The 72,089-nt window shown below is 42.5% G+C and overlaps 1 protein-coding gene across 1 annotated transcript; it reads right to left on the minus strand.

Moving 5' to 3' along the window:
- Window positions 1-12,361: 12,361 nt before the first annotated feature.
- Window positions 12,362-14,830, minus strand: SOX21 (SRY-box transcription factor 21). The gene has a single exon (XM_072760857.1). It carries the CDS (start codon window positions 14,826-14,828, stop codon window positions 13,998-14,000), a length of 831 nt encoding a protein of 276 aa, XP_072616958.1. The 5' UTR covers window positions 14,829-14,830; the 3' UTR covers window positions 12,362-13,997.
- Between the last annotated feature and the right edge of the window lie 57,259 nt (window positions 14,831-72,089).

Below are 72,089 nucleotides of genomic sequence, written 5' to 3' on the forward strand. Positions count from 1 at the left end.
ACCTGCAAAGCAATGGGAAGTCTTTTCAATTATGGGAGGTAAAAAGACCACTGGTTAAGTCAGGGGTGGTTTAGCCACATTTTCTTCCAGATAACATTGTCTCCATACAAAGGAGCCCAGTTGGTAATGTTTTCTTTTAAGATTGAGGATGTTTAACATAAAGCCCATTGAGGCGGTCCATAGTGCTGTTCATCAAATATTTCTGGCTCTCCACCTTCTGGGGACATGGTAGGGATTGTACTTCTGGGCCCCTTTGGAGGTTGGTGTGGCCGTGAGATTTACTTTGGCCAAATTAATGTGAGAAGTGATGTGCATAATTTTTAGTGAGAAACTTCAAGAGCCAGTGTATGGTTGTTATGCTGCATGGCCCCTGCCGAGGCAGTCAGGGAAACAGGTCCTTCTGGAATCTCTATCAGCCTGCATGAGCACCATCCCCCTACTAACCCATGTCGGGGTGAAAATAAACTTCTGTCGTGTTAAACTACTGAGATTAAGGGTCTATAGGTTACTTTAGCTGACTCGCTGATACTGATAAACTTATATTGCCAGGTACAAAGATCTGTAATTGACATTATTATAGTGGTTTTCTTACTGAAACCGTTAAAATAATATCCCAAGACAATTGCAGTTCCTTTGAAGATTAGAGAATGTCTTAGCCCATCCCAGCTGCTAAAAACAGAATACCATAGACTGGGTGGCTTATAAACAACAGAAATTTATTCCTCAGAGTTCTAGAGGCAAAGAAGTCTAAGATTAAGGCACCAGCAGATTCAGTGTTGGGGGGTGGGGTGCTGCTTCCTGGTTCACAGACAGCTTTCTTCTGGCTGTGTCCTCAAAAGGCAGAAGAGGTAAGGGAGCTCTCTGGAGATTCTTGGCTCTAATCCCATTCATGAAGGTTCCACCCTCATGACCTAATCACTTCCCAAAATCCCCACCTCCAAATGCCATCACACTGGTATCAGAATTGAACAATGATTGTGGCACGGAAGGACACAGACATTCACCTATAGAAGAGAATAGTGAATGAATACTGATCTTCCCTGATAAAACTTGACATGAGGTTAGAGAGAAGTGAAACCAAGAAGGGAGACTAGCCAAGAGGGTCCTATGAGGTAGTAGAAAACGCAGGTAAGTGTGGTACCTTAGTAACCAAATAGCTTCCAGGAGGAGTGACCAACTCTTGTCACATGCTATAGATAAGAACTGACCATTTGATTTATGAAGTCACTGGTGACCTGGGTCAGAGCAGGTTTTGGTGGAGTGGTGTGGGGGGAGGGAATCTGGAGGGAGTTTAAGGAAAAGAGGAAGCAGGGAATTAGAGATAGGCAATATAGATATTATAGACATCTTTTATTTCTTTAACAAATTCACTGTAAAGGGGAGCAGAGAAGTGGAATGGTAGCTGGAGGGGGAAATGGAGTCATAAGAGTTTTGTTTTGTTTTGTTTAAGAGAAAACAGCATTAATTTTTTGCTGGCAAGAATGATTCAGTAGGGAGGGAAAACTTTGCTATTGGAGTAGAAAGGGGAGAGATTTTCTGGAGCTACATGATATATTAGTTATCTCTTCCTGCATAGCAAATTATGCTAAACTTAATGGCTTCAAGCAACGAAAATTGATTGTTTCATGATTTCTGTGGGTTAGAGATCCAGGGGTACCTTTTTGATAGCTTCTGGCTTGGGGTCTTTCCCAAGGTTAAAATCAGGAGTTGGCCCCAGGTGCCCTCATTTCACTCCCTCCATGGGTGGCAGGTTTCAGGTCATTGCTGGGCCTCTCTATCAAACATCTCACAAAATGGCAGATGACTTCCCTCAGAGCAAGAGCTGAGAGAGAAAGAGAGAATGGGAAAGTCATCATTTTTGTAATTGAATCAGGAAGTGCCCTCCCATTACTTTTTGTTAGAAGCAAATCACTAGGTACAGCCCACACTCAAAGGGAGAGGCTTACACAAAGGCATGAATTCCAGGAAGTGGGGGATCATTGGGGGCACCTAAGAGATCACCTATCAGAAAGGAGATGGGGTCTAATGACCAAACAGAGAGGCTGGCCCTCACTGCAAACCGGGACTGTCCATCTCTAGTCACAGGAAAGAAGGCACAGCTTTCTTGTGGGTGCACAGCTGGTAGGGAAGTAGTTGTGGGGGTGGAGTGAAGGTATCTGCTCATTAGCACTGAGCACCTGGGAGAACGGGCAGGAGATAACATGAAGAACCAGGCTCCTTTTCCTTTCTGTAGCCTCAGCATAGCTGGGATTCTAAATCTAGCACAACACAGCTCTACCCTCTCCAATTCTTTTTTCTTTTCTTTCTTTCTTTTTTTTTTAGATTTTATTTATTTATTTGAGAGAAAGAGACAGAGCTAGCGAGAGAGAGCATGAGCAGGGAGGAGAGGGAGAATGGCTTCCCACCGAGCAGGGAGCCCTATGCTGGGCTCCATCCCTGGACCCTGAGATCATGACCTGAGCCAAAAGGCAGAGGCTTAACTGACTGAGCACCCCTCTACCCCCTCCAATTCTTAACAATGATGCGTTTAAAGCACCCTATCAGGGTTTACTAACAGTTTTACTTTACTCTGATTCATAAAAATGTCAGAAGACCCACAGGGAAGCATGAGTAGGGGAAGGAAATGAGGAAGGGAGAGGAGAGCTGTGGCACCCTCTGAGGAATTCACTTGCCAGCTGGGTTTTCATGCATGGGTTTCTCTCACTTTTCAAAAGCCATATTAAGCCAGAAGCCTTTGCCTTTGCACATTTGTAGTTCAAGGGAAAAGGCTTCTTGGTGGCTTGCTTTGTTGAAGCAGAAAAATGAGACAATTTTTTTCTTTCTTTAAAATTGAAGAATAATTGATATATGATATTGATTTAGGTGTACAACATAGTGATATAATATTTATATAGATTACAAAATGATCATCACAGTAAGTGTAGTTACCATTTCACCATAAAAAGTTGTGGCAATATTATTGACTATATTCCCCGTGCTGTACATTGTATCCCAGTGTCTTATTTATTTTATAAGTGGAAGTTTGTACCTGTTATCTCCTGTTTTGCCCATCCCACCCCCCACCCCCCCCACCCCCCCACCCTCCCGCCTCTGGCAACCACCAATTTGTTTTCTGTACCTGTGAGTCTGTTTCTATTTTGTTTTATTGGCTTGCTTTATTTTTTAGATTCCGCATGTAAATGAATCATACAGTATTTTTCCTTTTTGGTCTGACTTATCTCACCTAGCATAACACCCTCAAGGGCCATTCCTGTTGTTGCAAATGGCAAGACTTCATTCTTGTTTATGGCTGAGTAATAGTCCATGGTATATATAAATACACATACCATATCTTCTTTATCCATTCATCTATTCACAGGCATTTAGGTTGCTTCTTGATCTTAGCTATTGTAAATAACTCTGCGATGAATAGGAGGCACTTTTATATCTTGACCAGCAGCATCCCCAGCCCAATCTGCCCACAGTCAGGAGAAAGTGAATTTCAACTTGGAAAGCAGAGAACATCAGAAAGAGCATTTTATCAAGGGGTTTCTGTTTTGATTTTTAAGGATGTCAGAGGGGAAATCTTATTGTTGCTTAGGGGGTGGCACTCACACAGAATATAATGTGAATGATGCTTCCTTGGTCTTGGGTTATCTGATGGGGCTCACCTGGCACAAATTAGGAGCTTGGGAATAGCCCTTGCTAGTAGTGGCTTGTCGGCATCTCTAGATGACTTAGGGTTCTCCACCTTGCTATTATCTGGATGAAATTTATCCCAGACATCCTGCTTTGCCTCCCATAGTTTAGTCCAGAACCCCAAGTGCCTTCTCCTCTCCCACTCCTGATCCTCTTGTGAGGGCGTTCCCCTAGCCAGGAACTCTTCTTAGCCAACGGAACCACTCTGAATTCTCCAAACCTTCCCCAAGGCTTGCCCTATGCTTCTAGAAGTACCAGCCCCAGTTTTTCCTGCAGGAAGAAGAGCTTTCAGTGGCGTGCTAGAGCATCCTTTACATCCACTTCCCTGGTGAAGGTAATCTAGCTAGGGGCGATCCCCCACGCCCAACGCTTTTGCCCACAAGTCATCATTTTCAGGGAACACTTTTTGAGAAAGCCTCCAGCGGTCCCATCTGGGTAGAGACGTGGTCTCGACCTGGTCCCCTTAAGCTTTAGCAGGAAGACAAACCCTGCTCTTTATCTCAAGGGCCGCATTCTCTTGACCTGTGACAGGCGCTAGCCCGGTGGGGTTAGGAACTCTTCCCACTCGCGGAAACCAGCGGCCCGGTGGTGCGAAGCGCCCCCGCCCCCCAGGGCTTCTCTGCGCGGGGAAGGGTCACTGTCCCGGGCGCTCGGCGTGGGGGGGCGCGTGGTGCAGAAGCCGACTCTCCTCTTACACCCAAGGTGAGGGCGAGAGTGGCAGCCTTGGGTGCGAAGTGGGGGCTGGCAACAACGCAGCTGCGGGAGGGAGCCTGAGGCTTGGAGCAGGCCTCGAGGTCCGAGGAGGCTTGGATCTCGGCTGCTCCCCGCGGGCCTGGACCAGGGGCAAGCCAGGCCTCGCCGCCGCCCGCTCCTGAGCCCCGGGGCTGCGCTGCGGGCCGCGGGCACCCGATGTCACCCGGCGTGTGCCCGAGAGGAGACAGAGGCCGGGGGCCCGGGGCGGCTGCGGGTGGCGAAGCAGCCGAGGCCTGCGTGTACAGCCAGCTTTGTTATTTCACTCGCCTTCCAAAGACGAAGACGCCCTGGCTCCGGGGAGACAAAGAGGCCCAAGGGCGACTTTTCCCAGCGGGAGGTGGCGGGGCTTGGGAAGTGTAGTGGGTGGGCAATTGTTCCCAGCGGCCGCCCCTCCGCCGGCAGACATCTGAGAACAAACGCCTTCTGCGGGGGCAGGCCCCTCACGACCTCCATCCATTACCCCCGGGGACAAGTTCAGGGTTCTCGAGTTTTGCGCAGAGACTCGTGTGGAGTAATGCTAACCCCAAATCTGGAGAGGGAGAAGAGCACTCTTCCCCCCACGCCCCTACCCCACCCCCAGGTTCGCAAGATCTGCACCTCAGTGACACAAGTCAAGGCAGCTTTCTAGAAGGAAAACGGTGTCCAAAGACCCCGAGGAGTGGGTGTGCGCGGATCTGCGCCACCTGCCTTGCGCTCGGGCAGCCAGGTGGGGGGGGGGCGGTGCGGGAGGTAGGACAGGGGAGGGTCCCTGGGGGTGGGGGTGGGGATGGGGTGGGGAAGCTCAGAGAGGCTCAGCGCTTCTCCAGCAGACCCACGGTCCCCGCGGTATCAGGAATGCGAGACTCACCCGTTCCGGCTCCCCGCGCCCCAGAGAGGTGAAAGGGAGCGGGTGGGCGCTGCCACCGCGGGCTCATGTTTATTCGCGCTGCCTTAAGCAGCCGGTTCGAATACATATTCATCAACCGCTCTCACTACTTACTCAAGTCTGGGTTTGCAGGAGAAAACCGAGTCCCTGAAAAAGGCGGAACAGCGACTTGGGCTTGCACTCTAGAAGCGCAAAGAAACCTTGGGTCTGGAGCTAGGCAGACGGAGCCTTTGTCCCGCAGCCCCGTCCTCGAGAGGCCCGAAGTGGGGCGCTGGCTGAGAAGCGGGACTGGGGCGATTAGCTAAGGGCCTTACTTACACCCGCAGCTCTCGCCGGGGAGCTGGAAAGAGCGCCCGAGCTGTCCTAAAGGTCCATCAGGGCAGATTTCCCAGGAAGAAACGACAGCTTTAGCTCCACAGTCCCACGCTTGCTACCGACCCCTCTTCTAAAGTTCTATCATAATTGTGATTTATTTTTCCTAAGTAAGTTTCAGACCGCACATAATGGGTTTTCCACTGCGGGTCTGCAGGGATTACACTCGTGCGGGAGAGGCTGGCCCCACTTCCAGAGGCTCCTCGTTCTCCTGTGGCTCCAGCAGCAGAGCAAGGAGGCACAGGGGCCGAGATGGGGGGACCTTCAGGGCCCTCCGTGGCTTCCGGATCCCTCAGGTCCACGCGGAACCTGCCAGAGCCCGCATGATCATGGCTTCCCACTCCCCGCCCTCCCAGGCCGGGCCACTCATCCCAGATGCGGCGCAACCCGCAGGGATCCGGCAGGGGAGTCCGGGTTGGGGGGGCGTCTGAAGGGCTGAGATTCTCCTCCTCCTCCTGCTGTTCGGCACGTCCTCTCCCTCACCTGCCCTTGCCAGCACCTCTCCCAGGTGTTGAACCCGAAGGCAAGAGGGAGTGTCAGTGGTGCTGCTGTTCTATTACCTTTCCTGTCTCGATTTTCTTTTTCTTTTGCCCTCGTTCTTATCCTTCCGTTTCGCTCAGCACCCACTTTTCTGCTGCCTCCCTGAAAAGGTTCTCCGTCTCCTCTCCCCAAGCTCTACGTGCGTTTTTTCATTGGTCGTCACTGAGCCGGTCCATGCGGGGAGAGTGAGGCCATCTAGGCCACCTCTCAGGCGATCCAGATGAAAGCAAACACCCTTATCAAAACTTCAGCGAAGTAGGAGAGAGCGAGGGGGAGCGAGCGCGAAAACTTTGTGGGGCAAGTTCCCGTGTGTTTGGGCGCGGTCAGGATTCCACGCAATTTCCTCCGCCGCTGGATAGACGCCCGCGCAGACTTCCAATCTGTCGGAATGTCGGCGGCTATTCCCAAACCCAGGCTTTACCATATGGTGCTAAATAAACCCGGGTTTGCTCCAAACCAGGGGTGTGCCTGTGTGTGCGTGCGCGCGTGCACGCGCACCAACTTTTGGTCTTGAAATGGGCAAATGGGGAAAGCGCTATAAAGTTCCCCGAACTCAGTGGCAGTACTTTCGGGGGACTCTAGGGAGGATGGGCTGAGCTCCCTGCGAGGTCAAGGTGGTGACATTCTAGGAAACTCGCCTCCCATTCCCCCCCATCCCCCCCCTAACCCGCCACACACACACCCTGGGTTCCTGAGACCCCTTTTAAAGGTGTTCCCTCCTCTGCAAACAGACTTCTCTCCACTCCTGACCTCAGGAAAAAGGTAGCCCCAGTGGAGTCAACCGATCTGAAAAGCCTCACTCGGTCTGTGTTATCCTAGGCTGCGCCTCTCCTTTTGAGATTTCAAGTTTTCTGCGAGCGGCTAATTACCTTGGGGTGATCCCGAAATAAAATACTAAGGCTGGGCTGAGTAGGGAGGAGGGTACTCATGTGAAATTGACAACCCAGGAATATCATTCGGTGAAGAGCGTCTGCAGACGTCCTCGTAATTTCCCTCAAGAAATCTGGTTTTACTGGTCGATCTCAGTAGGAGAATTCTTTGCCTAGAGGCTCGAAATGAGTAATAGGCCGTGTGTCTCCAAGTGCTCGGCTAATATGATAATAAATACATTCAAAGAGAGCAACGGGGTGTTTACAATTAGTACCTTAACTTCTGCTGTTTGTCAAAAAGTCCCTAAATAACCCCTCCCCCAATCAAGCGAGGAGCCCAAAGGAGGTAGAAATCAGGTGGAAACATCTTCAAAAGGAATTAAAAAGCCAAAGCCGGTTTTATTTCCTCCAGTCAAGTGTGAATGATGGGGCGGCGGCGGCGAGGGTGCTGGGGTCCACCTGACAAAGCGTGCGGTGAGGGCCCGGGTGGGGAGCGGCCGGGGCGGTGGGGGTCACCAAAGCGTAGACGCCCTGGCTGGTTGCCCTGTGGGTACCACTTCCCCGCTTCGGGTCCAGGCGGTCGCCCAGGGCCCGGCGCCGCCTAGACCCTGGAAAACCCAATCCAGCAGGTCGTCACCTCCCGCACAAACGCCCATCGCCCCCCAGTTATCACCTTAAAGTGACTTTCAGCGGGTTTATCCCGGATAGAGCTCTCTCCAAGTTTTTCAAATTTGTCAGATTCTAAGAATTTGCATGTTTTAAGTGAAGCTGAAACAGCGAAGGCTCGGGTTACACTTTAAAATATGCGAGGCTTCCGCGCGGCTCCCGGCGCTTGGTAAGGCTCAATTGCTTCTTTAAAAAGAAGAAGTGTGTGTGTGGGGGGAGGAACCCACTGCTTTTAGAGTTTGGGAATCTACACCCCCCCCACCCCGTCCCCCGCCCCCTTGGTCACCACAATTCAGAAGCAGTTGTCACTGCTTCTCAAAACTCGGTTTCCCGCCAGCCGTCGGGGAGGTCGGGGAGGTCGGGAGAGCGGCTGCTCCGAGCGCCCTCGGAGCTTCCGCGCGCTCGCAGGGACCTGTCAGCTCCGCTGTCTGTAATTTGCATTATTCATTTAAGTTAGGGGCAACTCGGAAAGCGACTGGAAACCTCGATGGCTGGGTGGCCCAGCGGCCCCGAAGGCCTGGTGGTCAACCCTCGAAAATAATGGACTCGGTTGGCTGTAAAGGCCCCTACGACACCCGCCTCCAGGGCAGCGCGCGCAATCCGAGGACAGCCCGCATCTCGGAGGGTTCGCGCCCTGCCTTGGCGGGCAGCTCGGCCAGGAGGTTCCCGGGGCCTGTGGAACTGGGTCAAAAACAGACGGGAAGGGAAAGGCGGCGGGGGCAAGGGGAGAGAACGACTCTTTAAACGGGTGGGTACAATGTTTCTATACAGCCAGGTGGGGCTGCTCAAAGGCTCTGCCTTTGGGGTGGATTTAGGGGTGAGGACAGGAATGGAATTGGGGGGGGGGGCTGCAGTTGCTCGTCGCTTGTTTGGTGTTTATATCTTTTCCAGCGGCCCAGATGGACAAAGGACGCACCCTTAGAAAAGTGGGGGGAGGCGGCGATCTTCCCTCCTGGACCACTCCCCTCCTCTAGATAAAGGGGGCGGGGGTGGCAGGGGGCGGTGAAAGGCAAAGCAGCCTCGGTATCACCCCTCCCCCCACCTCCATAGGAGGCGCGGGTTCCCCCATTAAATTTATATTCATTCATTCCACAACTCTACATTCAGTACCTACCAGGTACCAGCCACTATATTAGCCTCTCAAAAACGCGGCGTCAATGGAAATCAGGCCCCCCAATCCAGAGGCTAAGGATCGGCTCCCTGGAATGTTCTAAGATCAGCATGCATCTTGGAATCGCCAGACTTGCTGCTCCACAGATTCCAACGCTGGGCAAACGGACACAAGGAAACATAACTTCTGCATAACTTTTACTTCTCCTTTCCTTTTTTCTTTTTTCAAGTACCAAAGCACCATTAATTAGAAGAATAATTACCGCTACCCTATATTATCCCAACCTGTTCAATTCCTATCTGCTGCAGACAATGCTAATAATGGCAATTATTGCTTCTATAAACATCCCCAGGCAGCACTCTCCTCCCGCAGTGCGTGTGTGTGTTTAAAGAATATATATAAAAAGTTCCCCCGCTCATTTGCATAGCTTCATCTTTACCTTTTCCCATTCAACCCTTGCAAAAAGCATATCTATTCAAAGCCCTTGCAAAAAGCATATCTATTCAAAGGGCATTTAGTCCATTTCTTTCTTGGCCGGTAAACCTATTCATCAATTGTTCTGCCTTGTAGATCGCATTCTAATGCTAATCTAGCGTGTTAAATATCTTTTTGTTCCCCTTTCACCGTTTTGTCATTCAGTTTATCCAGTTTTGGTCACCCATTTTATTTATTTATGCGCCTGCTCCTATTCAGGGGCTCATGTATTTTTTATTATGTTGTTTCACTGTCACGCAGTGTCAACTTAGTCTATTCAATGGAGGCTACTTGAAGGCCGGGGGGACAAAGCGTGTACACATTGCACCGCTATTCATTCCGGCCAGCTGGATCGGCTGAAAAAAAAACCTTGTGAAAAGAAACGCCTCACAATGGACACAGAAGAAGTGCACAATGCTAACAGTTTTCCAAATACCACTGATTGGTTTCTTCACAATAAGGAGAAAGCCGCCGCTTTTTCTTAGCTCCACTTCAACAAACAACACTCTCACAAAACCTCCCAACCCTGCGTTTTGTTCCCGGACAAAACCTCCTCGACTGTCTAAACGCTCCCACTGAAGGACAAAAAAAAAAAAAAAAGGATGAAAAAAAAAAAAAGCTCTTTCACGATTTCCCCCCCTTCTCCCCACCCCCCCCCCACCCTGCAAGAGAGAAAAAAAGAAATGGGGAGGGGGGATTGTCAGTGAATTAATAATATCAGTCTTTTAAAAGAAGAGGGCTGACCTTTGAGATGCACTGGGCTGAGGGAGAAAGAACCGGGGAGAGATTAATAAAGTTTGGACGGCGCGCTCTGCCTCGGCGGGGCTGCGGGCGCAGGCCAGACTCCGACGCTGGGGGCGGCCGAGGTGCGGGGAGCTTCCCCGGCCCGCAGGGGGCGGCTGCGGCGGCGGCGGCGGCGGCGGGGAGCGCCCGCGCCCAGCCGCGCTCTGATTGGCTGGCGCGCCGGTCCCTGCTGCTCCGGGAGGACCGGCGGTGCCTCCGCATCCTCCGCGCCCGTCGCGGGACCAGAGGGAGACGGGCGCGGTTCTGTTCTTGCTCCTTGCGGCGGCCCGGGGGGCGGGGGGGGGAAGGGGTGGGGGCTAATTGTCAGGAGAAGCGACAATCACGGCCCCGCCGTCTCGCGCGCGGCCCCGTGCGTCCCCCAGCTCCGGGGCTTAGAGCTCAAACACGGTCCATTCCACCTGTTTGCGCAAAGCCTGAAGGCAACACGCCGGGCCCTTCAGGGGTGAGGCTTGTTTAAAGCCTTTGGGCAACCTAAAAAAAAAAAAAAAAAAAAAAAAATGCCGACGTGGCTTTTTCAAACCTTAAAAAGAAAGGAAAATGTAAGAAGGAGGGAAAAGAGGGGAGGGAAGGAGCAGAGAAGAAAGAGGGATGGATGTAAACGGGGAGCTCTCCAGCCCGCACCTGCGCCGTGCCTCGTCCCGGCCCTACTTGTGGGCCGCTCTCAGACTCCTGCGCACACACCCAGGCCCTTCTCCACGCTCTTGCCCTAGAGGCGCTCCCTCCCACTTACTTCTGCCCAGTCTAACGTGCGGGGAGGCTTTCTCCAGACGCAACTTGTTGGCAAGAAGGCTGGAGTGGAAGGGGTGATAAACTGGTCACCCCCGTGGGGCCTGTGGACTTACTCAGACAACCAAACAGGCGCGCACACAATCTGTTGGCGATGTGACCCTGTGTGCGCAGCCCCGGCAGCTTCCCCCCTCCCCTTACTCATCTTTCCAGACCTCTTCTTATTCATCAGCACTCCGGAGCGTCGCTCCCAGAAAATGCTGATCTTTGGGAAAAAGGGAGGGGGTGGGTGGGTGGGAGGGGGCGGGGAATCTTCTGGCCGGTGGGGCCGAGCTGGAAGGCTCAGGGAGGTAACTTAGATTTAGGGCTGGGGTGATTTCCAGCAAGCCGCAGGAAGTTCCGTGTTGAGAAGTGATGGGCTGCTACAAAAGGGAAAGACGAAGCCTTGAAAGGATTTAATTAACCGTGTCAGGGATAATTACCCCTGGACAGTCCAAATTAGTTTTGCATAATCGCTCAGAACCATATGAATTAACTTATAATATTGCAAAGAGCTCAGGGAATAACAGGAGAGGGATCGTTTTAATTAGTGAATCAGGGTCAAACCAGCAGAGCCTATTTCTCACATTTCCAAAACTTTTCATGGTTTTTAAAATATTATTCCGTTGGGGAGAAAACAATGACTTTAAAGAGCTGGGTCGCTTATAAAGATGTGCAGCTCCCAGAGATGGCCTCTGTCAGTGGGGGGGAAACTAGCTGATGACTAGTTGAGTCCTGTATCTTAAAAATTTCTATCTCAGAGGATGGAAAATCAAGATCTTCCTACAGTTAATTTTTTTTTTCTCCGAGAGTCTTCTTAGTGCCCTATAATTTCCTTTCTCAAATGAAAACCCTTTATGTGAAAAACTTGTCTAGCCCTGGAAATTCAACCTTCTCCATCAGAATCTGTAATACTTCTATTTTAATGCCATTCAGTAGGACAGAATAAAGCCCCAGAGAGGCCAGAAGTCGTACATTGTCGTTAGCAGTGATTATCCTTCCAAATAAAATCTTAAAGTGTAAACAAGGAATATGCCAAAGATACGTGAACAAATTACACTGACTTAAGTGGCGGGGCTCTCCTACTAACAAGATAAAGTGGTCAGGCAACTTTTCTCTCTTAAAATGTTACTGGAAACTAGTGAAATGCTTTGAACGGTCTGGATGTTTTCAATGGGCTCTGTTCTACTGGTTCATGAATGCCCTTTTTTTTTTTTTTAACCAAGATAATACAACTAACTTGGTTTTTTTTTTTTTTTATCTTCTTTCCTATTCACGATTAAAAATGTGATAAATCAGGTTTTTGGCTCTGAATAACAATGGCTTGATTTAGATTTCCTAGTAAATCTATTCAAAAGTGAAACAAAGGCTGCCTTTGGAGGATACCTTACACTTCACCTGGACCAGGCACGTAAGGGCAATTCAGATAAAAATCTTGTTAGGAACTCAACAAGAAATAGAGGATTTTCTCTTTTCCCTGGTTCAGGCTTTATTTAAACTCTTTGTTCAAAAAAAATGAACAGAGTGATAGTCGGATTCTAATTTACAGATATAGTTTAGACGTCTAATATTAAATTAGAAGATCACACAAGAAAACCATTTACACATAAAGGTTAAAACCAATACTTAAACTTTTAAAAACTTTATATTACATAAAGTCAAAATGAAACTAAATACATGTTAGCCAACTTCATTCACAAACATTAGTCAAAATATATACATTTAAAAAGAAACAAAAAGCTATAATTGAGGTTCTTTTCTCTAAAATGTGTTTTATCATAATTTGCAAATGAATTGCAGGTCATCTAAAAAATAAGCTAATTAGGGAGGGAACTCCAAAACACATTTAAGCGGTTCAAGTTGGTGAAGAAATGCTAGCTGAAAATCAGAGACATTTGTCAAACAATTCGGGTGGTTTTTTTTCTTTTTTCTCTTTTTAGTTTTGCTAAATAATAAATATATCATTACCACTCAGACGAAAAAGTCTGATTTAATCTTAGATAAAATTGCGATTCTGAAATAGTCCCGCAATTTTTAAAAGTCAACTTTGACATTTGCTCAAAATGCTTTAGAGTCTAAAACCGACTCAAGTTTAGGGCAACGCAAATAACACATTTTCAGACTCCATGTTTTCACGGACATATACACATTTACAGTCTTAAGGTGAACTCAGCCATAAGGGGAGAAATAGGAACAGTGCCTTTTATCTTTCTGTAAACTGTGTCAGAAATCCCAGCAAGTGGACCCAGGGAGACTTCTCAGTTTTCGCTTTTAAGGGATAAAAACACAATTGACAAGTTTTCATCTCGCACATATTTCTTGTTTGCATTCCTTGCTCTTAAGAGCTCTTGCTCTCATTTGCATATGACGTGATAAACAAAAGAAAGCGTGATCATCTCACATACAAAAGGCCAGATTCGAGCCGGTCACTGGTCAAGAATGGATCCGGTCTGTGAGTTCTGCTTGAGAGAACAGAGATTTGCAAAGTCAAATAGTACAAATGGGGAGCAAGGCTGCTCAGAGCCATGTGGCTCTGAGAAAACTCCTGACACAGATCAGCTTTTCCCTTGTGCCAGCCATTTCAGACCTAACGCTTGAACAGAGTGCATGCGGCACAGACCAGGAGGGAAGAAAGAAAGGAGAAAAAAAAAAAAAAAAAAATCTTTTTTTTTTTTTTTTAAAAAAAAACAAGATAATGAGAAGCAAAAACAAAACCGACCATGTAACTTCCAACAAACAAAACTGGAAAGCCCAACGTGTCGAAAAGGGGCTCCTCCACCTCCGTGGGCCCAAACGCAACAGGTTCCGAAGTGCAAAGCAAACATCAACTGCTGTCGGATACAAGCGCCCTCCTGAACGGGGGCTGCCGAAGTGCGGGTCTGAAATGCTCCTGTGAACTCACACGCACACTCGCCCGAGCACTCGCGCGCTCTGCCACTCGCGCCCCGACTGGCGTCTCCGCCTCTGCCTGCACCTAAACATCTTATGTACACACAACCCGGGGCCCCCGTCGCGGAGGGCGCGCGGGGAGGCCGCGGAGCTCGTACCTAGGCATATGTACACGTGCGCACAGCGGTCCTCGCGCGGCGGCCCCGCGGGGTCATAGCGCGGCGGCGTAGGCCGCGGGGTAGGGGTCCAGCTGAGGCTTGCCCATGCCCGGCAGCAGGATGTAGGCGAGCGGCGGCTGCAGCCCGGGGCTGGGCCACGCGCTGCAGTTGCACGGGATCATGTAGCCCGGGTTGCCCGGGCTGGGGTGCGAGTGCGTGTGCCCCCCGGCGGCCGCGGCCGCCGCTGCAGCCGCCGCCGCCGCGCCGTGGAAGGCGCCGGCGCCCGCGGTCGGGTAGCCCAGCGACGAGGCGTACGGCAGGCCGGACGACGACGACGAGATCTCTGCCATCTTGGAGCCCAGGTCGAGCAGCGAGTAGGGGCTGCCGGCCGCGGCGGCGGCGGCGGCGGCGGCGGCGGCGGCCGCCGACTGCGGGAAGAAGACGCGCGCGGCGGCGGCGGCGGCGGCGGCGGCCGCCTTCTCGGGGTTGGCGAGCAGCGACTCGGGCACCAGGCCGCCGCCCGCGCCCGCGTGCAGCCCGGCGCCCGCCTTGAGCGCCGGGTGCTCGGCGTCGGCCACGCCGCCCAGGCCGTAGGGCACGGGGAAGGCGAACTTGTCCTTCTTGAGCAGCGTCTTGGGCTTGCGGCGCGGCCGGTACTTGTAGTCGGGGTGCTCCTTCATGTGCATGGCGCGCAGGCGCTTCGCCTCGTCGATGAACGGCCGCTTCTCCGCCTCGGTGAGCAGCTTCCACTCGGCGCCCAGGCGCTTGCTGATCTCCGAGTTGTGCATCTTGGGGTTCTCCTGGGCCATCTTGCGCCGCTGAGCCCGCGACCACACCATGAAGGCGTTCATGGGCCGCTTGACGTGGTCCACCGGCTTGGACATGCTGTCGCCGAGCCGCGGCTGCAGCCCCCCCCCGCCGCCGCCGCCGCCGCCGCCGGGGCCGTCGCCCTCCGCCCGGAGGAAATCAATGTTGGCGGCCCGCGGGGACCCGCTCGGCCGGCCCGCGCGTGCCGCGCCCCACCTGGCGCCCGGGCGTGGCTCCCGCCGCGGGAGAGGGGGCCGGGGGCCGGGGGCCGAGCCCTGCGCCGCGCGCGCCCCGAGCCGCTCCGGCCGCTCCCGCCCAGCGCTCGGGAAAATCCTCTCCGGGCACAGCAACTTCTGGCGGCGCCCCCGCCCCGCGGCGGCGGGTCGCCCTCCGCTTTCCTTTTGTCCTTCCTCTCCGGCCGCGTGGGCTCCGGGCTCCCCGCGGGCAGCGGCCGCCCCGCAGCAGCCTCCTCCGCCTCGGCCCTCTCGCCCCTAGACGCGCCGCGGCTCGGAGGGGGGCGCCGCGGAGGCCCCGCCGGGTGCAGCCGAGCAGCCCGCCGCCGCGCGCTGCCAAGTGCCGGAGGGGGCCCTCGGTGGCTGCGGTGTTTGGGTTCTCCTCGGTGACTTTCTCATTTGACAGCGGCAGATGCGGGGGGGGGGGGGGGGGGGAGGGGAGGCGGAGGAGGGTCCGGGCGCAGCGGGAGACGAACGCGGCGTCCCCGGCCGGTCTCGCTGCTCCGGGCAGGGCTCGCGCGTGGGAACCGCCCCGCCCCCGGTCGGCTGGGGGCTTCCGGGGGCAGAGGTCTGCCGCGCCCGCACCTGCCTCGCGGGTCTTCCTCTCCGGCTGCGGGTCCGCGAAGGAGGCTGAGGCTTGAGCAAGCCCGGGGGCGCTGGGCCTCAGGGGCGATCCTTCCGGCCGGCCGAGGCGCCGCGTCCCGCAGTCCCCCGGGCCATGCCGGCTCCGCGGGCTCCGAGCTCCTCCGGGGGCGCCGGCCGACCCCGGGCGCGGAGGGCGGCGCGGCGGGCCGGGCACCGGCCGCGTCCCCTCGGGCTGCTCCCGGCCGCCGCCCGCGCTCGCAACTAACTTCGCGCAAGTTTCCTGCGCCGGCGCCGCCGCGCCCCTGCCGGCGCGCTCGCCTCGCTGCGTGCGCCCGTGTGCGCCGCGCCGGGGGCCCCGCTCCGGCTTCTCGGGCCCGGGCCGGGCTGGCGCCGGGCGGAGGTGCTGTCGGAGGGGATCTAGGGGAAACGCGCCATCACCTCTATTCGCAGGTCCGCGCTGGGGCTGCTCCCGCTGCCCCCACTCCCGTAGCACCGGGGGCCCCTTCCTGGCCCAGGCCGCCGCTCCGCGGCTCCCGAGGCGGCAAGAGCCCCGGGCACGGGCTCAGGTGAGCGCGGCCACCTGCGTGTGCACGCGCCCGGAGCCGGCGCGGGGTGTGCATGTCCGGCCGCGACCCAGTGTGTGTATATCTGGGGGCACGCGGAGGAGGTGGAGCCCAGGACGCCGGCAGGGGGGAGGGACCAGCCGAGCCTCCTCCCGCTCCCACACCCCCGGGCCCGCGAATTAAAGTGGATCCCCTCCGCCCCCTCCGCACGCCTCCTCCCGCCCCTTCTCACTGGAGAGCAGGTTGAGGCGAGCGGAGAGCTAGGAGCGCGCCGCGGAGTCTGCGCACTGCGTGGTGCTGGCAGCCCCTGGTGTCATCCCGGCCACCCTGGCACCGGTCTCGGCTCTGGCATCCTCTGCCCGGAGGAAGGAGGCTCGCGGGACGAGGGGAGCCCCTCGGGCTGCGGCAGAAGAGGGGACGCACTCTAGAAAATGTTGGAGACTTCTCCTAGGAAGAAAGTGCTCGTTTTCCTTGGAGGTCCTGATGTCACTTGCAACAGATGCTTCTCGCATTTTCTTGCGCTGATGATGCACCCAGTCAGAGGTAGTGAAGTGAAAAATAACTGAGGAGGAACTGAGCGTGCTCTTGGCAACCTTTTCGGGAAGGAGCTCGCCCAGGCTGAGAATAGGCATCCTTGGCTGACCGTTTCAGCTCTTTGAAAAATCTGGGTGTTTTGTTTTGTTTCTGTTCTGGTCGACAGAGCCATCTATATGCTGATCTCTTTCAGGTACAGTTAACTTAACACTATCTCACTTAAATGCACAGATAGGGTGAAGGTAGGTGTTCAGAATCAGCGAGTGTCAAACGGCGCTCTGGAAGAACAGAGTAAAACATGCCAATCAACTCTGTACTGAAATGGCTTTATGCTGTTAAACTCAGTTTCCTTTAGAAAGAGCAGGGTTTTCCTTGTAATTGACACGATGCAAAAATAGCATGATTTTGTTTGCATATTTTTATCACTTCTTGGTATGCTGCAGCACACCCATAGCATGACCAGTCCGGAGGTTTTATTCACAAGTTGGCCTGTCTTCCGGGGAGCACTCGCTTGCCTTCTTTCTTTGGCAGTTAGGATTGGACCTAGCCATGTGGCGTGTGCAAGTAGAAAGTTCTATAAGTGGTTAACTCTTTAAGACGTCCCTGCAGTATATGTTCATCCCATACACAGGCACGCAGACACAGAGCCTTGATTGTAGTTGTGGACTTAAATAAAAGCTGTTTGGGGCCATCAGATCTATTTAAAAGTTACGCTTGTCTTATTGCTTATTTTAAGAATAGTGATTTTTGCTTTCATTTTAGTTGCTGTGACGGATAGAAATGTGAGCTAACAGTGGAATGTATGAGGGTCTGTATTTTTCTTACAGCATCACATTTACAAATGTTTATTTTGTATTAGTTATGTCCTTGTATTGCTGAAACAATTGGACTTATTTCTGTGGAACCATATTCCTTTACAGGCTCTATAAAGCCACCCTGTCATTCACAGACTCTGGGTGGAGTAACATTGAAACACTAGCAGGTGTAATTACATAGACTAGAATATTAAATATACTGTTTTGTGATGATAAACTACAAAATTATCATCCCTGAGCTTTCAACCCAACTTGTATAGTAGGTTTGAGACAAAAATATTATACACTGTCATATGAAGAACATATATGTAGGGATGCAAGATACAAAAAAACTGTTATTCACTAAACATCGTGAGAGAAGTTGAATCTAATCATAAAAATTATCTTGACATATACAGATAAGGATTGAGAAAAGGTGTTTATATTGGTGAGTTAAATTATAGTCTACTCTTTTCAAATTTAAATTTAAAAATCTGTTGTAAGAAAATGATTGCCATGGGGAAAAAATGTTTGTATATGCGATTGAAATGTGTGCTTATGTGTACCACATCTTATAAGAAGTAAAATCCACAAGCTTCCTTGGATGTAGTTTTATAAATTGTACAGTATTGCCTGTTTAGGGGTATTAAACGACCCAAATTTGAAAGTTCTCAAGTCCAAGAATGTTGAACTGTAGAGAACAAAGGTGCTTTCCATACCCAAAAAGGACATGGCTCATTGTGTGTTTGTTTACCTGGTCACCAAATAAAATCTCACACATTTCAAAATAGGAGAGATTGAGGTTTCAATTTCAGCTTTCAGGGGATCAATATTCTTGGCCTACGCCCTTCCCAGCCAGGGCCCTCACAGTAGCCGTGAGTGAAAGGCAGAAAAAGGTGGGACTGCTACTGTGAACCAGCCTTCATACTTCTCTGAATCTGGCGCAGCTTTTCACAAAGTTTTTATGCCATCCTTTTCTCATGTGCCAAAATGTAAATTCAGTTTTAAAGTCCATGGGTCTTACGCTTGAATTGATATGAGGTTATGCTTTTGTTTTTTGCTTTTTAATCTGAAGATGAAAAAGACCAAGATATAGGAAAGAAAATGGTCTGTGTGAGTGAATAGTGAAGGCAAAATAACTTGGAAGAGAATTTTAAGTTCGTTGGGCTTTCTTTGGTTGGCTCTTAAGTGGGAGCAACCAGAGAACTGTGTACCTTGATCAGTAGGGTCTGGGTGGGCTCTGTATTTTCACTGTGGCCCCGTAATACCCGTGATCACAAATACATCTCATCAGAAACTGAGAAACAGACAATTAACACTGATAAAGTTTGCGAGTCTATGTAAATTCAGTTTCTTCTTTTCCCCCTGAAGTCCTCCCCAGTAAATGGTCTCTTTTCAGTTCTCAAGTTTTCACTAGGAGGCAGCAATGAGGCTGTTGGGGAATTAAAAAAACAAAAAACAAAAAAACAACACCTTGGCAACACCAGACTGACTGGCTTTCTTTCTTTTTCTCTTCCACAAAAGAGGGGAGACTGTCTGGGTCCCAAAGGAAGACAAGGGATCAGAATGAACTAAATCATTTCCCTCTGTCCTTTCTGTCTCTGGTCCTGTACTGGATTTTCACCTAGCTGGCGCACCAAGAGATTTCCCTAGAACCATGGAGGTGGTGAACCACAGCAAAGAAAAAAGCCTACCAGTGGGGGGCCAAGAGGTGAGCAGAAAAAAGTGTCTGGGCAGTAAAGGTGATGCCTTCAAAGTGCTAAGGCTCTCTCTGCCCCTGGAGCACTAGCAGCAACTATTAGAAAACTTTAGGGCTCTGGTCTTAGGCAAGGGTAATGAAAGAATCCATAAGCTTCCGTACCTACATAGAAAGGTAATACAGCCTGTTTGTCCGGTTAAAGGAGGAAACGAACAAACTATGACAAAAGCTACCTTGCTCAGGCTGCTCTCAGTTTTCTAGTACGCTCCTTTGGCTCCCGAGCTCTGCTCCCATCGACCCCCAAAAGGGAGGGAACCCCAAACTTGGGGTCCATGGAAAGCCAAGGAGACAAAAAGGGGAGTTGGAACAGTCATGGCAGGAGCCAACAGCCCCTTCACTGTTTCCTGCTAAATTTTCATCTTTTGAGATGTCTGCCATATTTGGAAACTGGGACTTATACAAATCAATCCTGGAGACACCTTTCCTCATCCCTCCTTAGCAGTGCTCACGCAGGCTAGCATTTTCAAAAAGGATCTTTACCTAGATGATGGACCAGGAAAAACAAAAAAAACACTGCTTCTCTCTCTCTCTCTCTCTCTCTCTCTCTCTCTTCCCCCTCTCCCTGCCAAAAACACCTAAGGGGAAAAAAGACAATGCAAATAATCCAAGACAGACAACTTCCCAAAGTACTGATTTCAGATCCCAAGAATTCCTTAACAGTAATGGAGAGATTTATCTAAGGACAAGAGGTTTTTGTTTTTCTTTTTGTATTTTTTTTTAAGTGTGAGTGTGAGGGAGCCAGTCGTGAACAAACCCAGGAATGAACGAGGACATTCAGGGCTGTGTATCCTGTGGCCTATGTAATGAAAAGTCCTTCCCACCCATTTTCAGATGAGGAGCCTGGGTTCTGGTGTGGTGGAGGTACTTGCTAATTTTAATACCACACAGACTCTGGTTGATTTTGAGAAGGAACAAAGCTGGGAGGAGTACCCCTCAAATGTTCCAGCAGGGTGGTGAAGAAGCCATGCTTCTGGCTTTACATATCCCTTGTATTCCTGTCCTTCCTTCCAGTGTCCACATGGCCCTGCCATTTGATAGCAGATTCAGTCTCCTATCTAAGGATGGGTCTGCTTTGGAGCTCATTTGCTGAGCAGATCTGATTATTTTATAGCAATAATATGTTCAGTTCTTTTTTTTTTTTTTTTAAGATGTTATTTGTCTATTCGTGAGAGACGCACAGAGAGAGGCAGAGACACAGGCAGCGGGAGAAGCAGGCTCCATGCAGGGATCCCAGGAGTCTGGGATCATGACCTGAGCCAAAGGCAGACAGATAACCACTGAGCAACCCAGGCGCCCCATATGTTCAGTTCCTAAGATACGGTACCTTTCACATACATTATCTTATTTACTTTTTTAGGAGAGCTCTACGAGGTAAAAGCTACCTATATTTGCCATTGAGAAGCTAAGCCTTAGAGCAGATGAATAACCCTCCCAAAGTCCTACAACCCAAAGTGGAAGAAATGGCCTTTGACTTAAGCTGATGTTCCTCACCACCACCACTTGGAGATAGGGCACAAGACTCAGCCCCATCCTGGCGCAGATTCTGAATTCCACCTACTTCCTCCTGCCTCGTGTGACTCACCGTATGCCCCACCGCCCCTCTGAGGGAGTGCCCGGTGGCAGTCTCCCCAGTAAGGCATTCCAAACCCACAGCAGCACCTCAGTTACCAAAGGTAGTCTCTCAAAGCCCCGTCCTGGCTCCGGTGGTTATCAGCACATGTTGGGTCTCGGCTGCAATCCACCTTCCCGCCCTCCGTGGGCCTCCCACTGCAAGCACCAAACAATTGCCAGCGCTGAAAGAACCCCATCTCTACCCTCTCTCTGAGGGCTGAGGGCTGCTGCAAGATAGTCTCCTACCAGTGACTTCTAATCTCAGGATGGTCCTTGTCCATCCCACTTCTCTCCTTCCCTCTTTCAGCTCTTCATCCCTCCTTACCTTTTTTTTGTTTTTTTTTTGTTTTTTTTTAAGATTTTATTTACTTATTCATGAGAGACACACAGAGAGAGACAGAGACATAGGCAGGAGGTGAAGCAGACTCCCTGTGGGGATCCCGATTTGGGACTCCATCCCAGGACCCCAGGATCACGACCTAAGCCAAAGGCAGACTCAACCACTGAGCCCCTCAGGTGCCCCAGAGCTTACCTTTCTTTTGTAAACTCCAAGTACACAAAGTTGGTACAATCTCAATTCCCACCCAATTTATGACATGCTCCCCTGCTTGCTCCCTCAGTGGTCTGTTTGTTTAATAAGGTAACGATGAATCCACCACTCAAAATAAAATCTGCCTGTAAACCTATATCAAACCAAATGATCTCCCCAGTGAACTATGTACTTGCCTCCCCAACCCAATGCAACAGTTTTCATTCCTTTGATTTTTTTTGAAAAAAATGTAGCTCTACCTCGGTGTCCATTGAAAGATGAATGGATAAAGAAGATGTGGTTTATGTATACAATGGAATATTACTCAGCCATTAGAAACGACAAATACCCACCATTTGCTTCAACGTGGATGGAACTGGAGGGTATTATGCTGAGTGAAGTAAGTCAATCGGAGAAGGACAAACAGTGTATGTTCTCATTCATTTGGGGAATGTAAATAATAGTGAAAGGGAATATAAGGGAAGGGAGAAGAGATGTGTGGGAAATATCAGGAAGGGAGACAGAACATAAAGACTCCTAACTCTGGGAGATGAACTGGGGGTGGTGGAAGGGGAGGAGGGCGGGGGGTGGGGGTGAATGGGTGGCGGGCACTGAGGGGGACACTTGACAGGATGAGCACTGGGTGTTATTCTGTATGTTGGTAAATTGAACACCAATAAAAAATTAATTTATTAAAAAAATAAAATAAAAATGTAGCTCTATAGTTTTTTCATCAATATGATCCTTTAAAAGTACATTTTTAATATAGTATTTATTAATAAACTGTTTTCATTTAATCATATTGTTTGGCTTCAATGTTAGTGCATATCACTGAGTTTAATCATCCTAGATGCTATGTAATATTCAATGGTATAAATATACCACAGTGTATCTGTTTATATTCTCCTATTGATGAGCATGTGGGTGTTTCCAGTTTTTAACGATGTGTACTGGGTGAAGAATGCCAGAAGCATTCTTATTTGTATCTGTTGTACACATGAAAGAGATTTCACAGGCAAAAAGCTATGGAAATGGGAAATACCTAGGCTGTACTCCTTTTCTAGGTGTGTCTCTTTGTATTTCTGTTTGCTTCAGATTTTTTTCTGAGCATAGTAGTTATATTTTATATTTTGTCTCAAGTTTATGGTTATTATCTATGGGTGGGTTGGTCTTATAGGAGCTATTTCTCTGTTTTTAGAATTCATCTGAAATTGAAATGAGATTTGATTTTTTTCCCATTAGGATACTCAATTTTCTAGAACCATTAACTGAAAAGACTGCTTTTTTATACTGCTCATTAGTGTTACCTTTGCCATCTGATATGAATTAGTTTCTGAGCTCTTTATTTTGTTTCATATTATTCAATTTTTCCGTTTTTTTCCCATTAATTTTGCATTATCCTAATTCTCACAGGACAAGTCTTCTCATCTTCTTCTTACTCAAAAGTATCTTAGCTACTCTTGGCCTTTGCATTTCCATATAAATTTTAGAACAGGTAGTTACATTCCAAATATTCTTTAAAAACCCCAAAATTTAAAATTATTTTTAAGTTGAAGTATAATTGGCGTATAACATATTTGTTTTAGGTGTACAACATAATGGTTTGGTATTTGTATACATTATAAAATGATTACTACAATAAGTCTAACATCTGTCATCATAAGTAATCACAAAATTTTTCTTTTGTGATGAGAACTTTTATAATCCACTAAACCCAAACATTTTTTAAAAAGATTTTTATTCATTAATTTGAGAGAGTGAGAGCACCCACATAAGAGGGGAAGGTAAGGGACAGAGGGAGAAGGACAAGTAGACTCCCCACTGAGCAGGGAGCCCAACATGAGACTCAATCCCAGGACACTGAGATCATCACCTGAGCCAAAGGCAGCTGCTGAACTGATTGAGCCACCCAGGTGTGCCAACCCAAACATTTTTAAATAAGTCTTTTTGTTAGGATTGCTGTGATTCTTGAGTTCAAATTAGGGAGAATTGACACCTTTAACACTTGGAATCCATGAGCCTAGTTTCCTTTCCTTAATTTTGTTGTTCTTTAATATTCTGAGGAATACCTTACTGTTTTCTAGTAGAATTCTTATTCATCTATTATTCCTAGGTTTTAAAAATTATTTTTGATGCTATTATAAATAGCATATTTTAAAGATATCTTTTTAAAAAGATGATTTCTTTTAAATAATTTTATATTCTGTTGTCGATATACAGAAATACAATAGATTTGTGTGTATTGACTCTAAGTGGCAAACTAGTGAAACCATTTTTATTTTTATTTTTTTTGGTTTTTTTTTTTTTGTTTGTTTTTTTAGTGAAACCATTTTTAATTCAAGTAATTTATTTGTGGGTTCTTTTGGATTTTCTATATACAAAATCATATCATCTGTGAATATTGAGAGTTTTCTTTCTTCCTTTCCAACCTTGTACATTTTATTTCCTTTTTCTTGTCTTATTGCACTGTCTAGACTATTCAGTTCATTGTTGAACAGAAGTTATGCTAGTGGATATCTTTGTGTTTTTCCTGCCTGTGTATGGCATAGTAGGGGAGGGAGCCATGGTACTCTTTTTAGAACTTGGGGGTTTTAATGACCTACTTCAGTCATGGTCCCACTGTCATCTGATCACGCACATCTATCCATTTTCCTGGGATTCTGCTTGGCTGTGCTTTTCTTACTTTGGACGGTTTGTTGAACCATCCAGTCTTTATCTCTAGAACAAGAAGCCTACTTGGTTTGGTCCATGAACTCTGCACCCTGGAAGAATTAACTCCATTGGTAAAATTTCGTGCATCTTCTATTCCTCTGTCAGCCTGGCAGAGGTATTCACCAAATACAATTGGTCATCACTTGCCTGGCTGTCATGTTAGACTGTTTGCTCTGACCTGTTTTAATGCTACTTTGCTATCTGCATCTTGCAACTGTAGCCTCTGCACCTGTACCATTAGGGGCTAGGTGGTGGGACTAGTTTTCTCTAGTTTCTTGCACCCACCATGCAGAAGGTCACTACTTGTTCCAGCCTGTGTTCAATGTATGGAGGGCAGGCCAAGTCCTCCATTCACTCCACATGGTCCATCAGGATGTTTGTTTTCCCCAGCATTTCCTTCTTCTAGAGGCACAGTAAAATAATCCATGAGCAAGCAAATGACACAACTCTTTCTAATTTTTGTGAGTTCAATGTACTAAAAGGATACAAGGCAGTAATCCAGAAGCATTGAGGAATGGTGGTTAGTCTGATAGCAATCTGCACTTAATCGTTCCAGCAGCCTGAAAAGTTGACTCATGACCTCAGTGGACTTATCGCCCCCCTGGTATTTGGAGAGCTGCATTGTATTGTAACGCTTTGTTTGTGCACTAAAGTGTTTCTATACACTAACTTCCTAGTTGACGTGTCCTTTTGTTCATAATCAGCCTCCAATTTCACATTCCAGTCAGATGTCAGGAGTGGCCAGACTCTATGATCATAGGCATGCCTGCAGCGCTGCTTTCCATGCACTTTTAAAACAGTATTTGACATTTATGCATGTACATTGTCTCCTAGCAAATACATCTATTGCTGTCAAACAAAGACTGGTATTTGACAAAATTTGTCTTTGTTTATTTACTTGAGGCAAAAGGGCCTTTCATTGCATCCCAGGGCTTGCTTTTTAATAAAATTCTGCCTTTACTATTAGAACACATGAGAGTGAGTTAAGAGGCTGGCAACAACCTGACAAGAAAATATTATCTGATTGATTGATTCATTAATAATTACTTGGAGTTGCTTCTTTCATAAACATACTGTCAAGAGGCTGAGTTGACTGCTCTTTGCTTTATGTTTCTCCATATCCGGCCCAACCATTATTCTAGTGCCAGTACCTCTTGATTTCAACTATTAACTCATTACATGTTCTCTTTAAACATCCTAAGGGCAGAGATCGTATCTTATTGATCTTTATATCTCAGCACCTAGTGAGGCTCCTGGCTTCGAAGGGGCAGAAAATAAATGGCTGAATGAATGAATTGCCCCATGCTGGAAGTCCTTGTGTGCACCGCCAAGAAGGGGTTGAGGATTTAACCGCATGATTCAGGCATAGGATCATCAAGCTAATCTTGATCCGTTATTTAATTAATTAATCTTTTTTAAAAGGGTTTTTTTTTTAAAAAGATTTTGTTTATTCATGAGAGACAGAAGGAGAGAGAGAGAGAGAGTCAGAGACACAGGCAGAGGGAGAAGCAGGCTCCATGAAGGAAGCCTGACGTGGGACTCGATCCCGGGTCTCCAGGATCATACCCTGGGCTGAAGGTGGCGCTAAACCACCAAGCCACCCGAGCTGCCCTAATTAATTAATCTTAACGAAGTCTCCAGTAGTGCTGAAAATGAGGCGACCTCAGTAACGTCTCTGTTACCCCTAGTAAAACTCGCACATTCTTACCTTCTGTAGCCAGGGTGCTCGGCCGTTACAGAAGTTCTGGATCTTACATTGCAACTGAGGATATGTCTGTAGCAAGGACAACAGGAGAAGTTGTTCCACCTTCAGTTTTTTTGAAGTTCCTTGACTATAAAGTGAACATTTACAGTTGAATTGAATCAATATATGCTTTTATATTTCTTTTTTTAAGATTTTCTTTATTTATTCATGATAGACATAGAGAGAGAGAGAGAGAGAGGCAGAGACACAGGCAGAGGGAGAAGCAGGCTCATGCAGGGAGCCCGATGCGGGACTCGATCCCACGACTCCAGGATCGCGCCCTGGGACAAAGGCAGGCGCCAAACCGCTGAGCCACCTAGTCGTCCTTACTTTTATATTTCAATAAAATGAGTTAAAAACTTAAAGCACTTAAAGGTGACTGTACATCTCGCTGGCTACATGCTAACCACCACGTGTCTTTTCCATGCTTTTACTATGAATGATATGGTTTTTACTCTGAGATCCGGAAGCAGTGAACCCTCAGCCATTCTATCCATGCTGTTGGACTTTCAGGTGTGACAAGGCTAGCTTTTTTCCAAGAGCTGCATTTGAATCACAAAACAAGGGCTTGGGACTGAGGGCTGGGGAAGGAGGACTTGATTTGTTCTGAACTTTGGCTGTGGGCTGACTTTGTGCCCCTCCCCCCATATTCATTTATTGAAGACCTAACCCCCAGTGTGACTATATTTGGAGATGGGGCCTCTAACAGAAGTAATGAAGTTTAAAAAGACCATAACGGTGGGGCCCCAATCCAGTAGGATTAGTGTCCTTGGAAGAAGAGGTGTTAGTGAGCTAGCTCACTTTCTTTGTGGGCACTCAGAAGAAAGGCCATGGAAGGACAAAACCATTGACTGCCAGGCAGGGAGATAGCACCTGCTGGACCTTGATCTTGGACTTCCTAGCCTCTAGAACTATGGGGAAAAAAAATTCTGACTTTTAGGCCATTTAGTCTGAGGTATTTTGTTATAATGACTTGAGCTGATTCAGGTTCTATATGAACACTTCTATAGTGTTTGATAGTTTACATTGAAAACGTACTTTCTTATTCTTTTTGTCACACAAAAAGCTAATAAATATAACCCTCATCCACTGACAGCTTTACCCCACCCCAGTAAAATAAATCCTTCTGGGGTGAATAATATCCTTCATTATTTTCAAAGCACACTGGTTGCATTTCTAAGTACAGAATGGTTTAATGGCACAAACTGTAAGAATTGGTGATATTTATTGCCTTTGCTCTTAGACCAGCAGAGGTCTGGGTTTCCAAGCTGGGACTGAGGAGTATTAACCATGGTTCTGAGGCAGGGATCTTTGAGACAGGATTGCCTGACTCTGCACTGCTTAGGGTGATGACCCCAGAGGCAAAATTTGTGAGGGTAGGTGCAGAAAGCTACCATGAGAATGCACACTGTACTACTTATAAGGCATTAATACAATTAAGTCTACATGAGATTGAGAGGACAGACTGAGGGTTAAGTATGTGAATCTTCAATTTTGTGTTACAATGGAAATTTAGTTGACTGCTTCCACCAACCTGTGCTCAATGACTATAGATATTATCATAGATGTAAGATTGAGGCAAATTCTCTGTTACCCCTTAGTGGAGAGAGAGGTGAAGTGTTAATAACTCACCCAGTGAATCTGGGCTTGTCTTAGTGACTTGTTTGACAAAACAGGACCTAGCAAAAGGGTTCTTGTGGGATTTATAAGAAACCTTGCAGCTTTCATTAGGGTCTCTTGGTCTCTGGAAGCCTTAAGCTTCCATGAGAAAAGTCCAACTACTCTGAGACTATCTATTTAGAGATATGCTTTGATAGACAGTACTGTTTGACCCAAACCTTCTAGCCTTCACTGTCAAGGGGCCAGACATGAGAGTGATGCTGCTTGGATTTTCCAGAGTAGCTCACCCGCCCGCAGAAAACCCCCCATGACCTTTGTCATGCCATGTGCAACAGAAGAACTGCCCAGCTGAGCCTTGCCCCAGTACCTGACCTACAAAATCATGAGAAACAATATAATGCCTATATTACACCCCTAAGTTTAGGGACAGCTTGTTATACAGCAGTAGAGAGCCAGAACAGCCTTCGTCTGGACATCAAAGTCGAGAGTATAACAACTAAACAAATCAACCAACTCCTTTACAAGTTCTTTCTGTTGGAGATTTCTGAGTTCCCTTCAACCTGGAGATGTCAGATTTAATATATCAAGTAAAGGACGAAAACAAACAGAGGTAGTAAAGCCTGTAGGGGGAGACTTTCTCTTGGTGCAAAGGAAATGGCTTAACAGCTGAAGAAATTCTGTATCTGACAGCCTCCTCCTCACAAACCTTATGAAATTAAACATAGTTTTGCAGAGAAGATGGAGAAATCGGGAGCCCCTATGCATAGCTGAGACTACTCTATTGTAATCTCTTCTCATTTCCAGTAATGGGCTTAAATTTCAATCCTGAAAACAAGTTAGCCTTTTTTCAGTCACTGCCTAGAAAATTAGGTTTTCTCTTCCAGATTTTCTGGGAGTAGCCAGTCAGCCATATACCCTTTGCTCTCCATAGGAGAGAGACAAACTTTATATGACCATGTATGCCTCTTTCTATCCGGATGATTATGGTTTAAAGGCAATTCTTAAAAAAACAAAACAAAACAAAACAAAAAAACAAAAACAATGCTTCAAATCTAGAGTATTAGAAATTTTTTTTTTTATTTTTTAAAAAGGATTTTATTCATTTATTCATGAGAGACAGAGACAGAGAGAAAGGCAGAGACATAGACAGAGGGAGAGGCAGGCTTCCTGTGGGGAGCCCAGTGTGGGACTCAATCCCAGGAACCTGGGATCATGACCTGAGCTGAAGGCAGATGCTCAACTGCTGAGCCACCCAGGCATCCCAGAAAAAATCTTAATTTAAAAGATAAATACACAGACTTTGAATATTTTATTTTCCTTGTTAATATTTGTCTAGTGTCAGGAAGGTTCTAGAGCCCCTAAGCACAGTCCTTGTCTTAGAGATTATATTCAGGATTACATTTCTTTTTCTTTTTAAACCCTAAATTTTGGATTTTATTTTTTGGAAATATATGTGAATAAATTATCTTCATTGGTCTGAGAAAGTAATCTGTTATTTAATGAGAGCCAATTGCACATCTAACAATGATGCTGTTAAAACAAAACAAAACGAAACAAAACAAAACAAAAAGGAGTAGCAGCAGAAGACATCCCTAGAGGACACAAAAGCCTCACTGAAAAATTAACATGTAACAAAGGACTATGATGACATTTATTTGGGGGTGATTCCACCTCAATTGCTTTAGCCACAAGCTTTTCACTTTCATCTCTTTTGGGGGGATGTTTTGCTTAAGGAAAATATTAGTAATGTCTGCAAAGATGAATTAATAAATTCCATAGCCGACTGGACTCCTACTCAATCTGATGAATCAGTGGTTTTGTGGTTTCTGACATCAGCAGGGCCCATCAATTAAAATACATACTGCAATTAATGAGTTTTTCATTATAAACACTCTGAATAGGACACTATCATAGGGAATAAACAATATGTATTAAAAAGGCAGGTAGGAGCAGTGCATGGTAAGGAAGGCTAACCCGGGAAGCACGCGCTCTGTGTTTGAGCTCCCTGTCTGCACTGCACAGGTTTCCAGATTAATTTTTTAGAGCCTCTGTCTTCTCATCTGTAAAATGATCATAGTGCTACCTGTCTTAGCTAACTCGGGAAGTTGTTGTGAAGACTGGAATGAAATGAGGCTATGCAAATCAGTGGTAAAGGGTCATTTTTCAGAAAAATATCTGTTAACTGGCCAAACCTAAGCTAGAGACAGAGGTGTATCTGGTTCCCCTGGGATAGGGTGCGGGGGAAGGCTGTACATTAAGTCTAGTGCAGAGAAACGTCCAGAGCCCCACAGAGGTTGAGTTGGCTGAAACTGTTCATGCTATCTTTCCCCACATGATGTTTTCCATGTTAAGGCACATTGTAGGGGTGCCTGGGTGGTTTAGTGAGTAAAGCATCTGTCACTGGATGGAGTCATAGTTTCAGGGTCCTGAGATCAAGCCCCTTGTTGGGCTTCCTGCTCAGCAGGGAGCCTGCTTTTCTCTCTCCCTGCCCCCAGCTCGAGCTCTTTCTCTCTCATCTTGCAAATAAATGAATAAAACCTTTAAAAAAAAGGCACATTGTAAGGCTTGTTTACTCTGTCTTCCTCCTCTAATTGCTCTGATGCTCAGCACCCTTCTTCATCCCTCCCAGGACTCAGTCATCAGAGAGAATAGTCATGTTATATGATGCTTCTTTATTCACATGTATTCTGCATAGCATACAATTCACCCATTAAAAGCCTGCAAGTCGATTTTTTTAGTATCTTCACAGAGTTGTGCAACCATTACAACAATCAGTTTTAGACCCTTTATATCACTAAAAGAAATGTTATATTAAAAAAAAAAGGAAACTTATATTCATTAGCAGTCAAGCTCCATTACACCTGAGCTGCCTCCCCTCCCCTCAGCCCTGAGCAACCAATAATCTAATTTCTATTTCTACAGTTTTGCCCATTCTGGACATTTCATATAATCATGTAATATATGGTCTTTTATGAGGGGCTTCTTTCACGAAGCACCATGTTTCTGAGGTTTGTCTATGTTGTATCATATATCAATGGCTTATTCAGTTTTATTGTTTTTTTTAATTTTTTTAAAATTTATTTATGATAGTCACACAGAGAGAGAGAGAGAGAGAGAGAGAGGCAGAGACACAGGCAGAGGGAGAAGCAGGCTCCATGCACCGGGAGCCCGACGTGGGATTCAATCCCCGGTCTCCAGGATCGCGCCCTGGGCCAAAGGCAGGCGCCAAACCGCTGCGCCACCCAGGGATCCCCCAGTTTTATTGTTGAATAATATTCCATTGTATGGCTTAACTACATTTGATTTATCCATTAATCAGTTGATGGACGTTTAGGTTGTTTCTAAAATTTAGCTATCATGGGGCAGCCCAGGTGGCTCAGCGGTTTAGTGTCACTTTCAGCCCAGGGCCTGATCCTGGAGACCTGGGATCGAGTCCCATGTCAGGCTCCTTGCATTGAGCCTGCTTCTCCTTCTGTCTCTGCCTCTCTGTCTCTCTCTGTGTCTCTCATGAATAAATAAAAAAATTAAAAAAATTTAGCTATCATGAATAATATTGTCATGAATATTTATGTAGAAGCTTTTGTGTGGACATAGGCTTTTATTTTTCTTGGATATGCCTAGAAGTGGAATTGCTAGTGACACAGTAACTCTATGTTTAACCTTCTGATGAACTCTGGATTTATAGAATGATAATGTGATAAGGGTCATAGCTAACTATGTAGCTATTTTCCAAAGTAACTGTAGCTTTGTAAATCCCTATTAGCAGTGTATGAGGGTGGCACTTTTTCCACATCCTGGCCAACACTTGTTATTATCTATCTTTGTGATTCCAGCCACCATAGCTCATATGAAACGGCATTTCACTGTGATTTGATTTGCATTTACTTGCTAGCTGTTGAGCTTTTTTTCTTGTGTGTTTTTGATCAATTGTATATCATCTTTGGGAAAATGTCTGTTCAGATTCTTTGTTCACTTTTAATTGGGCTATCTTCTTATTATTGAGTTGTAAGTAAGAGTTCTTTTTTAAATACAGAAGTGTGAGTCCTCCAACCCTGTTCTTTGACAAGATTGTTTGGTTGTCTAGGGTCCCTTGTATTTAAATATTAATTTTAGGATCAGTTTGTTGATAGCTACAAAAAGTCCAGCTGGGATTTCTTTATGTATTGTGTTGAATCTATAGATCAATTTATGGAGTTTTGCCGTCTTACCAATATTAAGCCTTTGGAAAAATGAGCAGAGGATGCCTTTTCATTTATTTATTTTTTTTTAAGATTTTATTTTATTATTTATTCATGAGAGACAGAGACAGAGAGAAAGAGAGAGAGAGAGAGAGAGAGAGAGGCAGAGATACAGGCAGAGGGAGAAGCAGGCCCCATGCAGGGAGCCTGACGTGGGACTCGATCCTGGGTCTCTAGGATCACGCCCTAGGCTGAAGAGGGCGCTAGACCGCTGAGCCACCCAGGGATCCCGCCTTTTCATTTATTAATATCTTTGTTTCAGTAGTGTTTTATAGTTTTTAGTGCACAAGTTTAACTTGTTAAATTTATTCTCATGTGCTTTTTGCCTTTTGACATCATTGTAAATTGACTTGCTTACTTAACTTCATTTTTAGATTGTGTGATAATAGTGTATAGAAATGATTGGTTTTTATATATTGATCTCGTATCCTGCAATCTTTCTGAACTTATTTTTTTAGTTTTGATATTTTAATTATTTAGAATTATCAATACAAGCTCATATCATCTTCAAATAGAAGATTCAGAAATCTTTTTTTCTAATATGGATGCCTCTAATTTGTGTGTGTGTGTGTGTGTGTGTGTGTGTGTGTGTGTGTGACTAATTGCCCTGGCAAGAACCTCCAATATAAGGATTGAACAAAGGTGTAATGTTTTCAGTGTTTCACTGGTGAGTACGATGTTAGCTTTGAGGCACTTTATCAGGTTGAGGAGATTTCTTTCTATATGTAATTTATTGAGACTTTTATTTTTTAATCATGAGGAGATGTTGAATATTGTCAAATGCTTTTCTTACCTCTGTTGAGATGATCAGGTGGCTTTGTCCTTTCTTTTATTGACATAGTGTTTGACATTGATGGCGGAACCAAATTTGCTTTATTGGGATACATGCCACTTTGTTATGATGGATAATCTTTTATATATGTTGCTGGATTCCATTTCTTAGTATTTTATTGAGTATTTTTGTGTTTATATTCATAAGAGATATTGATCCAGAGTTTTATTTTCTGACAATATCTTTGTCTGCTTTTAATATCAGGATAACATTGGCCTCACAAAGGAATTAGGAAGTGTTTTCTCCTCTTCTATTTTTTGAAAGTGTTTGTGAAAAATTGATATTAATTCTTTCAATGTTTGGTAGAAGTCTGTAGTGAAGGCATCTGGGCCAGGGCTTTTCTTTGTGGGAAGTTTTAAGATTATAAATTCACTCATTTTGTTAAAGATTCTACTCAGATTTTCTATTTCTTCTTAGATCTTGTATTTTTAAGATTTCTTGAGTCTTTCTAAATTTTTTCCACTTCATCTAATTTGTTGGCATATAATTGTTTATGGTATTCCCTTACAATCCTTTTATAATCCATTTTATAATCCATTACTACTGTTAGATTGTAAGTCACATTCCTCTTATATTCTTGATTTTAATAGTCTTCTCTCTTTTTCTTGGTCAGTTTATTTTTTTAAAATAGATTTTATTTATTTGAAAGAGAGAGAGAGAGAAAGAACATGAGCAGGGGGAGCAGACAGAGAAAGAGGGAGAAACAGGCCTCCAGCTGAGCAGGGAGCCTGATATGGTTCTCAATCCCAGGATCCCAGGACCATGACCTAAGCTGAAGGCAGATACTTAACCAACTGTGCCACCCAGATGCCCCTTTTGGTCAGTTTAGATAAAGGTTTGATCATTTTGTTGGATCTTTTTAAAGAAATAACTTTTGATTTTGTTGATATTATCTGTCAATTTCTATTCTGTATTTCACTAATTTCCATTCTAATCTTTATTATTTTCTTCCTTGTTTTTGCTTTAGGATTAGTTGCTCTTCCTTTCTCCAGTATATTAAGGTGGAACATTAACGTTACTGATTTGAGATCTTCTTTCTTAATATGGGGTTTTATTGGTATCCATTTCCTCTAAGCACTGCTTTAGCTGTAAGCCATGTTTAGTTATATTGTGTTTATATTTTGATGCCTTACAAAATATGTTGAATTTGTGGTTTCTTATTTAGGAATATGTCATTCAGTTTCCACATATTTGTGAATTCTCCAATTTTCTTTCTGTTAACAATTTCTAATTTTACTCCACTGTAGTCTGAGAATATGATTTCAATCCTTTTAAATTTATTACTGTTAGTGTTTTGACCTAACATATGGTATCCTGGAGAATATTCCATATGCTCTTGAAAAGCATATGCATTCTAGGATGCCTGGATGGTTTGGTCAGCTGAGCATCCAACTCTTGGTTTTGGCTCAGATCATGATCTCAGGATCCTGAGATTGAGCCCCACCTCAGGTTCTGTGCTCAGCAGGAAGTCTGCTTGAGATTCTCTCTCTCCTTCTTCTGTTCCTCTCCTGACTCAAATAAGTAAACAAATCTTTTTTTTTTTAAGATTTTATTTATTTATTTATTAATGAGAGACAGAGAGAGAGAGAGAAAGAGAGGCAGAGAGACAGGCGGAAGGAGAAGCAAGCTCCATGCAGGGAGCCCAATGTGGGACTCGATACTGGGACTCCAGGATCACACCTTGGGCCGAAGGCAGGGGCTAAACCGCTGAGCCACCCAGGGATTCCCCAAGTAAACAAATCTTAAAAAAAAAAAAAAAAAAAAAAGGAAAGGAAGGCATATGCACTTTGCTATTATTGAGTAAAAATGTTCCATAGATGTCTGTTTGGTCTAGTTAATTTATGGTGTTTTTCAAGTTTTCTATTTCCTTGTTGATTTTCTAGTTGTTCTATCCATTATTGAGAGTGGGATGTTGAACTTTCCAAATATTATTGTTGCTGAATTGTCTATCTTTTCCTTCAATTCTATCAGTTTTTGCTTTATCTATTTTGGGCTTTATTGTTTAGATATATATATATATTCATAATTATTTTATTTTCCTGATTGATTCTTATCACTACTTAATGTCTATATTTATTTATTAAAAAAATTTTTTTAAAGATTTTATTTATTTATTCATGAGAATACACAGAGAGGAGAGAGAGAGAGGCAGAGACACAGGCAGAGGGAGAAGCAGGCTCCACATGGGGAGCCCGATGTGGGACTCGATCCCAGGTCTCCAGGATCACACCTCTGGCTTCAGGCGGCGCTAAATCACTGGGCCACCGGGGCTGCCTGATTTTCTTTTTTTATCAATTTAGTTTTCCAAGCTTTCTGTAATAAGCACACATTATTTTTGAAAACAGGAAAAAGTTTAGTTCCACATGAAGAAACCCGCCCCCCCTGTGAGTAAAATCAGGCCTGACCCAGAGACAGCCCATCCAGGCGCCTCCCTGGAATCTAATGAAGAAACCCGCCCCCCCTGTGAGTAAAACCAGGCCTGACCCGGAGACAGCCCATCCAGGCACCTTCTTGGAAACTACACAACGGAAAACATTCTGTTTTTCCAAGCCCAATGTGGGACTCAGTCCTGGGACTCCAGGATCACACCCTGGGCTGAAGGCAGCACTAAACCGCTGAGCCACCTGGGCTGCCCTATATTTATTTCTATTAACATTTTTTTCCTCTAAAGTTTATTTTGCCTGGTATTACTATTGCCACTCCAGCTATCTTATGGTCACTGTCTGCATAATTTATCTTTTTCACTCCTTTTCTTTTCGTCTATTTGAATCTTTGGATTTGATGTGTGTCTCCTATTTATAGGATACACTTGAGTCTTGTGTTTTTTAAGCCAGTCTGACAGTCTCACTCTTGTGTGGTGTGGGTGGGTGGGTGGGTGTGTTTAATATCCACCTTTTTAGGGCAGTGTTTAAGCCATTCACATTTAGTGCATTTTAATGTAAGGCTTTTAATACCCTTTGTTTGGGGTGTTTAATTCACTCACATAGTCATACATTTGATGTAATAACAATGTATGTATAATAAAGCAGGATTTGCATCTGCCATTTTACTACTTGCTTTACATATGGCTCATGTGGTTTTTAAAAATATTTATTTATTTTTGTTTAAATCCAATTAAGATATAATATATTATTACTTTCAGAGGTAGAGTTCAGTGATTCATCGGTCTTATATAATACCCAGTGCTCATTATATCACATGCCCTTCTTAATGTCCATCACCCAGTTACCCCATCCCCCCACCCACATCCCCTCCAGTGACCCTCAGTTTATTTCCTATGATTAAGAGTCTATTATGACTTAGCTCCCTCTCTGATTTTGTCTTGTTTTATTTTTCCCTCCCTTCCCTTATGATTCTGTTTGTTTCTTAAATTCCACATATGAGTGAGATCATATCAGACTCCTTCTTTTGATTGCATTGTTTACCCAATTCAAATTCAATGTTATTAGTGATGTACTTGGATTGGTGTCCATCAGTTTGTTTTTTTTTAATCTTCTATACGCCTTTTAATTCTTTAAATTAATTGCCAGCCGAACTGGAGCTCAGAAAGGGTCGTATATGTATACATCTGTCACCACTATTGGGTGAATTATCCAGGCATTTACTATCAATGGAGAGGGAGATATTATTAGATAAAAGATAAATAAGAGTAAGTACTGTTCCCATGGCATGAAAGAATGCAAAGAGGAAATACAGACCTTATTATATGAGACAGGATATTCTGCTTAAAGATTAAAAATATTATGATTGAATATATTGAGAAGTAACTTTAGAAGGAATGTTTGTCTGTGAAAAGCTGACATACAATTTATAAAAGCTACAAGAACCCAAATTATTAGTTGATGCAATTATTTTCTTAGAGCTAGTATAATTTATCAATGTCCATGGAATTTTATGGAATCTCCAAGGATAATATTTCAAATTGAGGGGCAGATTTAGATCTACTTCTGCCATTATTTTCTCACTCATTTATTTATTCATTATACTTAAAACATTTTTTAACTGTAAGGAACTATATGACATTTCTTAGACAAACTATTAAACTTCTTTATTCATAAGATAAAAGGATTAGATTTGGTAATCTCTAAGGATATTTCTCCTGCTCTAAAATCCCATGATTCTAAGTGGCATAGTTGAAATAATCATTGCTGCATTAATTCAGCAAATATTTATTGATCTACTAGGTGTGAAGCACTGTGTTAGGAACAATGAACATAGAAGATATAGCTCCTACCATCATGAAACCATCAGGCATTGAAACAAGTAATAACAAGAGTGATGGCTTTCATGAAAGAGAAAATATAGGGTACTATTGGGATATAATAGTCACAATTTTCCTCACCAACACTGGTGGTACAGAGAATCTTTCCAAGAAAGTTTTTCTGAGGAAGGTATTTGATGCTGAAATTTGAAGGATGAGTAAGAGTTAACAAAAAGCAACAGTGGATAAGGGTATGAGATGGAAAGAAAGTTCTAGAAAGTGGTAAAAACATGTTCAAAGCCCAGGGACAAGAAATAGCCTAGAGGGTTTGAGGAACTCATAAAAGTCAAGTACGTCAAAATTCAAGACAGAAAATGAATAGAAATGAGGCTGGAGGGAGAGAAAGGGAGATCACAGAGCCTAAAGTCAGCCACTTAAAGAGGTTAGTCCTTCACCCACCGACAATAGCAGACTATCTAAGTTAAATCAGATTCATCTTTAAAGAGATGACTCTGTCTGTGGAGCAGAGGGGAAATTGGAGATCTATGAAGAATCGGAGGGTCTGCTCTAGGGTGCATGTGAGGATGGAATGAAGTGAATGGTTTGAAAGATATATAGAAAATTAAGTGGTTAACATTTGCTAATAGATTGGATGGGGAAGCTAATTATATGGCTAATAAATTAAAACTTTACTCTGTGCCTAAAATGATTTAATACAACTTAAATAAATAATAATAAAGTATATAATAAAGATGATTACAACTTAGCTGGGCAAAACATATTTACATGCTTTCTAAAAGAAAGACAAGGGAAAATAAGAATAAAAAAGTTAACGGCTGGGATACCTGGGTGGCTTGGAGTTTGAGAGTCTGCCTTTGGCTCAGGGTGAGATTCCCGGATCCTGGATTGAGTCCTGCAGGATCCCCGCAGGCAGTCTGGTTCTCCCTCTGCCTATGTCTCTGTCTCTCTCTGTATCTCTCATGAATAAATAAATAAATCTTTTTTTTTTTAAGTTAGCAGCCAAGAGGAGATTAGTTCTTGAAATGAAAGCCCTTGATTCTTATTCTTTTAGAAATGGCTAACACTTTTGAGAGACTTGAGCATATTTATGATTATCTTGAGAACTGAGAAGCAAGAAAATGTGTTTATCTGAGGAGATGGTTTTTAATAATGGTATAGTTGGTGCTAGCCTCAGTTTGCATTCTTGGGCATGTAAGAAATACAGCTTCTTCCGATTTTCTATGAATGAACTTGTCCTAGGTTTTCAGGGCAGCCAGCATGGTAGAACATTTAATGTTAGTTGTTATGGGTGTCTCATCAAATTCCTGGGCTTTATGCAGTGCCATTTGACCCTTCAGATCCACAAGTCCTCTGTGGTTTCCATGCTGTGGCCAGGACTCAGGAATCTGAAGTATGGGACCTGAATGCCAATAAAGTATCCTCAGGAAAACAGAGAAACCACACAGGATCTTTTGAATACAAGGGACTCAAGATGGAATCTGTTTCATAGGGGATGAAAAACAGAAAGAGCAAACAGGGATCACTGAGTAACCAGGCATACTGATGCAAGAAATCACCACCCCCCCCACCCCTCCACCCCCTGCCAACACTTGGAAAATTAAAGGAAAATGGGGATTACCAGAATGTAGGAGTCTAGAAGGCATCCAGCAGAGTTGGTTCTCAGACCTCTGAGTAAGGGGGTACCACCTGTCTGCTGCTGATATCCCTGGAATGGTGGTGTTGGTTCTGGTTTCATAAAAAGAAGGTGGATGCTGAAACCAATTGCTGTTGCTGGGGCCATGCTGACAAGAACAACAACAACAACAACAACAACAACAACAAGAGAGTATTTCTGTTTTCTTCCTTCAATCTTCTAATCTGCCTCAGAGCCTCCTGTTGGCAGAACATGGCAAGGATGCAAGAAGACAAAGGAGTCTGGGAAAGGAAATTTGCAAAGCCCCAGTTTCAGCATCACAGGTAAAATAGAGAAGGGTAGATCAGAGCTGAGATGCTCCAGGTAAATAATGAGCTCGCCAGGGGACCATGTTCCTGGCAGCCTTGCTACTCCAGACTCATAGGTCTCTCTCCTTCCTGCAGCCCGCCCTCTCCTCCTAATCTGTGGTCATTCCTTTCTGCTTCTGCCTTTTCAGAGTCTCTCAAATCCTGCAGTGTCCTCCTCAGGAGCATTCCCAATATGTGTGGGTGTCCCTTAGAATCAAAATTCAAATCATTAACAATCAAAAGTCTAGTTCTTCTTTTCTTTTTTTATAAGCTTCTCAATTTTTAAAAAGATCTTTATTTATTTATTTATTTATCATGAAAGACACAGAGAGAGAGAGGCAGAGACACAGGTAGAGCGAGAAGCAGGCTTCATGCAGGGAGCCCGGTGTGGGACTCCATCCCAGGACTCCGGGATCACGCCCTGAGCCAAAAGCAGATGCTCAACCCCTGAGCCACCCAGGTGCCCCTAGTTCTTCTTTTCTTGAGGACAGATTTTCCGGGAGGTGAAGGTAAATGTTTTCATTCTATCCTTATGGAGAAAAGAAAAACAAAGAGGTTACCTTCTGTAATAAAGTAGAACAGCCAACAGTGGCCACAATCAGCATACAGAGTGAGGTGGGCTGAATCGTGGCCACAGTGATGTCCAAAATCTAATCCCTGGGACCTGTGGATATGTCCCCTTACAGGTGAAAGGGACTTTGCAGATGTGATTAAATTAAAGACTGTGAGGTAAGGAGGTTATCCTGGATTCTCTGGGAGGATCCAGTGTAATCACAGCAGGAGGAAGCAGTAGGGTGGGAATCAGAGAAGGACAAGTGACCACAAAGCAGAAGCTGGAGTGATGTGGGGCCTAATCAAGGAATGTAAGTGACCTCAGGAAGCTAGAAAAAGCTGGGTGACAGACATTTCCCTAGAGCCACCAGGAGGAATGCAGCCCTGCTGGCACCTTGAGTTGAACCCTGTAAGACTTGCTTCAGACTTCCGACCTCCAGAATGATAAGATAGTAAATTTGTGTTGTCTGTGGCAACTTGTTACAGCAGAAATAGGAAATGAATGTGCCAACCATTTGCTGTGTGGCTACAACTGAGCCAGGGCCTGGGCTGGAATTTGTGCAAACACCGATTACGTTTAATTCACTCAGCAACTTGATGAAGTTAAAGATTATTATTCTCATTTCACAGATGGGAAAAATGACTTAGAGAGAGAAAATGAATAAGCCTCCTTTCCTGCCTGATAGATGGAGCTGGCATTTGGAGGCTGTGTGTCTGCCCCCAAAGCCTATACTTTTAACCACTAGAGAACTGCCTCCTCACAGGAGCCTAGTAATAGAAAGAACCTCAAGAAGTTCTCTTTACATCCTTTAATGACTATTAAAGGCAAACAGTTCTGCACGTATGTATACACTTTTACATATTAGCAATTAAAGCAGCAAAACGCTAAACGTGTTGGTTGATATGGCACTTTGAAATTTTATTTACAATATTAATTGTTGAAGATCTCTTTGAAGAGCAGGTGGCTATAGGGGTAAATTTTAAGCAGTGTGCATTGATCTGTAAACTCAGTCAGTGGACTCTAATAAAGCAACTCCATTTTTATGGCCTGACATCATACATCTTAGGAATACAAGTCTGTGTGGAATATCATTTCTTTAAAACTGATAGGAAATTGAAAGATTGCTATAAATCGGGAGATTGATAAAGTTTTTTTTTTTTTTATGATTATAGACCTTAAAAAAACTTTCCTTTTTAGTCCAAAAGTGTGTGGGTATTTAGAAAATGTAGACAAAAGCCAAGAAGAAAACAAGTATGAATTACTTCCAAGCCTATGTTCCAAAATTAATACAAGATGACAGATTTTGAGATTTGTAACAGGAACATGAATTTACTTGCTCCACAACATAGATGTACATAAAAAATAGAGTTTCCTTATTTTGTTTAAAGTCGAACTAGTATTCCAAATGTCTCCTGGGATGTCTAATACAATTTAGATATTTGTCTAAACTAATAATTTGAACAATTGTTTTAAATAATGCTCAATTTTCTGAGATAATTACATAATGTTCTCACTTCTTCTGCTTGTCTCTAGAATAGCATCTGGTTATACTGGGAGGCAGGGCTCACAGGATCTCATAAAAGCCAAATGAAAGGATTCTAGGATCAAGGTAGTGTTCTTCCACCTTCCCTTGAACAAAAACACTTGAAAAGACACTTCAGAAAGGAGAAACTCCAAAATGCCAATAGGCATATGATAAAGTGCAAGTGCTTAAAGTCAGCAAGCAAACGATTGGTTTGCAAAATAAAAACCTTTGTACAGTCAAGGAAACCAATCAAGAAAACCGAAAGGCAATCAACTGAATGAGAAAAGATATTTGCAAATGATATTTCTAATCAGAGGTTAATATCAAAAATATATAAAGAATTTATACAACTCAACGCCAAAAAAAGAAAAAGAAAAAGAAAAAGAAAAAGAAAAAGAAAAAGAAAACCCACAACAGTCTGATTACAAAATGGGCAAAGGACCTGTATAGATCATTTCCCGAAGAAGACATACAGATGACCAGACACATGAAAAGATACTTAACATCATTCATCATCAGGAAAATGCAAATCAAAACCACAATGAGGTATCACCTTGCACCTGTCAGAATGGCTAAAATCAAAAAAGCAAAAATTAACAAGTGTTAAGATGTGGAGAAAAAGGAACACTCATGCACTGTTGGTGGGAATACAAACTAGTGTAGCCACCGTGGAAAACAGTATGGATGTTCCTCAAAAAATTAAAAATGAAAATACCATGTGATCCAATAATTCCACTACTGGGTATTTACCCAAAGAATATGAAAACATGCATTTGAAATGATATATGCAGTCCTATGGTTATTGCAGCATTATTTACAATAGCCAAGATAGGAAAGCAACTTAAGTGTCTGTCAATAAACAAATGGATAAGGAAAATGTGGTACACACACACACTAGAATATTACACAGCCATAAATAGAATGAGATTGTGCCATTAGTGACAATATGGTTGGACCTCAGGGGATATAATGCTACGTGAAATAAGTCAGACAGAGAAAGACAAATACCATATGATTTCACTCATGGGTGGACTCTAAAAAACAAAACAAATACTAAACAAAAAGCAGAATCAGGTCTATACACATAGAGAAAAAAACTGATGGTTGCCAGAATGAAGGGGGTGTTAGGCAAAATGGGTGAAGGGGAGTGGAAGGTACAGGCTTTCTGTTATGGAATGAATAAGTCACGGAGAAAAAAGGCACAACATAGGGAATATAGTCAATGATATTGTATAGTGTTGTATGGTGACAGATGACAGCTACCCTTGCGGTGAGCAGAGCATAATGTGTAGAGAAATTGAATCCCATGCTGTACACCTGAAACTAATGTAGCACTTTGTGTCAACTGTACTTAAATAAAAATATTTTTAAAAACCCCCAAAACATGCAAAGTCATCAGCACTCAGGGAACTACAAATTAAAAATGACTCTGTACACCTATGACAAATGCTAAAATTTAAAAGCCTGATAGTTATCAAGTATTGGAGAAGTTAAGAAATTCAGGAACTCTCATTCACCCTAGTGGGAGAGTAAATGGATTCAACCACTTGCAACATTTTTAAAAGTATCCACTAAAATTAAACATATACCTACCATATGACCCAGGCTAAATCTCTTTTAGATCTTTACTCAACAAAAAATAAGAACATACGTTCACTAATCCCTGGGTGGCGCAGTGGTTTAGCGCCTGCCTTTGGCCCAGGGCGCGATCCTGGAGATCGAGTCCCACATCGGGCTCCCGGTGCATGGAGCCTGCTTCTCCCTCTGCCTGTGTCTCTGCCTCTCTCTCTCTCTCTCTCACTGTGTGCCTATCATAAATAAATTAAATTAAAAAAAAATAAAGGACGTTGTAGAAACATTGTTTACAATAGTTTAAATAGAATAAATAAATAAATTATGGTATATTCATAAAATGGAGTCCTACGTGGCAACGAAAAGGAATGAATTATTGCTACATGCAGCAATTTGGATGAATGTTACATATGTAATATTGAATCCAGGTGTCCCACCTCTGAAGAATTCAGACAGAAAATTCCAGGCTGTTGGTTTTGTACATGAGATTTTAAAAAGTTAAGACATGGTGTTATGAGTCAAGAGAGCTGGAGGTAGGAGGGGTATTGATCGGGGGATACAATGAGGGCTTTCAGGAGTACTGGTGCTGGTAATGATCTATTTCTTGAATGCTATAGTGATTACACAGGTGTATTTAATTTTGTGATAATTTAATAAGTTATATACTTAGGATCAGTGATCCCTCCTGTATACTTCCAGTGAAAAGGTTAAAAAAAAAAAAGGAAAAAACTTGAGATATTACCTAAATGCACAGCATACCTTTGGAAAAAATTAAAAAATAATAATTTCTGCCTTTAGAAGCAATTATTCTTGAAATTATTGCTTAAAACTGCTTAGTGTAGGGTGGCATGAGAACAGCAGTCTATGTTGTTTTTGCAGCACTGAGTGAGTAAAGGTACCAGGAAGTCGTGGACAATATGTGCTAACTGAGCATCCTATAAGGACCATAAAATGCAAACATTATCTGTCTATCTATCTATCTATCTATCTATCTATCTATCTATCTATCATCTATCTTTACATATTAACTATTAAAGCAGTAAAGTGCTCACACTATTGGTTGAAATGTACCTTAAATTTTTGTTTATGGTACTAGTTTTTGAAGATCATTTTGGAGAAAGAATTGTTGCAGAGGTAAATTTTAAGCAGTGTGGATTGATCTGGAAACTCAGAATCAGAGCAATCTGATCAACTGAACTAGGAATTGGAGCATGAGTATCACGCAGCAGGTTGTTGACAGGCTCCGTTAGATCTGGCAGGAGCCACATTTACAACGGGGATTACAATACGGACCACAGACTGATCTGCAAGGGGAATTCAGCGCAGATTCAACTGGAATAATAGGGTGGTGGGAGGGGCTGAAATGCACTGAAATAAGGCACCCTGGGGCTCAGAGCCGAAAATGACCTAAGGACAATGTGGGTGAGAGTCAGAAGGGTGACAATATGGGATGTAGAAAAGCAGAGTCTGATGCTATTAGGGGAGCCACAAAAAGAATGATTTTTTTTTTTAAGATTTGTTTACTTATTTTAAAGAGAGAGAGAGCAATTAGAATGGGGCAGAGGGAGAGAGGGGCAGCGGGAGAGAGAATCTTAAGCAGACTCCCCACTGAACATGGAGCCTAGGTGGGGCTCATGGGAGGGCTTGTGGGGGGATAATGGGGGAACCCATGGCAGGCTTGATCCCAGGACCCTGAGATCATGACCTGAGCAGAAACCGTGTGTTGGATGCTTAACCCAACCCACTGCACCACCCAGGTACCCCAAGAAAGAACTAGTTTTGAGGTTAAAAGGTAGCTTTAAATGCAGGCTTGGGATATAAAGTATGGAGTCAGTCTGGCAAATAGTTTAGGGCTAAGCCAGGAATAGGGAAAGGTAGTTTTTAGTTTATTATAGCTCTGCTCAGCTGAAATGGTCTGAGTCAGGGCAAAGAGCAATAGTAGAACTTGGGGTTGTCTTCATGGATTTGATCATCATGCCATCTAAACTGGTACATGTCAGGGCACCTGGGTGGCTCAGTGGGCTCAAGTTGTGATTCTGGGGTCCTGGGATCGAGTCCCACATCGGGCTCCCCACAAGGAGTCTGCTTCTCCCTCTGCCTGGGTCTCTGCCTTTCTCTCTGTGTCTCTCATGAATAAATAAATAAAATCTTTAAAAAAAGAAAAGAAACTGATACATGTCACCCAAGCTATAGAAAAATAGAAACAGAGAATGCACTATCCATAACCAGTATGTCATTTGGGGAGTGTTTTGCTATTAAGAAGTTCTTTTTAAAAAGTTCATTGTTACACTCATGGGACTCATTGGAAAGCATTGTGTCACGTGGCTGAAAGAGGTGTGCAACAGTACTTCCATGGTGATTGGGTACAGGGAAGGGTGTCTGACGCAGAGAATGTTTGCACTGCTCCCCACACAAAAAGAGCTTAGTTTTGTGCTGGATTACAGAAAGTGACAGCACAGCTGGCTACGGATGAGAATGGCTTGAAAGCTTTTGGCTTCTCTGAAAATTATTATGAAAATATCCTGTTGTCCCATATAATGAGTTTTGTTATGATAATTGTGACATCCGAACCAATTATCTTTCTTTTATTTTCTAATTGGTAAGTTTTCTGCTTCTTAGAATGTTAAATATTTATACGTTTGGGCAAAGCCCCCCAGATGTCCCTCTATTAAAAAAATCTAACAGCCTTAAGAGCCCATTTGGCTTACTGTCCTTACATTCCTTTAATCTGCAGTTTAGACAACTTATCCCCTTACCAGAAAGTTCAGCTCAGCTACAGAATCTAGAAGGTATTCTACACATAGGCAAATATTAAAAGTCATTCCATATTCTTGCTTTTGGCTCTTCTCAGACTTTTGAGTCTCAGCAATGTTTACAGCAACAATAATAATATTTACCCATTAGGGGCTGAGTATCTGAATCCCCCACAGATCTATATGTTGAAGTCCCAAACTGCAATGCGATGACTTTCGGAGGTGGTGCTTTGGGTAGGTAATTAGGTTTAGACGAAGTCATGAGGGTGGAGCACATGTCATGGGATTAGTGCCCTTATCAGAAAGGAGCAGATGAGAGCTGGCTCTCTCTCTGCCTTGTGTGAATACAGTAAGAAGGCATCTACAAGCCACACACAGAATCTGCTGGCACTTTGAACAATTTCCCAGCCTCTGGAACTGTGAGAAATAAATGTTTGTTTTTGTTTTTGTTTTGTTGGTAAGATTTTATTTATTTATTTATTTATTTATTTATTTATTTATTTATCCATCCATCCATTCATTCATTCAATCATTCATTCATAGAGACGCACAGAGAGAGAGAGGCAGAGACACAGGCAGAGGGAGAAGCAGGCTGCATGCAGGGAGCCCGATGCAGGACTCCATCCCTGGTCTCCAGGATCACGACCCTGGCCGAAGGCGGCGCTAAACCGCTGGGCCACCGAGGCTGCCCTAAATGTTTGTTAAGCCGCCCAGTTTATGATGTTTTTTCATAGCAGCCCAAGCAGATTAATACACAATAATATCATATACTAACCTGTAAGGGTAATTCATCATAAATTCTACTAAAGTCATGCACACAAAAGACGAGGCAAATCAAAGGTGAGGAGAGAGAATTTTTTTAAATTCTCAGGTAGATTTCCCAAAAAAACTTCTTACGATTGTCTTACCTTCCGTTTTTAGCAATGGCTATACGCGGAGTTCTGTGATTCTCAGTAACTTTTCTCATGGATCAAAACTCAACATTTTCCCCAGTGCTGCTATTTTGACTCAGATAAGGACTAGTTTCGTAATAAGAGGATAATTCTACTTATAAATGATCAACTACACATAATGTATTTCTCTTTATTTTAGAACATATATATTCTTCTCTTCCCCTTCCTCTTCTTTTTCCTTCTTGTATTGAGATCTGTGCTACAAGGTGTACTTGAATGATCTATTTTAATATTCACAACTACTCTAGGAAATAGGTACTCTTTCATTTGACAGAGACCCCATACTCTGGGGGTTAGCAAACATTCTAAAAGCTGGGAAGAAAAACCTGGTTCATAGTGTTTATGTATCACAGCTCTATATTCACCCATCTACCACAGCCTTGACAGCCTTAGCCTTTGTTCTTTTTGACTCCTTTGGCAGAACTGTTGACCAGGGTATGGCCAGACAGGCAAACAAACTGTCATGGCACAACTGAAACAGTCACTGGGGATATTGTCCTTCCCATAAAAAAACAAAAACCAAAAAAGCCATAAGACAGCCAGGTAGCTTAAATGACAGACATTCATTTCTCACGGTCCCAGAGGCTGGGAAATTGAAGATCAAAGTGCCGTTTAGATGTATGAGGGAAGGCAGAACCAGGTATTAGATAGGAAACCCTATGATGCTATATTCAGAGCAAGAACACACAGGATCTCAGACACAAAAGGTACTGTTGTCTCAATTCAGCATCTTGTGCTGAACATCACCGGTTTCGTCAGTGCAGCCCATGGCGTACACCCTTGAGACTGGCAGCCAGACCTTCTATCTTCGAAGAGGCAGTGATACACTCTAAATGCTGCTATTCCCACAAAGGGAGAGATTTTAAAGACAGAAAGACCAGATGCATGGGCTCTAAGGGAGGTATGGAAACCAAGAGTGAGGTCAGTAGGCATGGGTCAGGGTAATCTCCTTGTCCGTTCACAAGATTAGGGATGGCTCATGGGAGTCCCAAGGCGAAGCATGCACACCAGAGGGAGCTGCAGGTGTGAACACTTACTTCAGGTGTGTTAACCTTTCACCTCAAGACTAGTGCGTATTCTCTGTGTTCATTTAACTGTTGACTCCAGTACCAACAGCTTACCTGGGGAGAGCTTTGATGGTTTGCAAGCTAAGTGGCATGGTTCTGAAGCTGGGGGAGTGCTGGAGATGTATCCCGCGATGATGTCCATGACGATGCCCGCAGATGGAGAAGCTGAGAACCAGAGTAAGGAACGGCAGCCTCTCTGCCTTTGTGTCTCTTGTCCCCAGCAGCTATCCTGGAAATAGCCCCCACCCCACCCTCCTCGCTGACAGCGCCACTGGATTCTACTTCTGGCCTTGGACGGCTGTCAAGAGTTTCAGCTATTGTTTATCTCTCACTTTTGCCTTATAAAATGAGAAACAAAAGCAGAGAAAAGCACGACGAGCCCATCGCTGAGTTTCAGTAGTTCGCAACATTCTACCAGCTTTTCTTCTTGGTTATTTCACATTTCTTTTCTTCTGCAGCATTTTAAAGCAATTCCAAGGGATCACATAATTTCATGAGCAGTACGTCAGGATATATCTCCAACAAATATGGACTTTCTTTTTTTTTTTTTTCATAGCAGAACTGCACCATCTGAGCACATTAAACAAAATTAGGAATTACTTTTCAAACACCCAGTCAATATATATTTTATTAGTGGTTGATTTGCTCAAATCAGAATCCAAACAAGATCCACATGTTGTGTATCATTGTTATGTCTTTTTTGTGTCTATTTCTCCCTAAATAGCATCCCTCCTTCTTGTTTTCATGCTGCTTATTTCTTGGATGGTTTGTTTGAGGAAGTGGGATGGGAGATGACAACCCTGCACTTTGCTGAAATAACAGTTCTTTTCCCATGTTTAATTTTATATTTCATATATTTAAGTATCTGGTAAATAAAGTTACTTTGCCTACTTATATCCCAAATATTATGTACTTTGTCATCAGGTAGCCACTTGAATGAGCCTTCATTTAGTATTGCTGTATTATTTTTGAGATCCAAAAACAGCTACTTGAAAGGGTTGTTTTTTGTTTTTGTTTTTTGTTTTGTTTTGTTTACATTCTACAGTGAGGTGTTGGTAAGGTGATTTTGATACACTACCGCATCTTGAGTTTATAACCTTTTTTTTCAATCTTCATATAAATATTCAAATATTGTTTAAAAACAGAAATTATACAGTTTAATCATGTTATTTTTTATAGATCCAAGTTCCACCAACTCATTTTGGTGTATCAGTTGTCACTGTTTTATATTTTTTTGAATTTGATGACATTGGATTCTCTCTTTAGATTGGTCAGAATATTATGAGTGACTAAGTATTCAAGACAGATAATCTCAGAAATACATATTCATATTAAGATATCAAACAGAGCTCCTGCTAAACTGATGGTATGTTTGATATAAAGAGATTTTAAAATGTCAGGAGTCACTTGTGCACCTGACATAGAACATGATCATATTCTGCAGAGACCAAAATCCTTATCCATTGCCTCCAACACTGTGATAAACACGTGACCTCTTCATTCCAAAGTGTGCTGTATATGTATATGTCTATTCCCACTTTAAAGCCAGGATCTATTTCTGATGCAGTTAGCATGTATGATTGTATTTTATTTGAGAAGTTTTCAGACCATGAACTCTTCCTTCTGTGAGAGACAGTAACATTACCCAGTAAAGAAATGAAACCAACATAGCAACTGGATGTTTGACTTTCAAGCAATTGGCTTTCATTAGGTACAACGTGATGGATCAAATCACTACAGTGGATATATCATGTATATGCTACCAGGAATACACGTGTAAAACATGCCAGAGCTTCCTTCTTTGAAAAGGAGATCACAGCAAAGAAAGGAAGTGCTGTTCTGAAGCATATTTCTTTCTGGAAATACCCATCCCTTCATGTTAGGGTACAGAAGTTTAACTGTCAGTGCTGTTGGAACTTCATCCAGTTTTGGGGTGAGAGGAGGGTTCAAGGAAGAAAGAGAAAAAGGGAAGTTTATAAAGAAAAGAAGAAGAGGGTCAAGAAAGACTATAGGTCATAAGAAAACCTAGGTACAAGGAATATGAGGCGACCAAGTCCTGTTAGCCTGGAACTGAATTTCAGAAAGAGTCACTCAAAGGCTTACTAACAAAAGTTTGTAAATTGCAAATGTTGGGTTGAATTGAAAGATAATTCTTGCTAAAATCATAGCAAAGTTTTCTCTTTATCTTATTCTCCTATTTTAAAGTCCCACTGTATTCATTAGCTCAGCTTTCCTTTATTCTTAGGAAGAAAAAAGTCAAATAGTATTTTCATTGGTTACAAGGCTATTTTGTTTTGCAGATATTATTTTATAAATGTGACCTTGGCTATCTTTTATTGCTGCTATTCATATCAAGTAAAAACATTAAATGGAGACTTTCTGCTATTTCACATTATATTCATTCATTCCTACCCTTTGTTAGACAAACACACATATGCACCCAGACCCTAAAGCATGTGCAAATTATTTTCACCTTGCTCACTCTAAGAATCTGGTCCTGCACAATTTTTAAATTCTTAGCTTATTATTTATACATAATCTCTTCTTGAGGTATAATCCATGATTTCTTCTTTGTGTAAAAATTAGATAATGATTTATATAAACTATAAGTTAGAATTAAACATTTTTAATTGAGCCAAGACTGTAAAGTTCAGTTTATGCATTCTTGAGCTATTCATAAACCAGTTTTCAATACCCTTGTGTTATAGAAGGATTAAATTATAGCTTTGCAGTAGATTAGGTTTCTTTGTATTATTGTATTTATACATCTGGTTGGTCTATTATGCATTTTCTCCATACTATCTTATAAACTGATTAGGACATAACTCCTTTTCTATTGTATTCATAAGAGGATGGATTTAAAAAGCAAAATTAAATACCCAATATCTCCGGCTTAGAAAATCACTGGTTCTCAATTGCTGTATTGTAATTCTGTCTATAGATCTACCTACCTACATTGAGCTTTAAAAAGAAAATGCAATTAAAGACACAGATTGCTGTGAACGAGGAATTTTATTCTACCAAGAGTAATGAGTAAACTTTCCCCATTCCTGACCCCAGATTGGACATCTGTGAGTTTTACTATAGAAAGAGTTGGATGATGCTCTTATGTCTTAATACAATACGCATAATATATAAGAATGTTCACAGATCAGTTGGCATTTCTTTTGGCTTTAAGAAGCTGAGCCTTTGTGTCCTAAAATTATAGGCACATAATCCTTGAATCTGCTGTGTGGCCAAAAAAAAAAAAAAAAAAAGTCAAGCATACTCTTTTTGTTTGCTGAACACTCAATATGCAATACAAAAGCAGAATGTTTAGTATTTTACTTAGCAATAAAATGTCATTCAAGTGATAATACCCTCCACAACTTCATAGTTTCTGGCTTTCATGTTTAAGAAGAACAGACTAAATGGACTGGTTAAATCTAGCCAAAGGTAAGGGGCTTTGAAAGTTCTTGCCTATAATGTCGAGGATCTGGCTATGGTGTGCTGAAACTGGTGTGCCATTTACAGTAGCAGTCTGGATAGAAAGGTGCCCTGGTGAAGATTTGGGTATGTAGAAATAGAGGTAGGAATATATGCTTGGGAGTGTCCTGATTTATAAAATCTTTTTTAAAAAATATTTTATTTATTTATTCATGAGTGACACAGAGAGAGAGGCAGAGACATAGGCAGCCGGAGAAGCAGGCTCCATGCAGGGAGCCTGTTGCGGGACGTGATCCAGGAACTCCGGGATCATGCCCTGGGCCGAAGGCAGCCGCTCAACCACTGCGCCACCCAGGGATCCCTGATTTATAAAATCTGTTGACATTTTCATTTGAAAACAATGAACAGTGTCAGTTAAAAATATTCCTGGTGTCTTTCCCTTGGGCTTCCCGTAGTAGCCAGGGCTTCTTATTCCTTTGTGATTGCTTTCTTGCATGCCTCTCGGGCCTCTCACTCTGTGAACTCCTTTGGGCAAGGACCCAATCTATCGAGCCCGGTCACAGAGGTTGGCCTCATGCCAGGCACTTAGTAGGCGCTTATGAAATGTTTGCTGAAGTGGATGAATGAATACAACAAGCTTCTTTTGAAATACTCTTTCATACATGTCTGAGAGCTCCACAGACTAAGCATTTCACTACATCTTGCACATCATAAATACTGGGAAGTTTGCTACCTGATTGACTGAGGCCAGCATCCAGAAGCATCCAAATTTGAAGACTGGAAACTCAAAGGGATGGATAACTTTTATCTTACATGCTTTTGCTTTCTAGGACTTCAGCTACTTAAATAATAATTGTCCCAAAGGCCTTTTAGAACATACACTTACTTTCTTAGGAAGAAAATGTATGGGCCAAAATGTGGCCTGTATTACCTTATATTACTTTCTTTAGCTGCAGAGAAAGTCTAGAAAATTATAATTAGTGTTGAGAGGCATAAAAGGAGGCTTGCAGGTTTAGTAATAAATCACCCATATTATTTCATTTCTTCTCATCTTTCTTCGTTCTCCTTTGTCCCTCCTTTCCTTTTCCATAACCTCCCTTCCCACCCTATCTCTTGTCTGCCTTTGACTGCAGGAGCTTCTCTACCTATGAAAATGTGCATTGGACCGTGACCTGTACAGTCCCTGGAATTGTTCTCACGGTGAAAACCCTTCATGAGTATTAGAAACAATTACCATTTCCATTTACAACCAGACCCAAAGCTTTATGAGTGGCAGCAATGTAAATTTATTTTAACCTTAAATCTAAAGTATAATTTTTGTGTATGGGAAACCTATAGTAGGAGACCAGTGTGATTGGGAGATACATTTCAATTAATTCTTCCACCAACACCTTATCTCTTCTGCATCAGAACCTTTTATAGTGTTAAAATTAACAATTATGCAGCCGATGGTTGGCTAAACCCACCAGGGGACCTGGAGAGAGCCTCAGATAACACGACACATATAAATCATTCAGGAGAACAATTCATGAAAGAAAAGTTATCTGTGTTTGGGATGACATTGGAAGAACTAAATAGGAATCAATTTGAAGAAGGGACATTTAGTCCCATTGTCCAGCTTCCCTCTTTCTTTTTTTTTCTAATTGTGTCATAATATACATTTTTAAAATTAATTATCCATTTGGTGGCAAGATAAATGTCTCTTCTTGTGCTAAGGAAAGAGTAGCCTCAGTGGTGAAAGATTATTTCACATGAGTAGTGCTAGTAAAGAAGCTGTTACCAGATAAGGTGGCAACTGTTCTTTGAAGAAGCACAATGAGGGGTGACAGGCAAGCCCATGTTTACCAAACTGAATAGAGAGGACTGGTAGATTTCAGCCCACCGATCAGTTACATAAGCAGAGAGAACCAGTTCTGAAATGATGATGGTGCACCAAAGGACAGATCACCAGGTAGTAAGTACTTCACAATGTAACAACCCGTGAAACCAGGTCCTAGAGAGTACCAAGCCCTATTTGCAGGATAGGCTCTCCCCACAAATATTTGGCAAGTACCTCTAGAATTGGCTTCCTGCTTAAACCTTCATCACCATAAAAGAGGTCTATTGCAAGACATTTTATAACGTTTATAATTAAAACATTATTATTTTTTAAGTAGCCTCCACACCCAGTGTGGAGCCCAACATGGGTCTTGAACTCATGACTCTGAGATCAAGACCTGAGCTGAGATCAAGAGCTAGCCCCTTAACCTACTGAGCCACCCAGGGGCCCCTAAAAAGTTTGACAATGTTTATGTATTGTTCTTGATGCAGGGAAAAAATATATATGCATGCATACCTTTTAGAATAAGATGGAATTTAATAGGGACTAATTGCCAGATACTACAGTCTTGCATGTGGTCTCTTTTTATTTATTTATGTTTTATTTAAATTTTATCTTTATGTATAATTTATTCCATTGATACTTTTAAAAAATCATATCTGTGTTCTTAATTCATCCTTCTTCTTGGCTACTGGTTTGGATTTTAAATTTCACTCATAGTCAACAGAAATATTCAACCTTCAGTTTGCACATATGGAATAGTAACAAGCCTCAAAGCTTTAATAAGCACAGGAGTGACAAAATTGTCCTATAATTTTCATTTCCTTAAAGTAATTTATTCTTTTCCCCTCACTCCCACACCTTGCTACTAACATACTGAAGAAATAAAAGTCATGAGAGGAGAAAAAAAAGATATGGGTTTTTGACAAGGTTCAATAAACTATGTCACAGTTTGGTGAACATTTTACTATTCATTATTCTTTAGTGAAGTATGAATTATGGTTGCCTTAATATTTATTTGCATCCAAAATACCTGGATAAAATTTGTTGTTTTGTTTTTGTAGTCCATTAAATTGTGCCTAAAAGTATTTATGATGACACACAATGTTTTTAATTATTTGCTCTGATGAGCATATCAATTATAATTTCATTCTGGTATTTAGTTCTTTGGGAAGACACAAATGTTTGTGATCAAATGTTAACAATCAATAATGGAGCAAAGATGTCATCGATTTGTTTAACACCCTCATTAAAGTGTGGAAAATAATGGTTAGGATATAGACATAACCATTCCAGAGCAGATGTCATGAAGACCCTAAAAGTGTCACATAGGAAGGGATTGACAGAAACAGAGAGAAGACAAATCCAGAGTGTTCTATAATAGAAACTGTTCCTTAATCAGGCCTTATGTTCCCCCCTCAGCCTTTTCATGAAGAGAAACTGAAGGTAAACATCAGAATCCATCCTATAATTTTTAGACGCTATTTTCAGGTACTAAGTATACAGGCAGATATGACAGTATTTTATAGGTAATAAAATATACTTGGCCCTCATTACATACATTGCAGTTGGAGTCATTTGCTACTGATGAACCCTTTTGTTGTTTCTATCATTTCAAGGTTTAAGAACTCTTCCATGTTTTGTGACTGAAGAATAGAAGAACTGGCCGAGTACATCTCTGCCCTAGTACATCTCCCCTTTGCCCTAGAAGACCTCTTGCATGTGGGTCTTGTTCCTTCATACTCTATTCAAAGATGATAATTAAAATTTAAAAAAACTATACATAATTCACATATCATAAAACCCACCAGTTTAAAGTGTGCAATTCCGTGGCTTTTGCACATCCACAGAGTTGTGCGGCCACCAACACTATCTCATGCCAGAACACGTTCTTCTCCCCAAGAAGAAACCCTTACCTGTTAATAGTCACTCCACATTTCCCCCAACTCCCAACCCTGGCGACCCTTCATCTTTGTCCTGTCTCTATGGATTTGCCTATTCTGGACATTTCCATACAAAGAATTATATGATATGCGGCTGTTTGCATCTGGCTTCCTTTACTCTGCACTATTCGCTGACATAGAGAAAAAAAAGAAGATTATTCTGCCCTCATGGAGGTGATGGTATTGTAGGACAGATAAATACATACTATACACAGAATGGGCAGTTCACTTTCCTCTTGATCCTGTCTCAGTTTCTTTGGTGTGCTATGTATAAATACAAAATAATGACCCTAGTTACGTTATTGCCAGGGTGATGATGCCTGCAGACTTGGGGTCAACTTTATCTTCAACTCTACCTTCAACTTTATGCTCAGTTTTTACATTCAACTCTCTTTACTTTTTAGTCAAGGGTCAAGAGAACATAAAGACAGGATGGATTCATGCATCACTTTCAAGTTGCCTTTAATACAATGGGCAGACTTGCCTTGCTTTTGCTTCCCTGTTCACAGTGTAGCTCCCCATCCATTCATTAAGCTTAAAGATGCTGCCAAATTAGGTGCCAGCACTAGTGCACAGAATAATACATCACCCTGGAGTGCCAGCCTTTTGTATGATTTGAAAGATGCTATCCTGTTTTGTCTAACATGAGGCTGTCTCTCAAAAATCCACAGAGCCACCAAAAATCCTCTTACTTCCTTTAAAATGTTCTGTGAACATCTTCAACTCAAGTAAATAAAATTCCTTTTCTACTCACACGAGTTATAAAACTTCTCCATAGGAAACTTGAAAGATAAGATTCTTCTTTTATACAGAAGAAAATAAGAATCACCTATAACCCTGGCAGGGAGAATAAATTCAGGTTGATATCTTACATTTACTTTTACTCCTGTTTTTGTGCACATATATTCTTTTAAACTCAATAAAAATTATAAATACCTTTTATGCACAAGGGACAAATCGGTGGTAATAAGAACAAATGTCCTTGAGTTCTGCAATGTATGAAAATTAGGATCACCAGGGTGCCTGGGCGCCTCAGTCGGCTAAGTGGCTGATTCTTGATCTCAGCTCAGGTCATGATCTCAGAGTTGTGAGATCAAGTTCTGTATCCAGCTCTGTGCCGGGTTGGAGCCTGCTTGGGATTCTCTCTCTCTCCCTCTGCCCTGCTCCCTCTTTGTCCTTCTCTAAAAAAAAAAAAAAAAAAAAAAAAAAAAGAAAGAAAAAAGAAAAAATTTAGGATCACCCCCCCCTCACCCAACAATAAACATTAAGGCAAGTATATTTTCCCATATCTTGAAATATTCTTCAAAGAACATGACTTTTCTACGTGCATATGAATGGGCCATAACTTGCAGACTGGTTCTTTTATGTTGTTTTCTATTTTTTTTAACCATTAAAAATAACACTTAAAATTGTGTCAAGGGATCCCTGGGTGGCGCAGTGGTTTAGCACCTGTCTTTGGCCCAGGGCGCGATCCTGGAGCCCCGGGATCGAATCCCACATCGGGCTCCTGGTGCATGGAGCCTGCTTCTCCCTCTGCCTCTGTCTCTGCCTCTCTCTCTCTCTCTCTCTCTCTGTGATGACTATCATAAATAAAAAAATTAAAAAAAAATTAAAATTGTGTCGAATAACATCTTACATAAAAAAGCATTCATTATTAAATTCTGAGAACAGATTGTTGATGGATTACTAAATCAAATGATATTTTTGTTTATCTTTCAGCACATTTGTGCATATTGCTAAATTATATCTAACCTATTATGCCAATGTATATTCATATTGGCTTTGACTAATAGTGCTCCTTTTCCAATTTCCTGGACAAAACTGACATATAATTGTAAATATTCTTACCTAATTATGCAAGCAAAATGTTGTCTTTAATTATTGGTAAAGTTGAATATTTTTATATGCTTATTGGCTATTTTTGTGTGTGATTTTGTATGATTTGACTATTCTTGTCTTTGCCCATTTTTTTTATTTTGCAGTATCTGTTTTTATTGGTTAATAAGTGCTCTTTCTATAGCAAATAATCTGTCAGATATTGTGTAATATATCCTTTGCTTTTTGCTTTTTATGGCTCTTTAAGAAAATATATAGAAGAATACTTGACTGGCTCAGTCAGTAGAGAGTGTGATTCTTTTGTTTTTTTTATTTTTTTTTAAAATTTATTTATGATAGTCACACACACACAGAGAGAGAGAGGCAGAGACACAGGCAGAGGGAGAAGCAGGCTCCATGCACCGGGAGCCCGACATGGGATTCGATCCTAGGTCTCCAGGATCGCACCCTGGGCCAAAGGCAGGCTCCAAACCGCTGCGCCACCCAGGGATCCCAAGAGTGTGATTTTTGATCTTGAGGTCATGAGTTCAAGCACCACATTGAGTGTAGAGCTTACCAAAACCAAAATTTAAAATTAAAATAAGAAAATATATGGGGGTTTTAAATGTTTTCATAAATTATGTTCATTAATATTTTCCTTCATGGTTTTCTGCCTTTGATTTTGTGTTTGAATGTCCTTTTCCAATGTGAAGTAAAAACATGCATATTTTTTCTTCCAGTTGCTATGTTTTTTATATTTAAATCCTTAAGCTATCTGAAATTTATTTTGTCATATGGAGATGTACGCATTCCACCTCACTTTTTCTTCAATAGCTCTCCAATTGCACATTTATTGAATAAATCTTTTTGTAAGTGATTTATGACATTTTTATAAAACATTAAGTTCTCATGTAAACTAGAATACATCAGTTACCTTCTTCCCTGGGTACACTGAAATCGCATGCATTTTATTATTCTTGTCTATTCCAGGGAGAGCCCTGCACAAATCTTACTATGAAAAATAGAGTAAAATCTATGTCTCTAGATTCTAATTTTCTCTCTTCCTGTCTTTAAAAAGAAAAAAAAATGTTGAACACTTTTTAGCTTCTTCTGTGTAATGTCTGATACAGAGCGATGCTTAATTTGTGCCTGTTGAATACTTGAATGAACAGGCTTCACGAAAGCACCTGTATACATGATGTCACAGCGGTCACGTGCATTGAGCAGAGTTCAGGTGTAGCACAGAGCCCAGAGTGAAGTCATTAGACCCAAGAACATGTTCTGGTTTTCACAACATAATCATATAGCTCAGTCTTCTGTTGTGTTGTCTTAAGTCAAACAATTCCCTTCGTTCTTTGATTCCAACCTTCACAAAATTCCAGAACTTCTTTTGCTTTTGGAAAAAAGTTCTAGCAAGAATGTCTCCATTGCATGACTTCACTTCAGACATCATTGTATGCAACTCCTTTCTCTCTCTTGAGTCCAGGCCACGCTCTTTCCTCTCTCCTGTCCTTTTATCTTCTATGTGTTAAGGGACAGGAACCTTTGAAAGCTTACTTCATCATTAAAAATTAAGTCCTTTGGCAAATTTTTAATATGCTAAGTTTTAATTTTTTGTCTAATTATTATATTGAAAATGAACAATTTTCTGTGCCCTGACAAATTTTCCAACTTTTGAGAAATTGGTTTCAGCTGCTACCATGTGTGAAATAATATAGGCGGTACTTAGCACACCGCACGGCCGTTGTCACAAAGTTACCCCCAAAATATGAGTTTCCTTTTGGCCTTTCCTATATTAAAATGCATCTATTTCTCCCCAGGAGACCATTGTCTCATTTACAGAGAATGTTTATTACCTGACTTTTAAACTCCAGCATCTAGCCCAGGGCTTGGTGCAGAGTCAAACTTACTTGATGATTGAATAACTGAACGAATGAATAAACAATAAATGAATGATATAATTAGAAAAGGTAGCATCAGTCCCATTTTTTTCAACCTCAGTGACTATTTGTCAACAAAGTCCACTAATTCTGCTGGCACATTTTTCTACAGTCATGTTCCAGACTATTTATATCTATATTGAACTACATATACTTTAATTCCATTCTCTTTCAGATTGATTCTAAATATTTGATACTTCGAAAGTTACTTTTACTTTACTTCCAATTCCATCACCATTTTCCAAGAAGTATATGCAATTTATTTCCATCAACGAGTGTCTGTGCGTCTGTGTGTCTGTGTTGTGTCTATGTGTGTATCTGTGTGTGTATGTCTTTGTGTCCTAAGCAAGACCTGAGCTAGGGTAGGTGCTTACATAAGAGTTGTTGAATTTGAAATCTGATTCTTTTCTCTTTCTCAATTAATGATCCAATGTCTTCTGTACTTGATCCTATGTGTTTCCAACAACTACATTTGAATGGCTACATTACCTTCATTCCTTATACTAAAGCTTACATCGTTTCTCTCCTGGCACTGTAGACTTATCTCTAGTTTTTTTTTTTTTTTACCTAATTTTTATATAATATTAACAGTAAGATGAAGTAATCCTTTAAATCACTCTTTTACCATATTTTGTGATTCTAAAGATCTTTCAAATTTTGGGGGGTTCTTAAAATAACTTAGGTGTCACACGCCCTTTTTCCTGGCAGTGTGCTGTTTCCTGCGCTTTTCCTTCTACTGGGTCTCAGATGCTTCTAGGCTTGTTTCTCAACTTCTTTGGTCATTCCATTTATTGATGTCCTCTTCTCCTCCCCTGCCCTCCCCTTCCCTCTCTTTGGCTTCATTTTCTTTCTCTTCCCTTTCTTTGTTGGGACACTTCAGATAAACCTTATAAGGAAGTTCTCAGTAGCATTTAGGTAACTTCTATCTGCTGTTTCTTTGGTTTCCAAATCATTGTTTCACTTTCTCCTGTGTTCCTTCATGAAATCTATTTTGTTAACCTTTCTCCATTGTGCTATGTCTTCCTCATTCTCTTCACCATGCTTCCTTCTCTTACAGCTTGCGGAACTTGGGCTTATGTTACCTGTTTGGGTTTGTCCTCAGCATCTTTGTTGTGGGCCCTTAGAGCTGGTCCAGCAAACCTGCCTGGGCTTAGCAGCAAACCTGTGTCTGTTTTTATTACAAAGAGCAGAGACAGCCCCACAGAAAAGACTTGCTGGTGGAGGAATTTTGTATGTGTGGTTTTCTGTATCAATTTTAATCTTCTGCTGACTCTTCAAACCAAACCGAATCAAACAAAACCACAAAACAGCAACAACAAAAAACTGACAATCTTTTTAGCAGTAATATTCTTGCTTCCCTCAATTCTATTTTCTATCTGTATTTCCTTGCTCTAGTCAAAGGCTTATTGTTATTTTTACTGAAATCGTTAATGCAACAAAAATATCTTTCTATTGTGGTCACAATGCTTTCCATACCCAGAGTTTTATTCTCAGGAGAATGAATGGCATTCTGAATTACCAGGACTTTCCTCCCAAAGTACTTACCCTTTTCTCTTAATGCTGTGTCCAAAGTAAATGCTTATATTTTTTTTTCTCCTGGTAATGTGAATCACCCATCAAACTTGTTGTTTCCTGGGATTTGAATCAAAAAGGTTCTTGCATAAAGAGAAAGTCCAATAAATTTTTGTTGGATGAATGGGTGAACCTTAATTTATGTCATGCCAGTTGTAATAATAATTCATATCTTCTTCTCCACCAATATTACATCATCTTTACCACAACAGCTAGCATTTACCTGCTTTGTGCCAAAGACATAAAACATTTTAGAGGCATTATCTTTTCACAGTAGCTGTGTGCTACTTTGTTTTCCTTTAGAAAAGTTTAGATTCCAAGACCCCTTCTACTAGGATTGTAGATGCTTTCTCTTGGATACTTCAGGGTTCCCCCTTTTCCTGAGATTGTTTCTAAATATCAAGGTTGTAATGGACACTGTTCTTAACCAGCATAATTCTCCCATCCTCCTTGTTAACAAAATACCGATTTACGTGGCCTCGAAGAGTCCAGCTCTGTCTCCCTTTCTCTGCCTCCTACGCATCTGGGGTTACTGATTCTGGCCAATGAACATAAGAGGAAGCCAGCTGGAACTTTCTAGGAAAGCTTTTGCTTCCACATGGGCTGATATTGGCTCCTCCTCTCTCCTCTTTCCTGCTTTGATCTCAGATGTGATGCCTGGAGCTGTGCAACAATCTTGTTACCATGCAATAAAGGCCCCACATTGCAAATACATGATTAACTTATAAAACCAATTTGCGTATTCATCTGTTTTTGGGCTTCCTTTCTGTGAGAAAAATACACACCCCTTTTTAAAGTCCCCAAGGTTGTCTCTTATGCTACTTGCAGCTCAGTGTATCCCTAAGTGATATAGGAGGGTTACATAGTGCTAGGGGCGTGAGGATTCTATCATTTTCAGTCACTAACATCCCATCTGGACCTCCGTTGTCATTTCATAGAGGTCATCACTGACATCCCTTGTATCCAGCTAATGATTTTCAACCCTGCCATTTTCTAGTCTAGTTATTTGCCATGATGGTATTGGTGGTGGTGGCAGGGGTATCATCTGTTTTGGTTACCACTCTGGGGCATGAGGATATTTGCAAAACTCGTCATAGCTCTGGTGGGCTATTGTAATGGTGGCTCCCATTTAGCCCCTGTAGGCATTCTTGCTTTGTGGAGACTTTTTCTGCATTGACTCTAGGCTGGGTCTCATGACTTACACCAGCCAATGGGACATTAGCAAGCATAGGGCAAACAGACATTCAGTATGTGCACTGGGGCTTGTCTGCTTGGAATGTTCCCAGCCATGATGGTCTGAGAATCCTGGCCCCATAGAGAAGCCAGTAGAAAAGAAGTGAGTCACTCAGCTGACCCTAAGCTAAGCAACCAGTCAACAGCTAGCAAAGTTGGCAGCCATGTGAATGAGCTTACTCAGGTATTCCAGGCCAGCTGAGCCCCCAGTTGAACCATGTAGAGCAGAAGAACTTCCTGACTGAGCCTAGGAAACCCACAGAATTATGAGAGGTAGCAAAACGCTTGTTGATTTAAGTACTAAGTTTTGGGATAGTTGGTTACACAGTAATAGATATCAAGAAAAGTTTCCTTCTTCCTAGATAAGCCATGATTTAAAGAATTGCAATATTATAATGACTAGCACGGCTGTAAAATTAGGAAAAGAGATAAGTATTCGCTTTTGCATTTTTGCTGCAGGTCCTAGGTATAATTTCTATGTGTATGGAACACAAGAAGCCTGATGCATTATGAGCCAATTCAAAACACTACATTTTCTATTTAATTCTACTTAGCATTTATATAGTGCTCATTATCACAGAATATAAGTGCTTTACAATATTATTATTTAGCATTTATATAACACTTTTTGCTTTTAGCATATGTTATAAATTATTTTAACTCTTATATTTCCAAAGTATTTTATAGTCATTCAAATTTAAAAATTATTTTATATTTCTCTTTGTGGAAGAGAAAATATATAACCAATACTAGGCACAATTTATATCTTCCCTGAGAATGTGCCCATGTTGGCTGTATAGAAACCTGGGTCCAAGGCAATGAGTAGAAATGTTGCATCAATACAATTGTAACAAAGGCCACACCAGAAAAATCAGCACTGAAAAAATGAGTCCCAGACAATTGTTCCCTTCAAGCAATATTTGATACAAATATCCCAGAAGCCATTAATATCTTTGTACAGCAATTCAAATGGGAGGCATTGCACTACAGTAGAACAAAGCAAAAGCTTTGGAATGCAACAAAGATGTCTTCAAACTTTCTGATTATTAGCTTTTCATCCATAAAATAGATATCCATTTTATAGGGTGATTGTAAGGATTCATTGAGTTAACATGAGTAAAAATACTTTATGTAGTCCCAATCTGCTGAAAGTGCCTAAAAATTAGAGCTATACCACTAAGATTGTACTATTAAGATTCTTACTAAGATCTTATTATTTAGATCTTATTACTAAGATCTAATTACTTACTAGGATTAGGTACTAATTGAGAATTAATTTCTTTAGTGTCACAAAGTTGTCTTGGCTTGAAGTATGAAGAAATGCCTGAGCCCTGTCAGGTCATGAAGATGCCATTCAGTGACTCACCACTTTTTATACCCTCCACAAATAATCACAGAAAGCAAGTCCATCAGAGGGTTTACTAATCCTATGATCTTCTTTGTCAGCCGTTAAGAGTGCCTGTTGCACTGCTGCTAATGTGGACTCCTCTTCATTTTTTTTTAAGATTTTATTTATTTATTCATGAGACACACACACACACACAGAGAGAGAGAGAGAGAGAGAGAGAGAGAGGCAGAGACACAGGCAGAGGGAGAAGCAGGCTCCATGCAAGGAGCCCTATGTGGGACTCAATCCCGGTCTCCAGGATCACGCCCTGGGCCGAAGGGAGATGCTCAATTGCTGATGCACCCAAGCATCCCTTTTCTTTATTTTGAAAGGACAGGTGATCTAGAATTTCTCCACGGAGGAAGCAGAGTACATCTGGTAGTTCTGGGAAACCAGGACTCCCATGCTATTCCCTGGGAAGAATGGAGTTTTCTTACTTAACAGCAGGGTCACCTACAATATTTCCCTCTACCTAACGATGCCAGCAGTGGCCTTGGCCATTTAGATTTCCTACTACCCCAAGAAAGCATTTGGATGGTGCCTTCCAGGGCCAAGGTGGACAATGGAGCCATCATTGTTCCTTTGTTTCCCACAAAAAGGAAGTTGAGGAATGTCTGTTAGATGGCTGGTTACACCTTCTTGGTGGCAGAGTTAGAACTTGAACTCAGTCTTACATTCTAGAAAAGCATGTTCTTTACAGAGCTGCAAAAACAGTTTTTCTATATGTTCTTAAATTTTGAAATTATACCATTATCTCTATACCAGCATTGCAAAAATGATCAGGCTAATTCCTCAACCGTTCACTCAATTTGCTTTGACCGTAGGATTTGGGGGTTTGGTTTCTTTCCTAAGAGAAACTTGTATTTTCAGCTTGTTTGCAGATAGAGCAAAGCAGGTACCTGGGTTTTAAAAATGGTTTGTATTTCTGAATGCTTTCACTTAAAAAAAAAATCTTCAAAACGGGAAATTAAACAGAATGATGGTGTAGAAACATTGTGTTATCTCTTTTTTCTTTCCTTTTTGAGATTGTTAACCAAAGGTAGACAGTTTTCTAAAATTCATGTAAACTTTCAAAATGAAATGTAAGATACTGAGTCAACGCATTTGTTTCAGAAAGACTGTTTTTAGAAGGAGGATTTTTTTTTTTTTTTAGAAGGAGGATTTTTATTGCTCTTGTAGTTCTGTTGAAATCTGTTGGCCCTGAAAAGCTGTGGAAGCACTTAATTTGAATATTTTGTCAATTCTTATGCAGATAACAGATAAAATTACCAACTTTACTGAAATACTCTCGAATCATTAGACTTACTCATTTTCAGGCATTTTCAAATCTTGTTACTTAAGAATCTGGCCCTAGTATCCTTCTTATCTTATTTCTTCCCTAAAAATGAGAGCTTTGAAGAAAAAACATGTAGGGGTAAAAAACTCAACAAAAAAATGAACCTTGAGCTATGATGTGGGCATAAATGTAAAGTGTTAGTGAGGAGCACCTGGGTGGCTCAGTTGGTTAAGCAGTTAAGCATCTGTCTTTGGCTCAGGTCATGATCCCAGAGTCCCAGGTCAGGCTCCCTGCTCAGCAGAAAGTCTGCTTCTCCCTCTCCCTCTGCCCCTCCCTCTGCCTGGACTCTCTCTCTTTCTCTCTCAAATAAATAAATAAAAGGTCTTAAAAAAATAAAATGTCAGCAGAAGGCAATAATCAAGCTTGCTGTTCATGCTATGCTTTCCTAAGTTTCTAAAGGCTGATTTCAGCAGCAGAACCTTGGTAACTGGAGGGATGTTCTTGTAAGAAGCCCATAAACCACAGTGGCTGAAACACAATGGAAAGAGGAAGAGTTGGAATTCACGGGCCACTAATAAGAAATATTTAAGAGGGAAAAAAAGATGATTGGATAAATGTTTGAAGTGAAAAAGAAATTGATACTTGAATACAATGCATGAAAGAAGGAAAAAAAGAAGCCCACAAAAGAGGTCTTAAAGAAATGTGAAAAAGCCCTGGAGATGAAATGTTATATAAATATTGCTAGTCAGTTATAATCAACCATGGCAAAGCCACATGTTTTGTAACTGAAAGAACTGACAAACGCAAAATGACCGAGTCAGCATTGGATTACAGGGAATTGGGTGGAAAAGCACTTATTAATTGCACCCCCAAAAAAGAGGGGAGCTGGTATTTAGGAAAGATGAGGCAAATATAAGGAAATCATGGAATGGCATGAAAATGTTGAGAAAGTAGAATAAATGCTAAATCAGAGGAACTGGAAAACAATAAATTCCCCCTTGGAGTGATGCTGGCATTAAGTAAGAGTTAATTATAATGAACGATTATAGCCAAATGCAACAAGACGGAGAAAAACAAGAACCCACCAGCAATATAAAATCTAAAGACTAGAATCTGTGGCAATTATGGGAACACAGACAAAATTCTTTTTTTTTTTAAGATTTTATTTATTTTTCATGAGAGACACACAGAGAGAGAGGCAGAGACATAGGCAGAGGGAGAAGCAGGCTCCATGCAGGGAGTCCGATGTGGGACTCGATCCCAGGACCCAGGGATCACAACCTGAGCCCAAGGCAGATACTCAACCACTGAGCCATCCAGGTGCCTCCAAATTCTTTTTTTTTTCTACCATAAATATTTTATTTATTTATTTTTTTACAAATTTTTTAAATTGGAGTTCAATTTGCCAACATACAGCATAACACCCAGTGCTCATCCCATCAAGTGCCCCCCTCAGTGCCTGTCACCCAGTCACCTCCACCCCCCCGGCCACCTCCCTTTCCACCAGCCCTTGTTCGTTTCCCAGAGTTAGGAGTCTTTCATGTTCTGTCTCCCTCTCTGATATTTCCCACTCATTTTTTTCCCTTTCCCCTTTATTCCCTTTCACTATCTCTTATATTCCAAATATGAGTGAAACCATATGATGGTTGTCCTTCTCCTATTGATTTATTTCACTCAGCATAATACCCTCCAGTTCCATCCAATGGATACATCCAATGTATCCAAATGGTGGATATTCATCTCTTCTGATGGCTGAGTAATATTCCATTGTATACCTAGACCACATCTTCTTTATCCATTCGTCTGTCAATGGACACTGAGGCTCCTTCCACAGTTTGGCTATTGTGGACATTGCTGCTATAAACATTGGGGTGCAGGTGTCCTGCTGTTTCACTACATCTGTACCTTTGGAGTAAATCGCCAGCAGGGCAATTGCTGGGTCATAGGGCAGATCTATTTTTAACCCTTTGAGGAACCTCCACAGAGTTTTCCAGAGTGGCTGCACCAGTTCCCATTCCCACCAACAATGCAGGAGGGTTCCCCTTTCTCCGCATCCTCTCCAACATTTGTTGTTTCCTGCCTTGTTAATTTTCCCCATTCTCACTGGGGTGAGGTGGTATCTCATTGTGGTTCTGATTTGTATTTCCCTGATAGATCTTGGATACTAGCTCTTATCTGATGTGTCATTTGCAAATATCTTCTCCTATTCTGTAGGTTGTCTTTTAGTTCTTGCAAGATACATCCATGAAGGCAAGAGAAACAAAAGTAAAAATGAACTATTGGGACTTCATCAAGATAAGAAGCTTTTGCACAGCAAAAGAAACTGCCCCAAAATTCTGAATCCCATTCTTATCAGGTCAGTCTTCTGCTAAAAACCCATAGGACTCCCCACTGCTTGCTGAACCAACTACCCTCGGGGTGTCTGCACTAAACAAAGCATCCAGCCCTGCCTCCTGCAGAGCAACCATTTCCACGAGACCCCTCCACACCTGTGGGACCCAGCTCAGCGCTTTCGCCTTCGGCCTCTTCATCAAAGTCTGCCCCTTCGACTTCGAATTAATGTTCTCCCCTCACTCCAGCCCTTACATGTCAAATACCAAATGCACCTCAAATCACATTCTCCACTGTCAATATGCTCAGTAAATCCATGCTGACCACCTACTTACTATGTACCTGGAAATTTTCCAGACTCGGGATGCTGCAGTGAGACAACAGGTAGAAATCCTTGTCCTTGGGGCAGCCCGGGTGGCTCAGGGTTTAGCGCCGCCTTTCGGCCCAGGGCGTGATCCTGGAGCCCCGGGATCGAGTCCCGTGTTGGGCTCTCTGCATGGGGCCTGCTTCTCCCTCTGCCTGTGTGTCTCTCATGAATAAATAAATAAAATCTTAAAAAAAAAGAAAGAAAGAAAGAAAGAAAGAAAGAAAGAAAGAAATCCTTGTCCTTGTGGAGCATATTTTAGTGAGATGGCGGAGGCACCCAATGAATAAGTAAACAAACAACATAGTATTCATAACACCTATCCCTGTCTCTCCTGTATTCGTTTTCCACTGCTGCTGGAACAAATTATCAAAAATGAGGTGACTTCAAACAACAGAGATGTAGCCTCTCACTGCTCCGGAGGGGCTGGCAGGGCCCCACAGGCTCTGGAGGCTCTGGGAGAGGATCCTTCCCGGATTCTCCCAGCTTCTGGGGGCTGCCCCTGTTCCTTGGGGCCGCAGCACCCAGTCTCTGCCTCGCTGGCCACACTCTCACCACATTCTCTTGTCTGCATGAGTCTCTCCCTGCTTCCCTCTCATGAAGCCACTTGTCATTGGATTTAGCACCCTCCCTAAATGAGATCCAACACCATCTCATTTCAAGATCCTTGATTACAATCCCCAAAGACTCATTGTAGTGACCAGATAAGGTGGCTTCTCAGATTCCAGGGATTTGCACTGGATATCTTTTAGGTGGTCATTGTTTTGGACTTACCACATTTCCCAATTCCATGTAGACTAAGTTTCTAATATGTTTTGAAAGCAAGCAATCCACCCATTCTATTTTTTTTTTTTTTTGAAAGAACCATACTCTATTTTGTATAATGGCTATCTGTGGACTTGTTTTTTTTTTTTTTTTTTTTTAAGATTTTATTTATTTATGTGCGAGAGACATGGAGAGAGAGGCAGAGACGTAGGCAGAGGGAGAAGCAGACTCCCTGCTGGGAGCCTGATGTGGGACTGGATCCCAAGACCCCGGGATCCTGACCTGAGCCAAAGGCAGATGCTCAACCACTGAGTCACCCAGGCGCCCCTAGTGTAGGATTTTAAATGAACTTCCTTGAATGTTCCTGGTTGCCCATGCTAGAGCATCACCTCCACTCAAGAATTTGGTGAAAAATTCTCAAGAAGTGTCCTCAGATGGATAACCCTAGGGCAATGTAAGATCCTCCCTCAGCAAGAGGCCCTAGGGCTTGGTGCACTCCATTTCCTTAGGTGGTGATGGAGCTAACACCTCCCAGAAGCATGTTCAAGGGCCTAATAAGGAATTTCTGGCTGACCTTTAATGATCTAAATTGAAATTAGTCATTTCATTTGAATCTTCAAGTACTCAGATTTAGTTCTAATTTGGTAGTTCCTAAAGCATGGCCCCCAGATCAGAGCCCATTAACATCAGCCTGATAGAAATGCAAAATTTGGGGTCTTGCCTCAGAACTACTAAATCAGAAACTTTGGGTGTGTGGCCCAGCTGGCTGTGGCTTAACAAGCCCTCCAGGTGCTTCTGATTCTTGATAAGTATGTGGACCACTGCAGACTGTAATTGATTTTAGTGTCTTTAACCACCCTCATTAAGTTAAACTTGTTTTAATCCCATCTTTGCTATTTGAGTAGCGGGCAGCCTCCTGCTCCATCACATCCTCTTTGAAGGTAGAAACTTCAAAAAATGCTTTTTCAGTGTATATATTCTATAAAATTTATTAGCATATTATATATATTTATATATATAAGACATAGAAGATATATACCTAAGGTGTTGCCCATGATAACACAATTTAGGTCATCTTTATTTTTTTACACACTTAGAAAAATGTAATAACATTATTATTTTCTAAATGTTATATTCTCTGTACCCCAAATTAGTTGATCTAAAGGAACTCTTTTCTTGAACTTCCATGGAGCACTTTTCTCTTTCTTAAAAATTGTATTACTTGGGACACCTGGGTGGCTCAGTGGTTGAGTGTCTGCCTTCAGCGTCTGCCTTCAGCTCAGTGAGTGATCCTGGAGTCCTAGGATTAAGTCCTGCATCAGGCTCCCTGCATGGTGCCCGCCTGCTTCTCCTCTCTCTGCCTATGTCTCTGCCTCCCTCTCTGTGTCTCTGTGTCTCTTGTGAATAAATAGATAATATCTTTTAAAAAATTGTATTACTTTAGGGGCACCTGGGTGACTCAGTAGATTAAGCATCCAACTCTTGATTTAGGTTTAGATTATGATCTCCAGGTTGTAAGATCCAGCCCCACCCTAGGCTCTGTGCCAAGAGTGGAGACTGCTTAAGATCCTGTCTCTCTCCCTTGCCCTCTGCCCCTACCTCTGCTCGCATGCAAGCGTGTGCACTCTCTCTAAAAATATATATGCGTGTGTATTACCTTAAAAATTATATTTAAAAAGCAGAAACACAAATTGGTGTGATAAAATCAGAGTTTTTAAAAAATTAAATGTTAACAGAAAAGTCCATTCTTTCTCCAATGATTTTTAGGAATCATTCCTAAATTAACTGATGGACTGTAGCCTCCACTCTTCCTTCACTCCGTACACATGGGGCATGTGCAGGACGATGCTTTCACAGACATATTTGACAGATGGCTCCCTTAGCCAGACTAAGATGCTGTTTTGCCACAGTAATAGGGGGCACCATGGCAACCATTCTGGAGGGTTTGTTAAGAGGAGATGAGCTCAGAAGGCACATTCATTTAACACACAATTCCTGAATCTCATCAGTGCCTGTGACTGTTGCCATTGTGGACTGGCAGCCCTGACTCCATGCGAATGTATTTCACTACTTGTTTCGTATCTGTCATTTTCTTGTCAGATTTTGCATTGTCAGCAAAGGAGGGGAAGGAGAGGAAAGACAAGAGGACATCAAGAAGAGGTCCTTGTGTAACATGGGCTCTTCATAAGCACATTCATTGTGCAGTCCCTCCAGTGTGGTGGTAGGAAGGGGATGGTGTGCAATTTTACCAATGAAATAGATAAACATAGTTGAAGAAACTTAGCAAGAAGTTAACCATAGACTTGTGATTAGGCACAGAAGATTTAGAGTCCGAAAAGCTTGCATTGGAATCCTGGTTCTTTCTCTAAAGAATGCCTTCTCCTTTATTTCCTAGTGGGAAGGGGTCCAGGGAGGCAGCTTCCTCCTTTCTAGTCAGAGCTCTTATTCCTCCCCTTCCCCCCAAACTCCAAACGAAGAGTCTGTACTAGATGTGGTATGGGTCTCTCTTGATTTTTTAAAAAATCCTAATGGGGGTATGACATGATCAGAATAAGCTTTGGTGGAGGTGACTTTGGTGATGATCTCATAGACAGAATGGAGAGAAGAGACAAGCAGAGAGAAGACCCAGCCTGTTGCAGTGGTTTACATAAGTGTCTTCTGTGAGCATGAACATGAACACAAGGAATGGTTCAAGGGAAGAGAAAAGGAGGAATGGAAGAAAAATCAAAGGGGTTTGAAAACTGCTTTAAAGTTAGGGGCAAGGGAAATGGGAAGGAAATCAGCAAAAGAGACCGCAATTTAAGGAAAAAGGTGAAGAATTAGTTTGGCAGTGGGAAAGGATAGATGAGTTTGGTTTCAAAAAAGCTGACCTTCAGATGCAACGTACAGATGAAGAAAGAAGGAGGGGTAATGAGTCAGGGAAGAGAACTTGAATATGTGAGTGAAGAGAGCTAAGATGTTAGACAGGAACTGGAGAGAAGGAGCGAGGATGGTTCCAAAATGGTCTGGCAAAGGGTTTTTTTGGATCCGTAGGGCAATGGGAAACATAGATCATTTAATGGGATTGAAACAACAGGCAGATAATTTAGGTAGGGCACCAAGTTGGACCCAAAGCATTGTTTTATTCTTGTTTTTATTTGAGTCTAGACATGATTGTGGAGTGACGATCCTGTCTTTGTCTTGATCTATCATGCTTACTAGGTGGCCTTGAATGATATTGGTGTCCTATGAAATTGGTTATGTTCAACAGAACACCTGGCCTCACCATGAGTGCCAGACCAGCCCATAGCAATGCTGGGGCCCCACTGGCAGGTCCAGGCTTCGTCCCATTGGCAGGGTCTGCTTTTCCCTTTCTTAGTATGAGCTCTCCCTGGGTGCTGCTTAGTATCACTGTTACTCAGTAACCAGTGATGGGTGTTTGTTTATTTATTAACCAGTGATGGGTGTTTATTTATTCAACTGACTTTTATTGGGGACCTCCTATGTGCTAGGAATATAATGGTGGTCAAAGCAGACATGGAATCTTTTGGAAGTCAGAGCCACAGTGGGTAGAAGAGAGATGGAAACACATGAATTAAATAAAAAAACATATTTAATTACAAGCTATGATAGCTATTATGAAGAAAAAGAGCAGAGTTGTCAGAAGGTAGAACCACAGACCTAACCTACCCTATAGAGTAAGAAAATGATGTCTGAGCAGAAATTTAAAGCGTAAGTGGGAATTAGCTGGGTAAAGAGATGGTGGGAAGGGTATTCTGGGTAGACTGAGTATTATCTGCAAAGGCCCTAAGGCAGAGAGACTTTGGAGAAACCACAAGAAGGTCCATCTCAAAGCTATTTCCAAGTCTTCTCTTGGACCAAACAGTATTTATTACAATATTCAGCATTCTAAATAATGACTTTTATTTATTTATTTATTTATTTATTTATTTATTTATTTATTTTTAAAGATTTTATTTATTTATTAATGAGAGAGAGAGGCACACACAGAGAGAAGCAGAGGGAGAAGAAGCAGGCTCCCTGTGGGGAGCCCGATGTGAGACTTGATCCCAGGACCCTAGGATCACGACCTGAACCCAAGGCAGATACTCAACCACTGAGCCACCCAAATGCCCCTAAATAATGAATTCTAAAACCCAATGGGCTGTTTAGAAGCCAGTTGGCTTTAGCTGAAGAAACCTGCCATAATGGTTTGTAAGAGTTAATGCCATATGCTTTTTAAGAAGCAATGGTCTTGTTATCTGGAAATTCATCAGAATGTCAATGTTCCCATTTGAACCTAGAATCTTGGTGTTTTCACACTGAACATTTGGCCCATTCTATCCTCTTGCCTCTCATTTCTTAATTCCTTTCTTGTGTTCTGTGTCTCTCATTAAATCCCGAGTCCCTCTGAGGATGAGGTTCTATCCTATTCATCTTCACAGGTCCTCTAGCACCTTGGTGCTTAATGGACTTCATTGGTGTAACTAACATTTCTTGAGCTATGTACCCAATAGTGCTTCACACTAGGACACAAAACCTAAAATGATGGCTCTCCACCCTCAGGGAATTTAGAGTTATCGAAAGAATCTGAATCACCATCCAAAAAAAATAAAACATTTTTGACCTATGCAATTAAATTACTCGACATAAATTTCTACATTTGCTTCTTATACGATAAAATAATCTTTATACTTCAGAGTCGAAGAAGCTACTTTTAATAATATTTTGATATTTTAGAATAAAGTTTGAAGATTACAAGATGGTATTATGGTTGTTAAAATCAAATGACTTAATTGTGATCCCATTTATAATTGATGCTTTCACCTTGGGGTATTTGAAAATGAGGTGCAGCTCCTTTTATCTCTCCAATGGCAGCCCCTTGTAATGCTTGTGTGAGCACAAGACTGAGAATTAGGAGCTCTTCATTCTGCCCCTGACTCACCAGGTTACCCAACTTAACCTCACCATTTCCTCATCTGTAAAATGGGGCTAATAGTACTTACCTTTCTCACTGGGGTGTCATGAGTATTAATTAATGTTTGTCAAGTTCTTTGAGATCTTCAGATGAAAGGCCCCGTGGAAGCCCAGCCTAAAGTATTATTATAT

The sequence above is a fragment of the Vulpes vulpes genome, chromosome 6 (assembly GCF_048418805.1).
Source record: "Vulpes vulpes isolate BD-2025 chromosome 6, VulVul3, whole genome shotgun sequence".
NCBI lineage: Eukaryota > Metazoa > Chordata > Mammalia > Carnivora > Canidae > Vulpes > Vulpes vulpes.

What these genes read in the sequence shown, in the direction of transcription:
- SOX21 (XM_072760857.1), bottom strand. Translation starts at nt 14,828, where the DNA reads ATGTCCAAGCCGGTGGACCACGTCAAGCGGCCCATGAACGCCTTCATG.